The following is a 72,089-nucleotide window of genomic DNA, read 5'->3' on the forward strand; positions in this document are numbered from 1 at the left end:
CATCGTAGATGTCGCATTGCACCGCATCAAGAAAAGTGCCTCGCATCCACGGAGAAGCGTGCCGCCATCGGACCTGCTGTCGTCGCATTGTGTAAAGGGGTGTCGCGCTGCAACATCGCATTGAGCGGAAACGTCTCGCAAACGTCGTAGAAGAGTGCCGCTGCCATGGCCGCTGTCGTCGCATCGTGTAAAGGGTGTTGCCGCTGCAGCGGACGCATAGAGTCGAGTCTTCTCGCAACATCGGAGAAGCGTAACGCATCTGGAAGATCTTCACGTCTTGATTTCTTTGCACCAAAAACTTAATTGCATCAACATCGTTGCAACACTTTCGTTGACCTGCTTGTCGCATCTAAAAGGTACATTGACTTAAAGTGTCGCATCTAAGAACTTAAGAGAACTAAGCAAAATTCTACCATCTAAAGTAACAGTATTGTGTGTTTTTGTCGTTTAATGGTCTTGTGGTAAATCTATATAAAGAATACTTCTTTTTGATATAAAACCTGTGTGGTGTCCATCTGTATTGTGGTCACTTGGTTACTGTATGTGTTCACAAATGCTTTACACACTGCCTCTGAGATAAGCCTGTCTGCTCATGAGAAGCTACCAAGGGGGTGAGCAGGGGTTATTTTAGGAGTGTACCCCCCTACCCTGACTAGAGGTGGAGGTCCCTATTGTCACAAGTGCATACCTGTGCCAACTACAGACCCCCAAGTCTAACACTACCCCTTTCGGGAAAGGGGAACAAAACATTTTAAAATCGTTGATCCAAGTTGTAGAAGTTGCGAATAAGAGAATGTCAAATCCTCTAAAGAAGGAGATACCGGTGAAGATTAGGTCCTTTGAAAACCATCACCAATTTGTGGTGTGTGACTCTAGTCCTATTTGTTTATTGGGCCGTGACTTGTTGTGTAAGCTGAATTGCACTATATATTGTACATAGAAGGGAATAGAACTACAGACCAGTGATGAAGACATTGCTTTCAAATTGGTGAACCAGAATCTGTGTCACCATGTTTCCTCTACTGACGGTAGAAGATATGCCTTTAGTCCTTAGGAATACTGTCTTAATAGTGGTGTGGGATTTCACAGGTGAAGAGATTTGGACTCAAAGGAGTTGAACCAGCCTGCATACAGATTAAGCCAAATGCTGAATTTCCGGGAATCCCACAGTATAACTTAACATTTGAAATTGTGTCCTGCCTCACATCTGTGATTAACTCGATGATTGGGGAGTCCTTGCAATTCCCGTATTATGGGTTTACAGAAACCTAGTGACAAATACTACATTGTCCAGGATCTTCGAAAGTTTAATAACACAGTGGTTCCTTGTTGCCCTGTGGTAATGATTACCTCTGTGATATTGCTTAAAATTCCATGCAAAGCTGAGTGATTCACGGTTATTGATCTCGGACAGGCTTTCTTTTCAATTCCATTACATTAGGAGAGCCCATTTTTATTCGCTTTCCGATTGGGTGAACGTGTCTTAACATGTTGTAGTATCCCACAAGGGTATACCGAAAGCCCATCTATCTTTAACCAGATTTTGAAAAGAAATCTGGAGTCCCTAGTCTTACCTTGCTATTCTGTTCTGGTGCAATACATTGATGATCTTCTGATTGCATTGAATACAAGAGAAGCTTTCAGGTATGATACCATTTCATTGTTAAACGATCTGGCTGAAAATGGACATAAAATGTCCCCAAGCACACTTCAAAACTGTCTGCATGAAGTACAGTATTTGGGCCACGGAAATGAGAAAAGCAAGCGGAAGTGGTCATCGGAGCAAGTGTCGGCAATAATGCAAATGAACCCGCGACCCATTCATGAGGAGGTCAGGATGTTTTGGGGAATGGCAGGCTACTGTCGACAATGGATCCCCAATTTCTCTCTGATGACCAAACCCTTGCAGACATTGACACACAAAGATGTGTTGGACCCAGTACCATGGGATAACTATTGTTTGCTTGCCTTCCTGGAGCTGAGAGAGAGCCTGTGTCATGGTCCAGCTTTTTGAATGTCAGATTACAACAAGGCGTTTTCACCATTCGGTCAGGTTGTTCGCTCTCTGTACTCACTCAGTTCCATGGAAGTGCCCGTACAAGTGGCCTATTTCTCTGCTACATTAGATCCTGGAGCGCCATTGTTGCCCGGATGTCTCAAATCCATTGCTGCAACAGGTGTCAGTATTGAAAGATGTGAGAGCATTATGATGGGTCACCCATTGACAGTGTATTTCCCCCACGGAGTGAAAATTCTGTTGACAAGAATGAAATGCAGCACTTGACAAACAACCGGTAGACAAGATATGAGCAAGTGATCTTGGTTGTCGACAATGTCACTTTGAAGTGTTGATCTATGTTAAACTCTGTGTAGAAAAGCAAGAAACAAAAGTATGTTGAGATGATGTTATATCCAAAAGGGAGATTTATTCTTCAGTTCTATCAGGAGTATATAGTTACAGGAACATTAGATGACAAGATAGTTGTAGCAGTATCAGCCCCACCGGGAGCAGCATCCCAGCTGCTCAGCCCACGTACACCAACTGACATTTCACTCAACCATACACAAAGGAACGCTCCATGACATCACTCACAAACTGGCTGAGCAGCAGGGCACAGAATACAGAGAAAGGACTAAACATAAATGAGAGCAGGATACCACACCCTGATACCTTGTTACCCTTTCCAAATTCAGATGGGGAGGAAAGTGAAGACCATAAATGTCTCGATGTCACTGAACTGTGTACCAAACCACATCCTGACATTGTCAATGAGCCACTGTCCAACCCTGACTATGTTCAATTTGTTGATGGCTCATGCTTAAGGGACAATGATGGAAATCTGAGAGCAGCTTTTGCTGCCTGTACTGTTTATGAAGAAGAGGAAGTCGATTGGTTACAAGGAGTGGCTGAACTCACTGCCCTGACTCGTGCATGTTGGGTTACTGAGAATCTCCGAGTGACGATCTACACTGACAGCCAGTATGGGTTTGGTGTGGCTCATGATTTTGGACAGTTATGGTCTAAACGGGGATTCATGACCTCATCGTAGTACCTAATCGAAAATGGGGAGATTGTGAGACAACTGCTGGAAGCATTACAGTTGCACGGGAAATTTTAGTCATGTAGTGTCCTGCACACTGTAAAGGAACCGATTATGTCACTGTCGGAAAAAATCGATATGCAGACAAAATTGCATGTTACTGTGCTCTGAATGCTTGTACTTTCATTGGATAATACAGAAACGAGGAAACAGAGGTAACCAATCTCAGTGTGATGTTGGCTACTGCTGATACTGGTGATGAAGTGAGGCGTTTGCAGAAGGCAGTTTCTGAAGAGGAACAGTCAGACTGGGTCAGAGCAAGTTGTGTGAAGAGAGAGGATGATATTTGGGTGTCGATTGATGAGAGAGCAGTTCTGCCAGACTGTTTACTGTACCTGATGGTAAGGCAGATTCATGGTGTGGCACATATAGGGAGAGATGCAATGGTGAGGGTGTTTAGACAGACATGGTTCAATTCAAAGTTTTGAGTGGTTGCAGAAGCATTGTGACATCAATGTGTAATGTGTTGGTAAATGAATGCAGGGAAAAGGACTGTTACATTGAGCCACATAGGGAGGTCAGGAGGACCTTTCAATCGGTTGCAGCTGGATTTTGTTGAGATGCCTATGTGCAAAGAATTGGGGTATATTCTGGTTGTGGTGTGCATATTCTCCCATTGGGTCGAGGCCAACTAGGAAGAGGTGTGACAGTCTTACAGTGGCTAAGTTATTGTTGAGGGAGCTCATGCCATGGGTCGTATTTCGTACTACTTTGGAATAAGACTGAGGGGGCTCATTTTAATAATGAGGTCCTGAAATTGCTTTGTGCAGCCTTGTGGGTGGAACACAGACTACATTGCAGTTACAGGCCAGAAGCCTCAGGAACTGTTGAGTAGGTCACCGAACTCTGAAGTCAAGATTGGCAAAGGTGTTTGCTTCAACATCTCTGAAATGGCCCGATTGCCTCTGGTGCTGATGAGTCTACGAAGTATCACTGATAGAATAACTGACTTTTCCTCTCATGAGGTTCTTATGAGGAGAGCAATGAGACTGCCTGCAATGCCTGCCAACATGCTTGTGAATATTTCTGTTGATTTGGTTCTCGACTACTGTTAAGGATTGGCTGATGTGGTTCGTTCTGTGCCTCATCAGGTTAAAGCAGCGACTGCACCAACGACACAAGATCTCTTCCACGATCTGACCCCCGGCGACTGGGTGCTCATGAAAAGGCATGTGAGAAGGAGTTGCATTGAGCCTCACTGGTGTGGACAACGTCAAGTGATACTGGTGATTGCGACTGCTGTGAAGTGTGGTGGAGTGCCGAGCTGGGTTCATGCCTCACACACATTTAGAGTTCCGTGCTCCTCTGAAGAAACAGCTCCTCTCCCAGAAGTAGTTACAGAAGTGGCCAGAGGGTCATCACAGAGGGAAAGCCAAGCTGTAGAGGACCCCGTAGAGGCTGAACAAGGCTTACAGCAATTCAAGGAGGTCCAGTCGCTTCTGAAGGCAAAAGAACAGTAGTGTCTGAACAAGAGTCTGACCCCGACAAATAGTTGGCAAAGTGAGGAGGCAAGTGCAGCCAAGGCAGAGAGCAGACCTGAATGAAGCTTGGCTTGGCAAGGAACGGAGGAGAAACCAAAGACACATCTGAAAGAGAGCTTGCACCAATAGCTGAAATGTCTGAATCTGAGCAAAGTGAAGCTACAGGTGAAAGACGGAGTTCGCGAAAGTCCAAATGGGTTAGGGTGCCGTGTCAGAGATACTTCTCTCCTGCGTGGAATTATCTTGCTGCCAATGCAGACGAGGATGAAACACTGGGACATTGGTGTTGATAATCAAAGTCCTGATGAAGATTCCGTGGACTGATTTGCATGATCTTCTTTCATTGGCAGTTCCCTACCCACCAAAGTTGAGTGTCCTACGATCTCTGATTTTAAACAACATTTTTTTCCCTCCTTTGGGTATAGAACCAGCAACAGAAGAAGAAGCAGAATTGAGATCTGATCTATTACAATTGATTGAAAAGCAATTGGGCTCAGAACTTATTAGTGATGTTGAATGAACTTTACCAAAAGTGTTCAAGAAGAAGATTACCTAGAGCCGAGTGGACGAAGAATAAAATTAGGGTGAACATCTAGAAGAAGGCAGAGAAGTGGTATGGAAGCCTAATGAATTTGTGTACATAAAAAAAATAACAATTGTAACAAAAGGAGAAACATTGCTAAAAGATTTTGTGTTCCATGCTTTGTTCGAGTGGATGGAAATGTATCATAGGCACACTTATAACCGTTGCAGTGATAGTTATAGTAGTATTAACTGTAGAATCAGTTTTGACACCCTTGGAGGAGACATGCAGGGCCGGCATCCCCGAGGTGCTTACACCTACAACAGAGGTTTAAAAAAGAGGTACTCTAATATCAGAGGAGGGTTTAGTTGCTCATGGAGAACAGCATCTCCATGTAGATTTGTCTTAGGAGGATCACAAATTAAACACTTTTGCTAAGCCTTTATATGAATATGTAGACACTATGGAAGCTAGAGATGGTTATGTTTTCAAAAGGGGATCAGCACCCACCATACATTCAATTCATTATATAAACCTTATTATTATGTAAGGCACAAACTCCTTTTCATGTTTTCAACAGAATTTCCTTTATATCTTCTTGCTTTCTTAATAAAATTCCCTGTAGCCAACGTGTTTCATCCCTTAACTGAGACTTCTTCAGGGCTGAGAGTGTGGTTAATGTGCAAATTGTCCAGGATATTGGAAGGTTACAGCAGGGATTTCTTTTTTTGCCTTGTCGAAAAGTCAAATATCTTGTGTATAATCTGTATGTGGCCTCAATGAAGTCATAATGTCTTTTCTTTCTTTGTCAAAGTTTCATCATTTCCTCTTCACAGGTATTATACACACAAAAATGGTTCAAGCCGATGTAAGCATCCAAACCCGGATTATTTACTGTTGCACGACGTGAGTTGTCCAAAAACAGGTTTGGAGGTGAACCTGTTTTTGTACGCATCACACCATGCAACAGTAAATATTTGAGACTACCTAGCAAGTGACATGGTACATGTAACCTAGGTGTAGTGTTTCCCAAGATATACCACGTGGAGGATTTGGGAGACTTATGTGGAGAAGGGAATACTAGACAGAAGCGTTTATTGAGTGCTACCGAAGTTGTGGGAGACATTTTTGGAGCTATGATACCCAGCTTAGAAGTAGTGCTAAATGATATCAAGATTAGAAAATGGTCTACCATAGTTGATAAGCTATCTACTAATGCTGCTAGATCCCTAAGGCAAGATGGATTCGATTAGGGCTATGGTGATGCAGAATCAACTTGCTTTCGATGCTTTACTCGCAAAGCAAGGCCGTATCTGTTGCATGCTGAAGGTCCAACAGTGTTGTACTTATATCCCTGACAAGAGTAAAGATTTACAGAAGTACATTAGCAATATTACCGAGTTTTACCAAGAGTTGAGGGACTTAGCTACTGAGGGCATATGGGTCAAAGTTGGACAAGGGTTTGGCGCAATTGGAAGATGGTGTGCAAATTTAGGAAGTGGATTGATTGGCTATTTTGTGCAACCGATATGGATTATTGTCGTTTGAATCATTGTTTTGATCGGCACGGTGAAAGGATATAAGTGGTACAGAGTGAAGAGCTCATAGGGAAAAAGACAAGAAGATAGGGAAATTGCAAGATAACTATTACAATAACCCGAGTAGTATGGAGAAGTTTAGATGAGGGAGAATGGAGACAACATCTGATTAGACCGGTCCGTCTGATTAAACGTTTTTCATAAATGATCATGTGATAGGTTTATCTAATGGAATAGGATGTTTATTGTGGGAGAGACAGATAGAGCACAAAAATGTGTATCCTACATGGGGTAACTGGTAGGAGTGCAATGTACTTGCTTATAGCACTCACTCACATATTACTCAATATTGTTAGAGAAAATAGATGCTAGAGGAAATGTGAATCAATCAATATGTCCATATAAAATTAATGGATTTCAATGTGAAGCTTAATAAATGACCCATAGAATTTGTGCTGGCACATATAACCAACGTAATCTGATAATGTAGGCCCCATTAGTGATGTGGCATAGTGATATGTTAATTGTGTTTTGAACACTTCTTAGGCCAATGATTTAGTCAAAATCATACTTATTAATGTAGTTAGAGAAATGTTTTTATTGAACGCTAATGATTTATGGAAATACTAATGTATCTAATATGGGCGAATCCATTACTTTAGCCCAAATTGAATCTGTAATATATTTTTGAATATTCTCGTTCTGACTAATGCTTACAATTCTCATTTGAGTTTTACAGAATGTTATTTGTTCCCTTGTTTGCATTTCAGGTGGACGATTGCTAGAGTAGAGTAGGGTATAGTTCTATTAGATAAGTGCTGAATGAAGAAGTTACAGTTAACTTGACCTGGTGAAAAGATACAGTGGAGGGAGGTGTTTTCACATGGGAGGAGGAGAGGGGATCACGGATGAACTGTTACCAAAGGGGCGTACACGGAGAAGGCTGTGAAAAGAATCTACGTCATGAACATTTTCGTGGCCGAGCCTATTGTAGAGTACTTGTGAGAAAGGGATTATGGGACATTTACTAAATACAACTTTGAGAATATGATGTACTGTAGAAAGGTCAGACACCTCATTCCGCCCTCCTTCTTGATGGAGACCACTGGAGTGCAACTTGCTCCTTTTCCTGCTTGTGTCTTCATGCTGCTGACCCATCTTATGGTAGAGTGATTTCTTAGAAAGGTTCTACCCACTGACACCTCTTCTCTTTAAAACCTACTGCCTATATGCTAATTTAGGGATGCCACCTGTAGAGTTAGAGTAGGGATGGATAGTGTGACATGCATTATACTGACAAAGTGCCAATGCAGTGGAATCTGAACTTTTGCTTTCACTTTTTTTGCATAACGGTCATAGAACTGATTGTTCCATTCTTGTGGCATCCAGTTAATATCTTTAAAAGATTTTGATTCCTTTAGTTACCCTTGTAGTTTTATACTCTCATGCTAAGGTTTGTGTATGTCCAACTATATTTTTGTCTGTAATAAATTGACTTGGGCTATTGTGTGGCCATTATTGAGTTACACTGTATTTTAAATTGATTCACAAAATTGTACTCCCCTTTACATTTTCATGCTGCTAAAAAGAACCATCGGAAGACCCACATTGGGACAGAACTGAACAAGTGGGCCAAGGCCCTTTCACCCTCACAGGTGATGAGCCGGCTTTAGGCCTCATGTTTTGAAAGTTCAAGAATTTCCACTCTTTCTGCTTACCGGTTTTTAGGTCTCGCCTACGCAGCGCTCATGCGCTGCCTAGGAGGAGACCTCTTAGAATCGATTCGCTTTTTAGGCCAAAAACGTGCACGCATTGCATTGCTTTCAATGGCAACGCGTGCACGTTTGCCGATTCCCTTGCGGGAGCGAGCTTTGAAACCATCTGTGTGTAATTAACTTTCAAACAGATGGTGCCCTTGCTCGCTCCCGCAAGGGAAACGCTGTGTGTGCTCTCGGCCGCACTCCCCCACCCCTCCCCCTCAGCATCTACAGACGCGCAGGGGCCAAATGTTTCACATGTAAATATCGATATTGTAGTAAGGCGTAACTTTTCATATTACCAAACTGTGTAAACACCATGCCCGTGTTTCATTTTTTCTCTTGAGCATGGACCTTGAGACATAAGCAGGAGTCTAATTTCCTTATGAAAACATTCACCCCTTCATCAGTGGATTTTGACCCTCGACAGGGCTCCCTACAGTGAGACTCATTAGCGGCTTCCCGTTGTGAATAATAGTCGCATTCTCCAGCTAGGAAACTCCCGATAAGCAAGTGGTAGGAGCCGTTTGTATTTATATTTTCCCAGCGAGTGTGCTTGCAAGCGGCAGGAGTTGTTTGCATTTCCTTTTACTGAGTGTGTACGCAGAAGCGGCAGGACCCGTTTTCTCTTTGTTCCTTTTGTGTGTGGTTGTGCTGAAGCGGCAGGAGCTGTGTATAACTCACTCTCACCGCATGTATGCCCCAAAGTGGCAGGAGCCGTTTACATTTACCTTCACCGCGTGTGTACACAGAAAAGGCATGAACCGTTCAGTATATCATTTATTACCGCAAGGGAGAGCCTTTGATGTTGCGTAAAGCATTATGCTTATGGCAGGCCCCTCTGCCAGACAACATTACCTCCAGCTGAGAGGATTTGGGAGGGTTTGCTGAGCATGGGCTTCATTGTTTGAGCTACGAAGGGGGCCACTTCGAGAGCTCTTCTTCCAGTACTTTTCTCCTGGATTATGTGGAGGGTGATTGCTACAAGCTTCCTGTGAAAGGAAGTTTGTTTTCCTTAATTATCAACTGGTCTCTACAGGATGGCGCTGCCAAGGTCATGACGGACTGCAAGTCGTGTGGCATGTATGAGTGACCTTTTTTTTGTTTCCTTCTTCAGCTTATGTGAGTATCGAACTCAGAGATAATATGATATTACAGAGCTATAGGTTTGTCTCTTTAGGAATGTTGTGTCTCTTTTCTATCCTGTTACAGGGTATACACATAGCCCCCTCTCTCTGCACAATTCATTTGCACCCCTGTTGCCTCTGCACACACCACCGAGTGCATCCCTGTATCTTCGCTGTACTTGCCCCCCCCCGTGTTTTCAGTGAAAACCTCTCTGCGCCCGGCCTTTATCTGTCTGTATATCTGTACATGGCCTGCTTCAGTGTGGTGCGTACTTCTCTGTGCACGCGATGGCTTTCTTAGGCATTTGAAGTATGCCTGTGAGTTCATAAAGGTATATCACGCGGGTTACAGTGTGGGGGTGTCTCTGCACCACTAGCTCTTGTGCATGGAGGTGGCAAGGCGTGGGGCTCACATGTGGCTGCGCCATGGATAAGCAGTGCCCAGATGAGGATACATGTCTAGCAAGCAGCTGGTACCTCTGCTGGCACAGTGGCATGTCTATGCCTGTTGAAAGCAACCCTCTGCCCCCTCCCCCGGTCCTTCTGCAGCTGTGTGTTGAATCCCTGTCCTCGGACCATCTTATCTTGGCCTCTTTCGTTTTCAGTGTGTGACGATGGTACGATTTCTTCCTGCCTGAATCTACGTGCTTCACCAAGACACGCTCCAATGTCTGCCCTGCCTCGGTCACTCTACTTCTGTATGTAACTGTCTATCTCTGTCAACGTGCCTGCCTTCATCTGTCTACAAGCACCTCCCGGTTTCCCTGTTTCTGCATATGCACCAATTTATATATCTGTCCGTTAATTCGGGTGTGCGCCTTTCTGTCTCTATTAGATAACATTTTTGTCTGCCTTTCTATATTGTCCATGTCCGTTGGTTGGTCTGTCGTGGCTGCTCTCATCTTGTAAAGGGCTTCTTTTTTGGACATGTCATACTGTCTACCCATCGCCTGCTGGGGGTCTCCTGTCTTGTATGCCTGCCACACCTGCTGTCACCTGGTGGAGTTCTCCTGTCATACAACTTCTATCGCCTGCTGGGGGTTTGCTACCTGGATCTCGATCACATCTGCTGTAACCTGGGGGTGTCCTCTTTCTCCGTGACGGTCACATCCACCGTCACCTGGTAGTTGCCTTCGGTCTACTAAAGTTGGCCTAAATCCTCAGTCTGTCTGTCCCATCTGCTGTCACGTCATGCTAGTGTACCTTTTGTATGTCTATCACATCCCTGTCACCTGCAGAGGGTCGGCTCTCTGTAGGACTTTCATAACTACTGTCTCTTATTGGGAGGCTGCTGTCTGCATATCTGTCACATCTTTTGTCACGCAAACTGGGTCTCCTGTCTGTCAGCTGCTGGTTGTCTCCTGTCCATCACGTGTGCTGTTACTTGATGATCTGGAGACCAGTGCTGAGCGGTCAGGGCATAGTATGTATGGTCTGTTCTTACTGGATGTCACATTGCAGGTTACCGTGGTGAGAGCCCTGCTGTTGCTTTCTGCAGTGCTGGTGAGGTAAAGCTTGATATTTTTGTGTCCTTACCGCTTCATTTTATGTCGCTTCTATATTAGACCTACGGCCTTGCTCACTGCGTTGGCAATGTTAACGCCAAAGAGGCAGCGATGACTCCCATCCCAACGCTGCCCGCTGCAACTGCTGGCCCAGTGGTACTCCAAGCAGTGGATGGACTGTGATATGGTGGGGCTTTTTCAGCTCTAATTCTCCTTGTATAAGGTCAATCGTTAAACAGACTATAATATCCACGAAGTACACCCAGCCGACGGGATTCTCCACCATTGAAAACCTGTGGCTGACCTCATAGTGTCAACATTGCAGGGGCGGAGGGGCACATCCGCTGTGAAGCATTGGCATAGCCAATAGGTTTCGCTTTTGGGACCTTATAAGTGTTTAGTTATGCAGCACAATATCCACTTAAAGGTCCCAAAGGCGAGACGTATTGGCTATGCCAATGCTTGTTGTTGCGGTTTTATATAGCAAGAACTCGGCCGGACGGTATTGGAGCGCTTTACATGACCCCCTCTGTGTGCCCACTAGCCTAGGACCTTCATCCCCTGTAGTCTGTCCAGCACTCTAGGGTTCTGCTCCTCCTGCGCTCGCCCATCAGAAGAGTGAGTAATTTGCTAGGTCCCGCTGCTCATGCGGCAACATTTATTTAGATACTCTTAACCAAACACGCTGTATATAATTACGAAGCAGCTAACATGATTAGTACCACTAGATGGCGCCAGAAGCTAGATCTGCTCTGTTCCCATTCCTTGAAGGACTTTTTTTTTTTTTAAACAAAGAAAAGCAAACCTTTTCTGGGGCCCAAAAAGTTTTCCGACATGCTCCACTGTGCCAAGTATGGGGGACTCCGTGTCCCTGGTGGTCTCTAATCCTACCCACTCTGTTGTTCACTGCTCAGTCCCCGGCTCCCTGCCACCGCTGCTAATTGTTTTCTTCTCTGCGTTTTATAAAACGGCAGGAGTTTTATTGCCCTCCGAGGTGGGCGCGCCCTAGATGGATACCATTAACAGCTGACCAGGGGCGGAGCCTTTCTGAAGTCCACGAGCACTTAAATACACTATTCACGTCCAAGGGGAACAGTTTGTTAAATGCACCGACAAGGTAACTTTGTATTATTCTATCCGTGTGCCAAAAGAGGGCAGTGGAGTGGGGTGGCAGACGCAGAGAAACATTTCCCTGCATCAACACTCACAGCTATTTTCCAAAGAGAGCGGACGTCACTTTTAAAAACCCGATGCGGTGTGTTCTGATCTGCCCAGAGAGTGAAAAGCCCCTTGCAGCACATACAAGGTGCCAGCGCACGGGTGAGATCGGTGCTGCTCACGCCTGCGCCACGAAACTCTCTTGGGTGGAGCCTGCGCTACATGGGGGAACAATAACGGCCGCACTTACCCCCTGTCCTGCTTCTCGAAAGCCTAAACCTGTGGAGTGAGCAGGAGGCCTCTCGGGGGACGGGTGTGCTGGACGGACGAGTGTAGGGCTCGTCACACCATGGAGAACGGGAAACTCTGCAGGCGGGCGTCACATTCCTGCGACAGAAGCATAGAACGTTTAGGTTTAATCAGTATTAATGTTCCTTAGACATATGCCCAAATAAAGTTAATGTAACTTCCCTGTCTGTATTTTCATTATTCTTGCCTGTTAAAAAGCAATGTCTGTGTTACTCCCTCAGTACTTTCGGGTATGATGTACAGTGGTCCCTGCTGGCATGGGTGGGGGGTCGCCTGCAGACACTGTGGGCCCGGTTGAGAGTGCCCCAGGAATTGTGATCCCTTAGAAAATACCTGTTTCTGCAGCCGTCGCAGTTGTAAGTGGTGCAGTGTCCAGTAAACGCCAACATCTGCCTGTTACACATGATCTGAAAGAAAAGAAAAATCGGGATAAGTGATATTCATCGCACGATAAATCCCACGCCCGCGGCGCGATATTTCACCCGGTGAAATGAATGCTGACCCCTCCCCCCTCGGGGGTCTCTCATAGGCCCTTGCTGCCCAGGTGTCGCCTGTTCAGCCCACCCTGCAGCAGTGGGGCCATTATTACAATGAGGGCTGTTCTATGTTAATACCTCCTCCCATACTCCAGTGAGCCCCCCTCCAATCTATCGGATACTTCTACCTGTTTTTCCTCGGTCTGGAAAAACCAAACAAAGATAGAGAATCTGTTGGTATTATTTTTTTAATCCACCAATTTTTTTAATGTGCAAAATGAAGGAGAACTCAGAAATGTGCGATCTCTTCAGAGAGTCACCGTCTCCGTGCCCATGGTTACACTGAACATTGTCCTCTCCACAAAGTCCCAGAATACATGCAGTGCACACGAAAGAGAGGCGGAGTTAGGAGATCAGACCACACCCGCAAAGTGGAATGGCTAAAACAGCCAGAACTTCGGATACTCCATTTGGAGACAGAAGAACAAAGAACAACATAAATGGATTCCATGCCTGCCCTTAGACATTTAGTTCTGTTTTTTTCCAAGCAGAACAAGCACGTTAGACATAGCAGGGTCATACTTAAAAAGGGAATAGTAGGACTACAAGTCCCAGCATGCCTTGAGTCTCCCACATAATGAAACTAGAAGTCTCTGAAGTTTACACAAAGCCATCGTTAAGAAGGGTACTTGTTTAATTGAATTATGAATGTGTAACACTGGCTACATATTCCACCATGTGCTGCGGAATTTACACATTTTAACAAAAAACTTGTGTTTGTAGCTCAAATGGACTAATGCCTGCTAACATGCTGTAACCCCACCCGAGCACTACTCCAAAACTAATAGTAAATGGCACGCATTCTGAGTTTTGTCTCCGTTATGGAGAACAGTGTGCAGATTGTATACGGACTGCCTGACCACCCTGCAGCAATGAACCCCTGCAGCCAGGGCTTAGAAGTGACGTCTTCTCTCTGATAGCGTAAAACATTCTCCTTAATGGACTGCGAGGACGGATTCTGTCTGCAGTACCTAAATGCAATCCCCAAGCAGAGAGAATAGATGCAGTTCCACTGCTCACACGCGCATGCATTTTCACACCACGACCAGTGTTCTCAAACAGCAGCTGTTTCTAAAGGGCCCCGGACTTTACAAGACTCACATACATGGAACGTCTCCGTGTAAGCTACAGTCTCCTAGTTGGACATGTATGTAGTAAACATGACGGGGACTAGAATGTTACGCGGGGCTCCCTGATGAAAGCTGCGTTTCCGGGCGCCTGGTGGTCCGGACACGGGCTGCTCCTGGAGCTGAAGGCAGGTTTTATAACTTAATTGGGATAAGGGGAATAAATGACCCCCCCCCCCCCCTTTTATTACAACAAGCGGGCGCGTGCAAGATTTACTTTTACAACCCTGCACGTTTTACACAATCTATGTCTCTGCGCGGTCGGATGGACGTTAACAAAACGAGTTTCCAGTGTTTGTCTCCGTCCGGCCGGGATAAAATGACTAGTTGTTGGTTAATACAATTAGGAGGAGGGTGTGTTGAATGTGTGCATTTTTTTCCTTCCATAGCACCAGAATCTCTTTGCGTCAGTCTCAAAAGATGTATTCTAGATAATAAGGCTATTTTAAATACTCGCGTAGTCAAATACTCATTATTTTATCAAGGTAGTCAATGCTATTATTCACCTCGATAATCTCCACGGCTGCTCCGTCGTGTCGCGGGTGCACACTTTCCGGCGGGTTACATCTGCATCACAACAATTAGTGAGACCATTTCATATTTCGGGTACGAATTTCAACAAGAACCCGCACAAACTGACCTTTGGCTACCAAGACATTTCAAATGTATTTAAAATATCGAAATAATTACGCGGCATCCGGATTGAGCAGGGTAAAGGTTAATATTTCGTTGTTAAAATAAATATAAATTGCTCTTTGATCCCAGACAGAGCTGTTTTCAAAATAAAGATCACTGCCGGCACATAACACGCCGAAATCCGGCTGCGAAACCTTCAGTATTCGGCTCTCAGAATCAGCGCTCTCCTAAATGGGCGCAGCGTTCATTGGTGCGGCAGGTGCAGCGACACCGGGGCCTCTGCGTTTTATCACTCAGTGGGCGGCGGGACGTTTCCTCGCTTCCTTGAGAGCCCTGCGCGCTCTTGCTACTATTAAATCACAGCTCCTAGCGCTGCCGGACGGGGCAGGAGCGCCTCAGAGGGAGCCCGGCCCGTGGGAGAGGGAGCCCAGCTGCGGCGGGGACACTGGTCAAGCCCGGGCCAAATGCAGACTGTGGATGCTGCTGGGTGAGTGCGCCTGTAGCAAAGAAACCAACTTCACCCGGTCCTGTCCATCTCACGTTCCACCTTAAATTACCATTATTGCTCATCCGGCGGTGCCTCGAGGGAGCCCCTGCTGGAAGCGCTATGTTTCTGTAGCTTGGGGCGCTCCAGACCTTTTTGCGTTATAGTTTGGTGAAATATTGCCAACGAACGAAGTCCCAAAGTCTGCTTTTCATAAATTTACTATTTTAGTCAAGTTGCCAGTTTCCCCTACACCGCGATTCTCCATTCAAACCCGACACGCATTAATTGGCACGGATGAAAGGAGCGGTTAAGATTCGGACCTGCAGAGCACACCCAGCGGTGAGAGGCGGCCTCAGTGCGCTGTAGTTTGTTGCGAGTTCAGCACTGTGTGCCTGCTGGTTGGTAACAAGAGAGCTCGCTGTCTTAGGACCCCTTGAAGTAGAACCCCAGGCCTCAGGCACACAGTGAGGTTCAGCGCCTGTGGGGGTGCACAGCGGCTGTTTTCGTTTCTATTAGTGTGTGCTGCTGTGGGTTTGTGTTTAGTGAAAGTGAGTGTGCAAAGCCCTGCAGGGGGCTGGGCGGGTGCTCGCGTCCAGCTGTGCTGTCTCCAGCAGGTACCGGGGCAGGGAGGTCTGACACGGGCTCCCTGGGGCACAGGGATGAGCTGGTCTCCGGCCAATGGCTGGCCGGGAGGAGGGCGCAGGAGGGGAGAGGGCGAGCCTTGGACTGACTGCCCGTCCCACCTTCCCTCACTCTCAGATGAACCATCTGTCTCTCCGTGTCCTAAGCTCAAGCAGCAGAGGCAGGGTCCCTCTCCGGCTAAGAGACGGGCAGCCCCCCTCTGAGCATCCACGCAGCATCCGGTACCCACCGAGAGGCAGGCAGAGACCCTCACCTGCCGAAAGAGTGCAGCGTCCGGTACCACCACCCACCGAGGGACCCTTGTCCATGAGAGACGGCAGTAGCTATCGCACCCACCGAGAGACAGGCGGGTATCCTCACCTGCCGAGACACGGACAGCCCTCCTCTCAGGGAGACTTGCAGCATACGGTACCCTCACCCACCGAGAGACAGGCGGGACCCTCACTCCTGAGAGACAGGCCTCAGCTGAGGGAGACTGCAGCAGGCATTAACCCCACTGAGAGACGACCAGCTCTCATCTGAGGGAGACCCGCACCCACACACGGAGGCAGATTGGGGGTGACCGTGCACGAAGGATAGCGCCGGCAGAACGGATCCGGAGGCTGCTCGGAGTGAGGGAAGACCAACGCTCCAGGCAGCACGAGCCCACCACACCAAGGCACACTCCACACCGGCGACCACCCAGAGAGCGGAGACCAAGTCACAGGTGTACTGGCGACGGAACACGCAGACATGCAAGTTTCTCTCAACTTCTCCAATGTGCTGAGATAAGCAGGTAAGAAAATCACGATACAAGGAAGAATGCATGCCTATTAATCTGAGCAGTAACCTTGGCCAGCAGCAGGTGCTTTAAGGCGCTAGATCTCACCATTAGCACACGTGTTGAATTAGATGCAGTGGGTCTGGTTTGTTGCACGGGTCGTGTGTTTTCTGGGGGCACCTGTGTTGGGGTTTGTATCTGAATGCCATAAACACTCGCTTGCGCTTCTTCCCCTCTGGAATCCCGGTTCATGGCATGTTTCTCTGTGTGCTCCGAGTGAAAAGGTGTCGCCTCGCACTCAATGTTTCCTGAATCTGTGGAATGATGTGTTCATCAACTCTGACCTCTGCCTTTGACCCCGTGTTCGTGCAGAGAGGTGTCACGACCCCTGCTTTGTCTCGGTTATTGGTCATCATTGATCCTGGACATTGCTGCACAGCTAGGGCCTGTCACTGCCTCCTCCGCTCCCTGGGCTACGGGGGAGACCCGAGTGTGTCTGGCAGGGGCGGACTTGGACAAAAAAATAGGCCCAAGCCCCGAAATTAAAGAGTCCCCCATTAGCAAACCCGATACCTAAAAAAAAAATACCCTACATTTACAGATAAGGGCAGTTTGAATTGGTTTAGAACTCTGTATGGATATTTTGCAAGGTATGGGAGAGTGCCTGCTTTTGTGGTTTGCTTGAGGTAATATCTGGGAAATGTACAGTAAAAACCGCTCCACCGGCCATACAACAGGCCCAAAAAAAAAAAAAGCAGCCCACAGTTGATCTGTCAGCACAGCCCACCTGACACAGCCTGATTTCCCCATAGTAACCAGACATGGGGAAGTAAAGTATGTATATACACGTGTCCGCCTGGGGATCATTCGAAGAGTTTTTAGGACGATGGGTCAACATAAGTGAAACACAAATACCAACATGAATGGGGATTGGAAGTTTGATAAGATAATAAACTGGAATCAAATGCAGGTGCTCCAAGTGACGGCGCCGTGCAAGCGCAGTACAGTGAGCCATAAGAAAGGCAAACATACATTACAATATGTACACTGAGCCCCCGCCCATTGGATACATGAATACATTAGTAACAAACCCCAGATATGTTCATTTGGGTCCCAGGCCCACCCATACCTTTAATTGCTGGACTTTTCAAACTCAAACTTCCTGATCATGGAGTTTGTTATTAATGATGCCCAATAGGCCAGTCCGACCCTGGGCAGGGCACATCCGCATCTCCCCAACCTGCTGCAACGGGTGCCACGCATGAACAGACCCAGAAACATCTGCTGCCCACAGCATCTACCGCATACAAACATGTACACACATATTCCGGCATGCACACGCGCCCTGCGATCTAACACTTCCGGTGTGAGCATTTCACCGAGTTCAGGCTCGCGCTGTGGAGTTTGGTCTACCCGCCGTCATGGGGTTCAGGTGCGAAAGGTGATACGTCACAACGAGACGTGGGTTTGGGTGAGGCGATGGCTCGTGGCCCGGCCCGTGTCTGCGACTGCGCGAGCGCCGTAGGAGCCAGGGCCGGCGCGGGGCTTGTGAGGTGGGCGCTGCCGGCCCGAGCTCGTCCCTGGGCGGCAGCCTCACCCCTCTGCCCGGCGCTTGGCCTTTAGTGCCGTCACACTTAGTGTAGCGAGGATGCCAGTGTTCCAGGTTCAAGTAAACTCCCCCAGTCAATTAAATACAGCATTAGGGGTGGGTGTGTGAGTAGTTAAATGGGTCCCGGTACTGAGCACCGGCCCTTTTTCATTTTGATTGGAGAGTACGGGCACATCTCAGAAACAAGCAGGTACTCTGGTTCAGAGTACCTGTACGTCTATTTTTCCACTTCAAGCATGGGTCCCGGTGCAAAAGCACCATTAATGGCGACGCCCCGTCTCACCTGCGGAACGCACAGAGGTGGGCTTGGAAGGACTCTACTCCCGCTCCGTGCTCTAGGGCGTCACCTACTCTCTCCCGGAGTTTACCCTCCCGCAGGACGCGGTCTGCCCCACTGAAGCCGGGCACGGGTAGTCCGTTGATGGTCACAGGTGGTAGTCACATGGGGGTGACCTGGGGCTGGTTCTGCAACTGTCAACATAACACGACCAGATGCCTGAATCCTTCCCCTTCCTGTCCGTACTCTGTTCTTTACACGCCTCCTTCCTTCAGTACCCGGTCCCTGCAGATATTGTGACGAGCCACCTCATGCAGGCACGAGGAATGATTCAGAGGCAAGTCACCCCAAGTTTACAAGACGCCGACACCATCGCTGTCAAGAATCCACGCCTCGCTAGATAGTCCAGTCCATGCTTTTCCTTAGAATTCTGGGACTTGTAGTGGCGGCTTTATACTGGGCTAACAAAGACTACAATTCTCAGAATTTTAAGATGCAACCCGGGCTGGAGTCACTGTTGACGCATCCCCCTCCACGCTCTGTGAGTTGCATACTCAGGGAATGGAACTGTTATTTTCTGCTTTCTTATGGAGCCATTCACTTAAAATCTTGGCATCCGTATGGACCTGTATTTCCAAATCCTTCCCCGGACGGGGGTACTCGTGCACGGGGTAATAAATACAGTGTGGACTTTTCTTTTAAAATCCGGGTATTGTGTGTGTTGTGTTATTGATGCGCGACAGTTGAACCGACGGGAGTGGCGCACCTAATCGGAACACTTATTGAAATGAAATTGCGCACAAAAAATCCACACTCTTCTCGACATGGAACCCTTGAAGCACAGGCATCTCAGAAGTGTGACTGCCAGACACCTATACTCGCTGCTACCCATACGAGAGCGTGTACAATGTTAGAATTTGTCTCTGTAATATTACATCAGGTATAAATAGATATATGTCCTTTTCCATATTTTAAAGCAGGGTGAGCCAAGTGCAGGAACTCAGTGGTGTTTTTATCTGACCTGCGACTAGGTCATTTTCATGAGAAATTGTGTCTGAAATTCCCTCGCAAACAAGCTCTATCTGAAATAAAGTAGTCACTTGCCCTGAAGCAATTAGTCCCCGGTACCAAAACACCTTCCTGTTTGTGTAAGGTGGCCAATAATGTATAAAAACACAGGGGTTTTAATGCATTTTTGTGGGTCTTTTTTATTTGGGGGAGCTGGTATTTTATAATATTTTCGATGTAGATGCAAACAAAATGCACTACACGCTCCGTCGCCGTCCGGGGAAGTGGGCTCGGGTCACATGGCTCGGTATTTCCACTCAAAGGACAACGAATCTCACGTTTCCGTTCCTCTTAAATTGATCTTCGCTCCTCACCCACCGGTTGGTGTGGTTCCCCTCGCTAGGCATAGCGTACACGGCCGAAGAAAGGTTTGCTGGAGTGTATATATTTATTTGTCTTGTCCAACACGGTTTTCATCGTCTTCATAATAGAGTTCTTGCCATTTTGTCAGTTCTCATCAGTTTGTTTTTTCTACGCTTAGGTGAGCTGCCTTTTGGGGGTAGAGGGGCTAAGTAGAAGTTATCAATCCTTCCGAATAATTTCGAATACGTGCGGCCCCAGAATGTTTGTTGCTTCTCTAACTAAAAGCAGAAAATGCCCCCCTTCCACCCCCGTGGGCACAGCGGGGTCGTTCATTTTATCTCCGATGTGCCTGTAGGTGAAGTCCGAGCGGCTTGGGTCTGCTCCCTTAGATTCTTTTAGTTTTTTTCTAATGAACGACAGGAGTCCGCCCGGTTTTGTCCCACCCTACATTGGCAAGCAGGTTGAGGATATATAACGAGCCGGAGACTACTAACCTCGTTATATGTAAGCTTGATTCGACTCTGGAGATCGGGGGTCCCGAGTTCCGACCGGAACGAAGGGGCGTGTTCAGGGCACGTTCCCGAACGCCCGAACCGGACCTCATGAGTCTCCACCGCTTACACATACCCGTTCTTCACACAGGCCTGCCCCCCCCCCTTTTTTTTTTTGCTAATTGGCCATGCATGAGTGACTTTTAAAAATGTCAGTGGTTTTTTACCCCAAAAAACGCCCGCCGCGCCGTTTTCGCACCTTCGTGAAATAAACTGTTTAACAAACACTAGAAAAAAGGCACCACAGATAAGTCGTAACACATATAAAACCCGCATTGGTGCCGAATATGATGAGCTTTCCAAATATTGGGACGGTGGCGTGCGTAAAGTGAAAGCTTATTCAGGGACGCCCGGACGCCTGTAAAACATTAGAGTTCATAACTGCGGTTTTGTAAATATCAGAAGTTCGTTTTGTAACGTGTTTGCGGCGCGTTGCTTGTAGTATTCATCATTTTTTGAGACGGTCTGTTAATTTGCCTACCCTAAGAACACGCTTTTGTACGTGGGATAAATACAAAAAGACACCTTTTTATTTTCCTTAAGATGCATCGTCTATTCGATAGGAAACATATCGAGTAGGTGGGGGAGGTATCCCTGAGTGCGTGTATGTTTTGGGAACACGTTGGTCAGAGAGCTCCGCCCCCTCGCCAGGGCTTTCCATGCTGCCCGCACCAAGCACTATAACATAAAAAAACACAAGGGTTGGAACGGAGTCAGCCGCACCCAAAGCTTTGAAACAGCCGCTCCAACTTTTAACTGTACCTGCTGCGCAGTTTTGCGGTTTTGTAGTGTTATAAAGAACCTGCTTTCTGGTGCTTAATTTCTGCCGGTGGTTGCAGGTGGTGGGCACCGGGAATGGTTTTTTGGAACCGAGACTTATTTTGCATCGTCAAACTTTGCCTGGAAGCAAGAGAAAGAAACGCAGCAATGGGAGGTGGAAGAGAACCAGGGGAAAGCGAAGACACAGGAAGAGCATTATGATGGAGACAGAGCCCCTCAAAGGATGAGCTAGAGGCCGGAAGTGTAAGGTGCCGGAAGAAAGAGACATGGGGTGGAATCAGGACTATGCACAAGGCACAGTCTTTCAGACACATTTCGTGCAAACCCATCCATGGTGCCAAAGTTAGTAAATCAGACAGATTTTGGACCTATCACTTTAACTCACCTCCATTTGGTTGACGCACATCTGTCCACACATACACCAGGATGTAACTTTCCAAGTGCCTGCCACAGTTAATGCATATTCATGAAATAACACTAAAGTCATAAGCACGGAGACATTTTATGACCCATATAATGTTGCCCCTCCCCCTGATAGATTGGCACAAACCCAGATGCACCAATAGAAAAGCATCCTTTCAGTCTTCTGAACAATATTGTGCAGATTCATCACACAGTGTCAGTGTTATTAATATCCCACCACGATTTAACTAGGCCCCCTCTTGATGTGTCTGTCTGCATTTTAAAATACCCTAAGAATCGGCTAAAAGTGGTATGTCGCTGCCAGATTTTGTGCAGTTCCATCGAAAAGTGCCAGTGATTAGTAAATCAAGTGTTTTGACTCGACTCCACTCCTCCGCTTCCCATATCGGATCTGACCAAAATCTTAAAAGCCAGCCCCAGTTGCAACTTGATAACGGCCTTCTACATTTAATGGAGGTTCAAGAGACCGTGACAAAGGTGTCAGCAAAAGAAGATTTATTTCCGCCCTCCCCGCTCCAGTTTGATGTACTAAATGTTACATTCCAATAGAAAATTAACCCTTTCAAGCCTCTGCCAAATATTGTTTCATCACACAGTGCTGAAGTTATTAGCCAATAGTTTTTCCCCACCCGTCCAAACTGCCCCCTATTAATGGATCTGCAAAAAATTTGAAAATACCAAGAGTGACCTCAACATAAAAAGTTTTCTGCCAAATTTAACGCATATTCATCAAATGTGCAAAAATTCTAAGCAAATCAAAAAATGACTTTTCAAATGAAAAGATATTCAAAAGTGTTAACTCCTTCAAGCCCACCCCTCACCTTTCTTATGTGCTAATATCTCAAAAACTGCTGAACAGTTTTACACCAAACCATGAAGGGAACACTGTGAGTAAAGCTCTACTTACATGGCACGTTTGGTGTGAATATGTTAAGCGTTTTTTGCTGCAGCTGCAAGCAAAATTTTCTTTAGGACTAAAATGGGAATTCACATTTTGTGCCCCCAGTAGATTTCCCTTTTACAGATTTACAAGGCTTTTAGAACGAGTAGTTGTGTTTTATTCCAGACTTACTTCTGATTTTTCTCCTGACTTTCCAAGAGAGAGACACAATTATTCATGGAAAACCATTATGCAAATCTTTCCCTTTATGTTAATTTATCTCAGTTGACTTCGATTCCTTGCATGCTGGATGACACCTGCTACCCAGCATGCAAGAGACTTAATTTTCCAGACTGGGAATGGTTTGTAATGGGTTTGGCAAGAGATTTAAACAGTATACATAACTGACCTGTCTGTTCACTTTGCACATTTTACATGCATTGGCAATGTATTTTCTAACAAAGCTCCTTTGCGTTGCTCTCCCAGGTTCCAGTCTGAAGTGGACATTGCTAGGGGCGAAGCTGCCGGGCCAACTTGTGCTTGAGTTTGCTCTCCTCCAGTCTTCGGTTCCTGGCTGCAGATGGCTGTGTCGGTGGCAGGAGATCCCCTCTCTAAAGACAAGGTCTTCCCTTTGGATTCCTTGACTGCAAGTCCTTCAAGACTCTCTAGCTGCTTTCCACCCCTCTTCACCCATGGACAATACTTGGAGGCCTTTGGGGGCTCCCTGGACATATTTCACCCCTTGAAATCTCTTGGAAGGTTGGTCACCAGGTCTCCACCCATCGGGGCATTTAACCTAAACGCCATCTCCCCCTTCATGAACCAGACCCAGACTGAGCCGCTCTACGGCCTCTTCCCAGGGGGGAACTTCCATCTCTACAGCAAGGCACAGGCTCCTGCCACCTTCTCCAGCCCTGAAGACCAGCATCCCTTCTCTCTGGAGCCCCACTCCAGCAACCCGCCACAGATCAAGCCCTTCAGCTCCCCCAGAAAGTGCAAATCCACCCTGACCCTCCCCGGTCCTGAGGGGCCACCTGCCCGGAGGTACCACTTCACAGAGGAGGACCTGCAGACCGTGCTGTATGGGTACGTGCCCAGCAGCGACAGCAGCCTTTCTGCCAACCATGCCATCTCTGGGCTCCAGGTGCCACCTAGCATGCAAGGTAATGAATAATGACATCCGCTCCCATTTGTAGCCTTCTGTGTCAGAGCAGAAGGGACGAGCACTGACTTATGATTGACCCACACTGGGTAAGAAGAAATGCTAGTGTTTACTACCCTGGTATGTACATAAATGTGTGCCCATGTAACAGGTGCGCCAGCTTTGTCTCCCAGGCTACACACCCTAGAGGGTGTAAAGTAACACTTTCTCTAATCTGTATGTACCTGGGTAAAAGCAAACAGTGTGCAATCTCTCTAGTCAGTACAGACCGGATGCATTCCTCCAAGTATGTTTGATTATTTTTCCCTCCTTGTGAGGGTGCAGGGGAGTTTTCCTTGTGAAGATTATATCTAGGGGGCTCAGCATCTTGCACTCTGACCTCCCAAGTCAATTAGCGGGCGCTCTAAAGGCCAACGGGGTAGCCAAAACAGGACTCCAACAATGTTGGGTATGTGGTTTCAAAGTATAGTTCTCCAACTCTTTCCATCTTAAATGTAAATAATATGTTCAATCTGTTGGGGTAATCAAAACTGTTTTTAATGCATGTCTGATACGTAATAAATACAACCTGATAATGTGTTTTCTCAAACGTAAAATGTGATTGTCTCTGGTCAATTTTTGTTTTGTCTGTTGAGGGGGGTAGGGGCCTGTAGCTTGGGCTTTGGGCTTCCTACAACCACCACCGGCATTGGTGCAGTCCCCTGCCTGTGAATAAGGAGGAGAAGACACCATGCTCAGTTCTTTTGTTGACAAATGAGTGATGGCCGCCATTTTGTCACAGTCAGAAATCTAGCCTGTGCTAAAACTCCTCGGTAGAGACTCTTCTGTAGATGGGTTTGCCTGACGTTACGCACGTGGCACAAGACCGGTTTACTGCTCCGGCACAGATGACCGACCCAGAAAACAGTCCATGCAGGCATAATTTACATCTACCCACTGAGTACTATCAATGCATACCTGCAAATTGTGGAACTCTGCATTACAAGGCTTTGTGTGAATTTAAAAGGTGTACTTAATGTGTATGCTTACGAACTGTTAATCGTGGTAGAGAGCACACACTGAATATATTGCTGTCTTTTACAGTGCCCGATTCTGTCGCTCATTTACTGGACCGGGAGTCCCTGCAGTTACCAGAAGGTATGCATTGTCGCTTCCTCCACCATTAAAGCAGGTTGTACACCTGCCGGTCATATGGTGTATTTGTCAGGTAGTCTAAGGTGCATTTCTTTTTTCATTCTGCAGGGTTGTGCATCCAGCAAACGGTCTATGGTGGTGTTCCACAGACAGGTGTTTTTTCTACCAGTGCCATCCCCAAAGGAGTGAAATTTGGACCATTTCAGGGGAAGGTGGTGAACACCAGTGAGATTAAAACATACGATGACAATTCCTTAATGTGGGAGGTAAGAAAACGAGCATCTCGATGCAGTGGAGCTCTTAACGTAACCACAGGCCATTGAGAATGAACATCTCTTTGAGATATCGCATGTTTGCATAGACCAAGAGTTGCGAAACGCTTGAATTCTGTGGGCCATCATTGATTCACTGCTGAAACTGGGGACCCCTGCCTAAACCACTGCAATGACCCGACCCACAAACAGTACATACACTACAGAAAGAAGCATGCATCAAACCAGCACACACATTCTGAAATCTTTTATTCAGTTCACAAACATAGGCATTGCAACATTTTAATGAAAACAGAGCTTTTCAAAATATATTTTATTTTTAAAAGAAGAAGTGATATGCTAGTCACCAGCAACACATTGTTCCTTTTTGTTTTTATCCAATGCATGCTGTCTTTTCTTCGATGCATACCAGTGCTTCAGTTGAGGCCACCAGTCACCCTTAATATATTCTGCTTGCTGTACTTGCATTGCTCTCACAAATCAAGATATTGCTACCGACTTTTTAACCAACAAAATTGGCAGTCGTGGTCCTGTTTCACCGCACAAGTCCTCAGTCAACCACTTTAGGTGCTTCTCCCCTACATCCAACTGCCAGAGATTCTCCTACACAACACACATTCCAAGATTTAAATGCAGGGGAAGCACCTAAATATGTATAATGTCAACATTCACTGCATGCAAAGTCCTACACTCCAATTTAATTTATTCTTGAGCTGATGTCAACAAAGTGATTCCCATTCAGTACATCCATGAATTCAAGAAGACCAATTTGTTAGGAATATTAAATAATATGTTAATCTTCATTCTTCCATATAACAATAGTACACTAATTGTCAGCCCTGCCACCAGATGTATGACGGAACCACGCAAGCCATTACCATGCATGGCTTTCCAATGTAGTCGTTATAACGACCGCAACACTACCAAGCATGTCTTTAACACACATATGCCTTTACCACGCATGCCTTTACAATGAAACTTGCATTGTTTAAGAATGTATGGTAAAGGCATATGCGTAGTAAAAATGTATCAGGTAAGTATAACCCCAACATATATAATTTATATATATATTTTATAAATATATATTCAACGGCTCGATTTCTCGAATTGAATCTTCTTGCCTCCTCAACCCTTCGATAGGTGGTGCGAAGTGCCATCAAAGCCCACTGGACGATTAATGAAGTTCAATAAATAAAGTAATCGCACTCTCAGGATCGGTACACTACCGGAGGTTTATTCACCAGTAACGCGTTTCATGTAGAGACAGTGTCAGTTTTGAATACACAATCATGAAAACAAACATAGGACATCAAGTGTACAATCTCGAAGTGAAAACAAAAGTCATAATGGCATCCATTTTGGAGTGGTCACAAACGTTGTAACAGTTTAAACATATTAATTGCATATGTATTTAGGCAATGTTTTGCATCAGGCCTCAACCCCTATTGTGTTTCGAATCTAAGGGAGGGAATTAACCTCATTCCTCCCTATTCTTCAATATCATGCATTTGAATTTTAGTATGTATTTCCTGGCCCCGTATAGAATATAATTTCCTGTCTAGGTAGCTTCATAGGTTTTGATCCTATTCGTTGTCTGATTACCCAGTGTCATGGTCCCGATGTTACACGTAAATTAAAGTGACTACATCGGAACGTCTCGCATGTTAATGTGCAAATATACTCTCAATAAAGTTTTACTCTTTGATTGCGCACAGTGGCTTCATCAGAACGTCTCCCATGTTAAAGTGCCGATATACTCTGAAGAAACTTTTACTCTTTGATTGCGCTCTAGTGGCTACTGATGTGCTAGACCAAGTGCCCTATTTGCTCCAACATCTACATTATCCCAATACGGTTGTTCTAGAGTATGGTCAGTTGCTATATCTCCGTGAGAAGCGGGAGATACTGGGCTCAGCCTATGTTATGTAAACAGTTCAAGTGCCAGGATTGAATGGTATTTCACTATTAATGCTCTAGTTGCTACAAAGCAAGGTTATGTAGGGGAAGGGCAGTCTCCCAATTCAAGCGCCAAAGTGGTGATAGTGTTATTATTTTTCAACTTTGTGAGCGATAGTTTCACATCTGCTCCTGTGTATCTAGCTGTGCTGCCTCCTACCGCAATCCCCACTGGTGATTCCCTTGTTTTCGATTGTGGTGCACATGTGTAAATCTACTGATTAAGTGAAAGGACAGAACATGAAAAGTGATCAAATACAATACTAAATAAATACATAGAACAACAGTCTTATTTTATGCTGTGTCTTCCTCTTGAGTGTGATGTGTCACGAAGAAAAGGGTAGGGTACCAAGATCCTCTTACACTCCTGGATAATGCCCTTTCCTTTCCTCCTATACAAAACCAAAGAACAAATCAAATACGGATTAAAATCCAAAATCTTGATACAGGTAGGTTTAAGTACAGTTCTGCACATATATCTAAGTCTAAGATGAGGGTAAAAGTAGAGAGCTAGTCGTAGGGTTCACTATCCTTTTACCTCTAGCAAAACTAAGGACAAATCAGAAACAATCCAGCAGCTAGCATTGGGAACCCCTGTATTGGACTTAGTGTTCATGTAAATGGATCCCCAGTACCTCATCCTGGTTGTGACCCATAGGTGTCTTGGTTTGTAAGTCCAGTATGTACCAGGATTCACGCTGTCTGAGTGTCAATGTTCTATTTCCCCCTCTGTGGTCTGGTTTCACTTGTTCCTGTATGTAATATTTCAGAAGTGAACTATTTGAGAGATGGAATTCCTCAAGATATCTAGCCACAGGGTAATGTTTGTCTTTATTGTTTATAGCTTGAAGATGTTCCAATACTCTTTTCTTGGCTGCGAAGGTAGTGCTGCCTATATATTGCATGTTACACGGGCATTCCAAAGCGTAGATTACATAGTTAGAGCTACAGGTGAGGAATTGTTTAATATTTCTCTCACCATTGGGGTTCAGATATTTCTTTCTCAAGTGACTATTATTACAGGCCTTGCAATGTCCGCACGGGTAGAAACCTTATAAGGTGTGGTGCGGAGTTCCTAGTTTTTTTGGTTATGTCGCCTCTCATCAGTAAGTCTCTTTGATTCCTCCCTCTTTTGTATGTAGTCATTAGGTGTTTTGGAAATTCTCTGCCTATTATAGGGTCGCTTTCTAGGATGTTCCAGTTTTTTGCTAGTATCTTTTGAATAGTAGTGGATTCTGAGTTGTAGGTTAGGATGACCCTTGTGATGTCTTGTTCCTCGCTAGGGGCATTGCTGCTTTCTTTTTCTTTGAGGGTCTCTTCCCTCTGTACATTTCATACTCTCCTGACTGCTCTGTTTAGGACCCACATTGGATATCCCCTCTCTTTAAATCTCGTAATCATACATTTTTGTTCTTCTTCGTACGAGGTGTCTGTACTGCAGTTTCTCCTTGCCCTCAACAGCTCCACGCTGTTGCGTTTTCTGCATAATCATGGATTTGCAGCACTTGCCACATAATCCATCCTCTGCTGCGTAATCTGCAAGCTTCATAAAATAATATTTCTAGCTCAAACTGATCAAATGTTACTAGAAACACAAAAATGTGCGGCTGCACAGTGGAAGGCCCTTCGCAAAGTTTGACTGGTCACCTTTTGGTCGCTTATGTTTCTAAATAGGTGTCAAAAGAGTACTAATTATGTAAAACCTTTGCTCAGAAAGTTTTAATTTGTGTAAAAATCCCAAAATAATAAGGACATAAAATTTGATTATTTATGCTGCGTATTTTGGCTTTTCCTGCTCCATAATTTAGTGCTCCCCTGCCACATAATTCCAGTGACCCAGAGAATGTTTTTTTTTGTCTGTAGGCAATACAAATGCGTTAGGATAAATGGGGAAAAAAGCAAATGGGGTGCAACTGGAGTTTACTTAAGAGCAATTTAGTGGATGTCAAAAAATCCATATTCAGTTCATGGAGCTCGCATAAACCATTATAAATTGGAATTTTCACCAAGCCTAAAATTGACTGGATGCCAAGTTGTTGAATTTAGTTTGATATTTTGTGTACAATCTATCTGTAACCAGACTGCACCCTTATATTCCTTTAAAGGTAGATTATTCTCTGTAGGTCTGTTTTTCACAGTCCTTTCTTGGATGGACCATGGTCTGTTTGTATGTGTGGATGCTACTTGTGAGTAGTTGGTGTCCGAATGATTTTCACAGGGCTTGAACTTATTGAGGCTCCCACTCTATATTTATTTGTTTCGAGAATTCTGTAAGATTTGGAGGTGGGGTTATGTGTTTTTCTTGCTCGTGGTCACGTGATTCTGCATGCTAAATACACTTTCTTTGCCTGCAAAGTGATTTTTCACAGCGCCTGGAATGGATGCATGGATTTTCCAAGTACTTGTGTTTGTGGGAGTTTGCCAGGCCCTTTACCTGCTGCATGTGACATTCGTTTGTTGAACCCGCCGCTGTCTCTGTCCTCTAGAGGTGGCTTTAGGGTGAGTTTACTGCTGGGGTTCTTCCTGCTCGGTGCACCTGCATGTCTGTATACGCGGAGGTGTGCGCTCACTTCCTACCCCTTCCTCCCCTCACAGATCTTCGAGGACGGAGGGCTGCGGCACTTCGTGGACGGCCGGGGGGCGGCGGGGAACTGGATGGCGCTGGTGAAGTGCGCCCGCTTCCCCGAGGAGCAGAACCTGACGGCGGTGCAGAGCGACGGGCGCATCTTCTACGAGAGCTGCAAGGAGGTCCGCGCCCGGCAGGAGCTGCTCGTCTGGTACGGGGACTGCTACCTGCAGTTCATGGGCATCCCCGTCAGCCTGAAGGGCATGGCGGAGGGCCGCGGCCCGCGGGAGCAGGCGGAAGGTGAGGCGCTGCCCGGGGGTGTTGGGGAAGGGGGCGCTGCCCGGGGGGTGTTGGGGAAGGGGGCGCGGCCCGGGGTGTGTTAGGGTCCATGTCCGGTGTGTAAACGACTGAAGGGGCATTGCCCGTGCTGGTGATGATGCGGATAGGGGGTGTCGCCTGATGTGTGTTAAAGATGGGGACGGGACGGGGGGGGGGGGGGGGGGCAATGGAGCCCCACCTGGGCATGTTTGAGTCGCGCAGCATCGTTCGGGTGATTTCACAGGGGGCACGGGGTGGCACCGCAGTGCCTTGTGCAAAGCCGCGGTCATTGGTTGTGAGTTCTACTCGCTGTTCACTTCGTGAGTTAGGCTCGCGCAGTGGGATCCGCCCGTGTGTGAAGTAGGGGCAGAGGTCTCTCTGTATACGCCGTCGCCTCTTGTGTGCTATGGATAGCGGTACGGGTCCTCGCAGGGTCCATGTCAGGAATGGTGGGCGGGGGCACAGCCCTAGCGATATGTTAGGGATACGGGTGGAATGCCAACATTGGGGTGAGGTCTGCCCAGAGGTATGCGGGTGGTAGTGGCCCGGTCGGTGTTGAGGATGCCCACGCGTGTTTATAGCCCCGCCCTTCGCGTGTGTTGTGGATAGCCCAGGATGTCGCCGACCTGCGACTGCGAGAGACACAAGGCGCCAACCCTGATAACCTGCTATTTCTTCTTAATGTCCCTGCAGATGTTTTAGGCCCAAGCCTAAATGATGACGGTGATTGTAATCCTTTGTAGACCTTAAAAGAAGGAACAGTTCTGCACAGCGCTTAACTTAAAAGATACCTGGTGGAAAGTGTAGGAGCAACCCAAAAGCCGGATGCGATCAATAAAAGCTCGCGGCTGAAAAAGCTGCAGCCATTCGATATAAGTGCGAAAGCAAAGACAAGGATTCATAGTCTGAAATAATTGTCTGCTTTTATTTTTTATTCACACGTCTTCTACACTTTAACGGGTTTTAGTTGAATTATCGTCTTTTAGCTACTTAAATGATTAAATGCAATCGCTCGTTGACTGCAGCTATATATCGACGAATTGATATGTAATTTTAACCACAACCAATTTAAAAAAATATATATTTTCATATATTTCGGCCACTAGGGTGGCTTTAGGTAATAATTTATCTTAGTTAGTAGTTCGCTCTTGACTCATCAAACAGTTCTTGATTGTCTGAAATAATACATTTGTTTGTCTCTGCTATATTACTTGACTGCAAACCAAAGGGTACAATAAATCAGCTGTCTTCGAAGGACAGATTTAGAATTATCGAAGGTTTTTGTAGAAAATGTAAATGCTTCAGTATCGATTGTTACATGGCATTAAGCGTCTCTGTTCCCCACGATGTTTTAACTCGAATTAACATTATTTATTTAAGCCTCAAATTGGGCAATAAAAACGTATTGCTGTGCGTCTACCACAAATATGTTTTATACTATACACATCCGTGAGCCAGATGAACTTTTGACAAAAAAAATATCACCCACGCTTGATCGTCAAAATGCCGTTTCCATAATATCCCAGAAAGGCACCGATGAATTAACCACGCATGCGCCTTCAAATTCAATTGCGTCCTACGTCTTTCCTCTGGACGCAGGCCGCTGTTTTAAACAATATACAAAACATAATTTCAAAAACATCGTTCTACAAAATCATCGTTTCAGAGGCACGCGCATGCTTCTTTTTATAATATAGCTGCTTATCAAAATAAACACATTTGACATGCCTAAGTGGGTCTTATCATACATTTGTAATGAATATGAATATATATTTTACTGCTGGTTGAAAATGTCATGCGCGTGATGCACACCTTTAATTTCTATTTCTCTTATAACATATATACTAGGACGGAAAACTAAAAAGAAAAATCTCTCTACTCCAATTATATAAGCTTGTGTTTTTATATAGCCCCCGAATACCGTGCAACTGCCGTATTTAAACGTTGTAATTAACAGGTATTCCTGTTACCTAGTTTATGGTACGTCTATGCTAAAATTCGTTAAGACGAGTTCCAAATGAAATTCATTATTATAAATGTATTTTTCTCAATTTATCAAAAGATGACTTACTAAGGACACACCTTGTATACATAAAGCCTGGCGTGTCCTGTGTTTTTTCTTGTTGTGCTCAGAGTATGGGTGGTTTGACATTTTAGAGGCCGCTTATTAGGTCTGTTCGTCCCATTTGGACGACAGTCCACGTACATTGTTTTGTTTTGCGGTCGTGTATTTATTTTGAAATCTAATTCTTTTCTATGGTGCATATTTCCACAGAATGTGCCCTTTCTTTCGCTCATTTACGGTTTGACCACCATTGAACTATTGGGGCGCATGCTACGTGATTTTTTTCAAAGTATTTTTGCTGTGTGTTGTGCCTAGAATACGTTATTTCTTTGAAACCCATTTTTCGGGGTGTTTTGTGTGTTATCTGACGCCAAAGGCTGTTCACATTCGTCCTCCACGTTGCACTGTCCCCGGGCACGACTGACGGTGTGTTTGTGTTTCTTTAGAGAACGGAGGGGGCTTCACCTGCGAGAGGTGCGGGAAGGTCTTCGCCTACAAGTACTACCGGGACAAGCACCTCAAGTACACCCGCTGCGTCGACCAGGGGGACCGGAAGTTCCCGTGCACCCTCTGCAACAGGTCCTTCGAGAAAAGGGACCGGCTGCGGATCCACATCCTGCACGTGCACGAGAAGCACCGGCCTCACAAGGTGAGCGCTCGTCACCTCCATGAAATATTTCTTTATTTTCAGCTTATGACTGTATTTGGGGAAGCACTGTGAACGAGAATTGCCACACGAGCGCCCCTTCATTCAGTCCTGTATGTTTAGCCACCAGTGCTTTGCATGGTAAATGTTTTGAGTCCAAACATCTTTAATTTCTCAGACTATGCACTAAAGGATGTGTGTGTGTGTATGTATACATATACATATATTCTAGTGATGATGACCGCTAGGTAGTTATTGTTAGGTCTGCTTCTCCAAAGAAAAGCGTTTTTTGGTTTGCTAATAACTTTGGCCCTGTTTGACAAATCTTCTCAACACTTTACTCCCAAAAAATTCATCCATCTGAGCTTCGCAGAAGATTTCGGTTTGATTCGTCAAGCAGGCTCAATGAAAAAAGGGGTCCCCCAAAACTCAAAATCCCCATGCATTTTCCATAGACTTTTTTAGGATGGGCTATACAAAAACTGCTGAACGGAATTACACCAAATTCATCAGGAAGCTAGATCTTGGTCTGCAGAATGTGTTTTTTTGTGATTTGGTGTAAATCTGTTCACTAGTTTTTGAGATATTTAGGGTAATAAATAATTGTATATTTTGGCAGACTCTTGCGGGGTCGCCAATTTAAATGTGTTCTGATTGACTCAGGGAGCTTCATTTCCTTGGGCCATCTCACTCCTACGGGAGTCAAGCTCTTGCAAGAGAAAGCGCTCTAATTGGCTGCCAGCAACATGAGAAAAATGATGCTGGCAGCCATTACAGGACTCAGGGACTTACTCCTCTGTCCTGAATTAAAAATATATATGTATAGTTAAGGGGGCAGGGTAGGCATACTCTGACCCTCTAGGCCCAATGGGGGACCTAGAGGGAGCCCTCAGGGGCCGAAATGAAAAAAACAAACTGACAAAAAAATGCAACAATCCTGTGAAACTCTTGCGGAAACGAAAAATAAAAAACAATAACAAAATTGCAGTCAGCCACATTCTTTGGTTTATGCTCCAGGGGAGCCTACTCCCGGGGATGTTTTATAGAGGGGAGTGGGGTCGCATGGCTCTCTTCCTCGAGCCGCCAGAGGCCCTGGGGAGCCCACCCGTGGGGCCCAACATAGTGTTTATGTGGAGGGGGGACATGTGGCCCCGTCTCTGAGCCTGCACAGGCCCCAGGGAGCCCACTCCTGGGGCTGTAATTAGCTTATTTGATTAGGAGGGTTGCATGGCCCACTCCCAGTGCCTCCAAAGGCCTGGGGGAGCCCATCTTTGGGGCTAAAATGTGAAAAAATGGGGAGAGGGGGTTTTGCAGCCCCGCTCTCCGTGCCTCAAAGGGCCTCGGTGAGCTGAGGGCTGAAATTTCACAAAATAGGGAGGGGGCTGCGCGGCCTCCTCCCCAACCCTCTAAAACCCTGGGGAACCCACTGCTGGGGCTAATTATTTAAGAGGAGGGGGGCGCGTGTCATTTGTCATCCGAGAAGTCATAAATTATATCAGAGAAGTCATAAATTATATCATAGAACATGTCATGAGTGATGTCATATGTGAGGTCATAAGCAGTGCATTGCAGGACGCAAGTTATAGTTAGCGCTGCTAACTATAACTGGTGAATTTCTGTATTATTTTTTTTTAGTTCCAAACATGAATGTTGTCACTGACAAATTCACCTAAGATAGCAGTCAATTTTTTTGTAAGTCTGGTGAACGTTCTACCGTTTTTGTTTCTGAAGAATCTCCTACCAATTAAATGAGTTTAATTCTGCACTGATACAAATGTGTACCATGTTGTCTATTCACAGAAATACCTGCTAGTCAAATAAGCCAATTTTATGTAAAGAAGTAGCATGTATTTGACTCGTATGAATGCAGTATTTGAAGAAATGTCACGTTGTTCTTTGGTGCAGTCTACAAAAATTAGAAATAATCAATGAAAGAAAAAAATAACTGAATTAGTGACCTGGGAGAGACAACGTAATGAACTCCTCAGGCCTTCTATTTGTTTGAACAATATATTCAACAATGTATTCAGCACGTGGCATAGGGCAACTTGGTTGTTCTGTTGACTGCAATCCTCCTGCCGAACCATCTGCAAATGAATCCTTTTTTGTTGTGCAAATGTAGTTGCTTTAAAAACACAAAAAATAACAATTTTACCATGTTTGGGTTAAGATAAAAGAACAATTTCACAACTGTTTTGTTTAAAGTATTTTCAGTTGGGAACTCTTAATATAAATTACAAGGTTTAACTTATTTTGCTTTAAAAGGTGGCATACTTCACAGAACAATCCTCCCAGGTGTACCATTTATTTGTGTTTGGTGTTTAATTATTAGGCACCTCTGTTAGACATAAAATTGAACATGTGATCTGTTTTTTTTGATGTTTTTGCTCATCCAAGCTCAATTTAAGTGTACAACAAACCCAAACATAGGGGCAACATTCAAATCCTGATTCACAGAATAAGGATTTTTGAGTGTTAATCTGTTAATCAAGCAAATGAGATTTACACATTTGAAATATTTTCAGTTTTGTGAAATATCCACATCTAAAAAGCTAGATTTGGCAGCAAGTTTGTCGACATTTCTGGGTAGTCTGACCCACAGTAGTAGCTGAACACCTGTACACTTGTATTTTTAAGGATATTCATGGACTCACCATGTTAGGCAAATTTACTTTGGCCAAAAGCAAGAGTAAGTCCATTTTCAGGGTATGAAGTGGGATGGAGCACATCTTTTATTATTCACTTGGGGGTGTAAAAGAAGGGGTTTCTATTGAGGGAAACTATTTTCCCATTCAAAAGAAAAAAAATATATAATAGCGCATATGCACAATAGTGTCATACTTCAGTGTTCAGTATTTTCCACCTGGTGAAAATTCTGTCTGTGTACATTTTTTGTAATATATGTGAATGCACTCAAAGCTAAAGCAGCTGTTTTGCAAGAGAACTTCATGCATTCCATGTCAATACATGGAATGTCAGAAATATGCTCCAAGATCTTAAAGGGACAATACCTGCTTTAAAAAAAAATACAAATTTCCCATTTGAGGACACATTGGAGAGAGCATGCATGGCTCCCCTGGACCTGCCTGCTCAACCCAAGGCTGCCCAACACTACCCAGAAAGGGAAAGCAGCCTCACCCAACTCTGGTTCTGATATCTGATGAGTGGTTTCTGACTATACTTTTTGTCACAAACCATTGATAAAGGGCTGTATCACTTGCAGTTAGGAAAGGAGCCCCTTTTATGTCCCAGGTAATTGTCATTCAGAATTAATTATGAAAGGGTCTTCATACATCTAATAATTTTGTGGTCGCAAACCCTGCGATTTTGTGAATCACACAATTTGCGACCGCAGATGTTTTGTGTACATCAGACTGTTCAAGAAATGACTATTCGCTTCAAGATAGAACATCTGTGGCAACCACATGCTCTATAAGAACTCTACAACATATGACAACATTCTAGACATTAAGCATTTATCAAGTGGTGCGGGAGGGAGACCGTGTGTGGAACAATCATTTAACCGCAAGAGAAAAAATCCTTACCGGTTCTCCTGATGGACTTGGCTGTGTCTGGTAGGGTCTGGGGGAGTTCCTTTCATCTGTCAAGTTGAAGGATTGAAGAAGTTGTTTCTGGAAATTTTATATGAAGGAGCTGAGGCTGTTGGCAGTGGCATGAAACTGTAGGCAAGGGTGTTCAGTTGTAGGATCTAGATGGACAAATTATCTAAATCTTAAGATGACATAGGGCAGGGGTATTGAGTTAGGAGGAGATCTATTGCTGTGTTACCTAGGTTTCTCTCGTGTTTAGGGAGTATGTTAAGGTTGATTGTAAGCATTTAACTTGTAGAAGAGATTAGATTTAGCAAAATTAATCTAGAAAGCCATATTGGGGTAGCTGTAGAGATACTTTTTGGGGATGTAATGGATCAGTCATTTGAAGATCAGACATTCAGCTGTTCTTGAGATGTAAAGGAAAGAGATTGAGCAGCGTTGGATGGGTGGGTGGATCATTATAGGGTTTTTATGATTATGGGCACGGTCACCGTCATTTTGAAGTTTTGGGGAAAAGAAAATAAAGACCTAGGCTACCTGGGTAAGGACATGTGGCTAGAGAGTTTCCATAATGTATTGGACACATGATTCAGATGGCGAAAAGGAAAAGTTTACTATAGGGGCTACTTCTCGTGATGATTGAGCTTTGGCTGGAGAGTGAGTAAGCATGGCTGTACAGGGCGGAATGAAGTGTGAATAGAACACAGATGGGTGATATGATGGTCTGGATTTTGATAGAAAATAAACTTTATGAAGTCCTCAGCAACATGTCAACTTCAAATGATAGCCCCTGGGTCATGGGTAGGAGCACAGAGAGTGTTTGGGACAGTGGATTTGAAGCCATGAGATGTGTGTTTGGAAGTAGGAAGATTTGGCAGTTCTAACTACAGATGGGTGGTGATGTCGGAAAGTAGATCCATTTCAAGTGTATCCGAGAAACTGGTTCTCCAAAGGTTACAGAGAGTATGAGTCTTGCTGATGTTTACTTTGTAGAAGGCGTGAGTGGTCCATAGCAGACGACGGAGTTTCTCAGTAGTGAAGGTGTGGGGTGGATACAAGGCACTGAAATCAGTTTCGAGGTGAATGACAGTAGCGGCTCCTCGAGGGAGTGCTGCGGGGTGGTGTGGTGTGGTGTGGCGGGGCAGGGAGGGGCAGGGTGGGGAGTAGTAAACTCCAGCATATGGCCGAACGGAGGTAAGTAAAGAAATAAATACATAAAATTAATTACATTGCACGCGCTGCATCGCCATTTGGCGTTGCAGCGTGTGCAATGTAATTAGTTTTATTTATTTCTTTACTTACCTCTGTTCGGCCGTATGCCAGTTTACTACCCTGCCCCGCCCCGCCCCACTGCCCCGCAGCACTCCCTCGAGGAGCCGCTACTGGTGATTGATAAAGAATGGTGCATAATGCGTCAGAGTGGCGTGAGAGTTCTTGGAGGGTATGCACTCCATAACAGGGAGTGATACTGGTCAAGAGTTTATGCTTCAAGCTGGAGGTTGGAGAAGCAATATAGGCAACATCAACGTGATATTCATTTGAAACCGTGAATAACCAAGGTGATCTGAGGGTGAACTGCGAGGGTTGGAGATGAGGCTAATGGGGTCTCCTTTGGCTCGAGTAGGCCATCAATGAATGTTCATGAAGTCTTAGGAAGAGTCCTCGTATGCTCAACCTTGCAGCACCCATTAAGCACAGACGGCATCAGTTCTAACCACAACATACATATAGGCAGTTTCTTCAAGTCTCACATCGGAACACCCATGCACTGTTTCATGCCTAACTAAACTGTAGTAAATTGATTTTTGTTCTGAATATATGTCAATTGTGGGGAGTTTCTTGTTAACTTATAAGTCTGACCTGTATACTTATTTTGCAGTGTTCCGTCTGTGAAAAGAGTTTCTCGCAGTCCTCCAGTCTGAACAAGCACATGAGAGTCCATTCTGGTGAACGGCCTTACAAATGCGTCTACTGCAACAAGGTAATCTTCATGGAAGGCAGTGGGTTAGCGGGTCTCTGGTTTGTGTTTTGCTCTTTACTCGTCACAGCACCAAAAAGGTGCTGTTCTGCATTTTTTAGTTTTAGGTTGACTACTGAGGGAAATATCAGGGTCTCTATGTGTACACAGGGCGAGTGACAGTATTTTAAAACTGTTAATTTACATTTTCAACTAAAAAACAGGAACTTTTTTAGATCGGCGTAGGAAAATCGCACCGATCAATATCCGGTATAATTGTGCACAACATTGAATGTTTTTTGACCACCAAGGTATTTACACCAATGTGAGTGTAGACCACCAAATGAATTTCACAAAGAACCCCAGACCTTGGTTGTATGTGCCGAAAGGCCAGATGTAGCGATATTGGTGAGAAACCATGTTTCCTTATGTTAACCTCATGTCTGCTGGCTTCATGACTACGTCACGAAGACATTCATGGTGTTTTATGTAGGCACATACATCTAGACTGCAGAATAAGATAATGATGTAAGCGTCATTAAAGTGTTAATGGGCGTCTACTGACCATTCATGATAAATTCAGAATATTACACAGCGTGGTATAACATGCAATTACAAACCCATAGCATTATATAATGCGAAAGGCTGCACATGGTGCATCATAGTGCTTTAAAAGCTCAGATGAACCCCGCACTAAAATAAGACTGTTGTGTGGCCTCTGAGCCCTCATAAAGCACAAGATGCACGACTACAGCTCCCACAATGCACCAGAGTCCGGGTCCAGAGAGCTGGAGTCAACCTATTACTCCCTTAATGAATCTTCTTTGAACTAAGAAGAAAGAATTCCATCAAGAAAGGTTGCTGCATAAAGCAATTGAAAAATGGAGTGAACTGCATGCAGCATATTTCGCTACAGGGGGACATGAACAGTATCTGCATCTACCACTGTCAGGGCAGCTTGTCTTTAAAAGGGCGGTGAGTCACTTATCGTGACACCTGCCCGACCATGACACCACCACTCCTGAACCATGCTTCCTACATGCGTACTCCCATGGAGCCAGAAGTGACTCTTATGAGGGATACGATGGAACAACTTCTCTCACCCCTCCCAAAGTCCTGGCCCTGCGGCCAAAGCCATGAGGGTAGAGGAGCGGTACCCATGGCCTGATCTCACTCCCCATGCAGGGGGCGGCTTTCTCAAAATGTCTTCAATTTTCAATTGTTATCATGATCATCATTAAAAGATGACGCAAAGCTGAACTGGTTTTAGTGAGCCCATATGCATCATTGAGGGTACTGCTAGGTTATGCTTCGACACAAGGGTTTCAAAAGGTGTAGACTATAAGAAATATTGCTGCATTGATCAGCTGCCTGATATGATATGTCAGTTTCATCCTGCTTGAGTTACTTTATCTTCTGACCTTGTCAGCCTTTCTCATATTAGAAAGAACCAGGGATTCTGCTTTTTAAGCCATGCTTTCTATAGGGAAAGAAGTGTATACTCCATATTAAATGTTTCTGGGTTTTCTTCTTTTAATGTGTGTAAGAATAGGGGTATACCTGACAACGAGTTCCTAAATCAGGGAAAATAACTGGTGTGTAAGTATCGCATCTTTAGGAACAATGGGAATAATTGTGGACCTAAACAAAATATATCATAAATATGTACATACAAACTCTGTTCAGTGGTATAAAAATATTTTTTATTATAATTATTTTTATAGATAAATTAAATTACACAGAGAATAAAACAAGTCCTCTATTCTTGTGTTCACATCAAGATCAGTGGGCCAAATAACAAAGATACATTTCTTATATTGACAAAATTCCAAGTGCAATATGTGCATTGTCAATCATTGATATATAAAATACTATTTAGCATGATACAGTTGATATCAGAAAACATATGCTCAAAAACATCATATTTAGTGAATTCAGAGGAAAATCATTTCTGGCATGGCTCTCGAAAATCTGTGTCCAACTTTTAATAACTGTCTTAGTTGCAGATATAATGCGTTGTTTACTCTGTCACTTTGAACTGTTGCACTCCGAGAGAGACACATTCTTGCATCCTCAAACACTGGATCATCGAGTTTCTTACAGGCCTTACTAATGCCTGAAAAGGAACGGTTCAGTGCTGTTTAGCTTTTAAAAGCTTTAAATGCCCACAGAGCTCTATACAAAACCTGTTTATTCCTTTGGTGTTAAATCTAATGAACTAGACTAAATGTATCCTTTGTGAAAATTATATTACAGTGAAAATAAGGTTTTGTGTTCCTGCCTTTCAAAGTTGCATTTGTCATCCAACATTTTAAAGCTCTTATTTTTCTAAAAAGATTGTAACGTTTTTGAAATTCATGTCACTTGAGAATGTAAGAATTGTATGGCACGTGGGTAAAATAGGCCTATGTGATACATTTGTCAAAGTCAGAAAGAAATGTTGGTCATTTAGGAAAATAACACTGATGCTAGTGAGGGCACAGGAGAGGTGGAGCTGGTTTTGGGTACCAGTGAGCAGAGGCTTACAGCTGTTGAATCTGAAATACTGTTCAGGGGACCTGCTACATCTCAAGAATGAACCTATCATTCCTGGCCTAATGGCATAGAGGGTGCTACAAACACGATTCATTGTGTACTCAAAGCACTAGCCGTAACATGCAAGTGGTCTTCTGCACCAGTTGACACCATTAATGACTGAATCTACATAACCTGTTTTGGATAGAAGACTGATTGGTCCTTCTTGAGTTGTTGTCCAAACGTATTGCTTACATGGTCACATGTTCTTTACACTGCTTAACCACCTTATTATAATTCATGTTTTTGCTCCAGGCCTTCACCGCGTCAAGCATCCTGCGCACACACATCCGCCAACATTCTGGGGAGAAGCCCTTTAAGTGCAAACACTGCGGCAAAGCCTTTGCCTCCCATGCAGCTCACGACAGCCATGTCAGGCGCACACACAACAAGGACAAAGGGTGCGCTTGCACTGTGTGTGGGAAGCCCTTTCTGGCCCTGGAGGAGCTAAGATATCACATGCAATTCCACGCAGGCCTCTAGCCCGCCGTGAAGAGCTGCCAACACATGGACTTTACAATGCAGCCTTTTCCAATGATCTATTTATCAATCTTGTGCTCACACTTATGTATGTTGTCATAAATATTTAAGTGCTGTTAATAATAAGTACTGTGGATTTTTCAAAACTATGTACTATACCGTTTATACCCTACTAAATCAGTGGAACTGATGTTCTCTGTAGGAAAATATATGTCTGTGTTAACCATGTGTTTTAGTATTTTATAAATGTATACCATGTCAGTGCTTTTCTGTATTAGGCAAGTCAAAGATTTATTTTGATTGCAAATCTCATTGAACAAATATGGTTAGCTTAAAAAGAGCATACTCTTTCGTTGTGGTTCCTGTCTTTGAATTGTGCGCCCACAATGTAGAGGTGGTGTACAAGTCAGAATTCCATTCTATTTATTTATGTTTGCGAGCAAGCATTAGAAAACCTTGCATTTATTTGTGTCAATTTATTCAAACAGAAATATTCAGCATGAGTGCGAGAGGTTTTATCATCCAATCACCAAACGTTGGTGTTACTTTGAGGGGGGATGTCATTGGTACCTCAACCCTATTTGTCGTGGAGTGGAACCAATGGTTGTAGCCCCTGACGAAGTCCCCTCCCGACTCTCATGGGGAGGAGATTATATTTTTGGGATTCTTGAAGCAGCTGCTTTTACAGTTAATGGGGAGTGTGGTTTGCTGGCATTCCAACTCCGAACCGACTAATTTATTTAAACTAATCGATGGATGAAGTGGCTATCTAAGGTAACTGACGCAATGTAGGACACGGATTGACATGCTTACGGTATATTCAGTTGACTTGTACCCTTTGGTGGGATGAGTCGCACGGATCAGTCACAGCTCAGTCATCCTCACAGGAAGCACGTGCACTTTATTATTTTATTTAGAGAGGAGGGACCTGTTAAATGCTGGGCAGCCAGCTTTTATATATTAATTCACCCTATTGACAAGAGACAAAAAAGTCGATTTTTACTTGCCAGATCCCAAAAAGGTTTTCGTTTGAAAATAAAATCACTGAGATCAGCACAAATATGACTTAGGGGCAGCATTTGGGAACATAATTCGTTGACCGAACATTTGCAGATGATGCCAGAATTGTGGGAAATAAGCGCTGTAGTGACTTTTTTGTTTTATTGCATTTTCAATTGCAACATTTTGATGTCAGTACTGTCTGATTTGCACTAATGTTTATATGTATTGTTGCACAAAAGTGATGTTTTCAACAGGTGTTTATTTTCGACAGCAATTCGTTTTTTTATGTCACATGTTGCACCATCAGTAACAAAGGGACATGATTTCAAGCTAGAAATATCGTTTTTGCACCCACGCCTAGCTTGATGGTTGGACATAAACCTAATCTAGCCTTAGATATCTCATGAACATTAAAATTTGACGGATCGTGTCAGTTGCGTCATGGAGGGATCTCAAAAATATACTTGAAAAGTTGAGTTGATTTGGTTGCTGGAGCTACTGCTGGCCATCTAGTTCAAAGACATTGCAACATGGCATATTTTCTCAGCTCAGCAGTTGAGAGGAAGGAGTGACACTGAATAGCCACAAAGAGGAGTACCGTGGGTGATATCGCATTCGGAGTGGAAAATTGAAAGTCCAAGATCTCTGCGGTGGCCTGACAGATGGACGATCATAAACCAGGTTAAGGATTGATCGAAGGGGGGTAGGTTCTTTTTACAGTCTGTTGTGGGATGATGATAGTATTCTAAGCTGACTGACTGGACCTGTTGCTTTTCTGTGGTGGACCAGACTCCAACCACCTGAAATAGATGTGGACGAAAGGACTATCCCATGACGTTCATCCGTGGACACCAGTTTTTGTTTTTAACAATAGTGCTTTTACAGTGCAGATATAACAACTTTTATTGAATATTTAAAGCTCAGCTGAGAGGCATGACTTTTCCAAACTTTGTGAATACTTAGAGGATGTGGTCATGTGTGCCGCACTTTTTGGTGTTTACTAGAATCCATGAGCATGCATCTGTTAATGTGTGCTTTCTGTGAACTCACGTACTGAACTAGAGTGAAATTTCAGCGTGCCTGTAATAAAATCTTATCTTGGTGATAGTGAAGTCTTTTGTCTCTTTATTTTGACATGGGAACATCCTTAGAGGGTTGGCGGGCTAATTTCCCTTTTATTGAGATTCCCCTCTGTGGGCGATAAAGTCCTAGATTGAGTCGCTCAAAAATGGACTTGTTCAGTAATGAACTGGGCATATGGCTGGATTGAATTAGAATGCACTAACCCGACCTGTGGAAGTTCTGTGATCAAATTGCATAATTTTGGGCTGCTCAAGTTTTTTCGATGTTCCCCTGTACTCCCCTAACCTCACTATAGAGCTGGGGAAGGCCACTACTAGTTCAGTCATCTAAGACACGTTGTATGTACTCCAGCCAGGCATGGCAATTGTGAATTGCTGCAACCAAACAGTATTTGCCTGAAGTGGCTCCCACCATGAACTGCTTTAGGAGAAAAATGTCCGCAGTGAGGGTTGGTATGTCTGATTTAGGTGGTAGATGTGAATGGAGATACACAATCCAGGCCACTTTCTTTAAATGGTTCTCTAAGGACCTTATTCACAGAATGGCGGAAGCAAGATGTCTGCAAAAATTGACAACCGTCTTGATTGCCCACCTCGATGTTGATGTGCCTCATTTATAGTGCAGTGGTAGATGGTATTCTAATGGCAGATCCACCACAGTTTCTGCCATCAGAGGCTCTTTCTTTGCATACACTGCTCCAGTGACAATTCCATCCTTTTTGCCCGGGCAGTCTGAGACAGAAAATATTTCACTGTTCTGCATGTGCTGCGAGAAAACTTTCATATCATGAGGAACATTAGTTATGCTATTCCTCGAAATTACCCCCTCCACCAATTTGGGAGTAAAAGGTGACGACAGACCATCAGGTCATCCTGGTGGCTTTGCTGCTTTGGATCATTTTTCCCGTGAAGTGGGACCTGTTGTGTATGTGATCGTTGTTTCAGTGTAAAAATGGCAAAGATGTTTAACTTGGGAGTCCTGGCTAATGTGGTGAAGGTGGTTCTTTGGCCATAAGTTGGCCTCAAGCTGAACATATATTAGTTTTAATTACATATTGAGTGCATATTCTCTCCAGAGAATGGCTTGGTGCTAAAAATTCAAATGCTGTCATCAACACCTAAGCAGAAGTACAGAAAAGTAGTGAGGCTGAAAATCTAGTTAATAAAAAAAAAAAGAAAGGTCTTTAGCGCTTTCTTAAAGGAAAGATAATCCTGCATCCTTCGCAGACAGATGGGCAAGGAATTCCATAATGTAAGGCCTAGGCATCTGAGAGACTGACTAATGACATGCAGCAACAGATTTGAACTTGAAAGATTACCTTACAGGAGTCTACCTTGAGAATTTTCCCTGAGCCCGAAATGATCAGTGCTATGAAATTATCTGTGCATAATGCACAGGGACTTGAAACTTATTCTCTGCTTTGCAGTCAACAAATGGAGATTTTTTCCATAGTTTGAGACATGATCAAACCTCATCAGAGCATCTGCTTTCCTAGCAAAGATTGGAGGTGCGACTTGGGACCTAATGATCGTGGGGCGTCCTGTAATTGTAAGAGACCGAGTTTCTCATGCAGCTGCCATCTGAAGTCCTTAAAAGGCCTTCTGACAACAGGATTTTCCTGGCTGAGGTCCCCGGACTGATCCTTTTTTTGGAGTAGACATTTTTTCCAAAGACCAGTGATCATCAACAGATGAAAACAATTGATGAGATTATTCTGCTGTATTGGAATTCTTTGTGGTATTAGAATTATTTTGTAAAGGTATTTGAATTCTTTTTGGTATTAGAATTCTTTTGTATTGGGATTGTAATTCATTTTGGTATTGTAATTCATTGGTATTGGTCTAGACGTCTTTGGAATTAAAGCCGTTGGTATTTGCAAATAATTGGAATTGGTATTGACTGGTCATATTGGTATTGGTTTGGATTGTGAACAAATATGGGCACTAAGTGTACCAAATTGTAGAAATGCATTTTGAATTGTTGTGTAAATTCAGGGAATAGGTTAGACGAAGAAGTCCCCACTTTATTTGAAGATAGCCCAGGTTGGATTCTAATGGTAAAGAAAGGAATATCCATAAATGTGTACAACAAATTATGGGCCAAGTATTCTAAGGAGAATGAGTAATTACAGTTTCCTTGTAATAGAACTTTTGATCTTGCAAATTGCAGTACTTGCAAGAATGTTTGATGCAAAGAAAAGTACGTCCTGCAATGTTGGAAGTTTTCAAAATATGGGAAAATTTTGCGCGCGCGCTAGCAGTGAAGGAGAAACTAGATAGAGAGAAACAGCAGAATATGTTAGAACAAGCTTAAGTATCCAAATACGATGCTAGGATAATACAGCAGAACTTAGAAAAAAAAGATAGGAAACTTAAAATGAAGACTGAGAAATGTCTTATATTGCAAATGGGGAAAACGGGCCAAAGTGAGGAACAACCCTTCCTAACAGACCTTTTAGATAAACCACCCCTGTATAATATGGCCCCACAACCTGAACCCCCATTGCCCAGGCAACAAATATGGCCTCTGGTGCAGATAGCCCCCAAAGCACTTCTGGCACTTCTTTTACCCTTTGCCATAGTGCTAAATATTGTCCAGAATATGCCCATTTCAGGAGCATCAGTGAGTCTACAGACGGGGTTCAATGTTAATAATACCCCCATACTGCAGGCAGTTGGAGGGTCTGTGCCCTCCCAGTCTAATGATTCTACTGAATGCTCACCACTCATACAGTGGTCATCAAATAAAAATAAAATGCCCATGCAGCGTTCCTCTTTTGATAAAGTCACACCAATGAGCACACAATTAGACGCACATGAAAAGAAAATAATTAGGGTGATGGCTTGTGAATGGATGGCTGGAAAAGGGGGAAGTAACAAAGAAATATGCACTTAATAAGTTTCACTCTATATCCCCAAGGACTAAAAATTATGATCTCAATGTAAGGTACATCGCCTAATCGATTTATTTAGTGAAATAGAAAGAAAAACGGAGAGTAGTGACATGCTCCTACAAGAATTAAGACCGTTATGGAGGAATAGCGATGTTTCCACCTTGTCTCAAAGCAAATGTGAAGATTGGTTTGAGCAGTGTTACGCATGTGCCTCCCATCTACTTTTGGAAATTACAGATTTAGATTATAATAGCGAAGAGAAAAATGCTAGCGCAGTGAAGATACTGCCAAAGAGAGAAATACATACTTTGCCCTGCTCAGGTTGGGAAAGTAAACCCTGTCCCACAGTTTGTTCATGCGGCATGGACAAAGACAACATTAATGGCAATAAAAAAGGATCTCCCTGATCCTAGGAAAGACCCTAAGGGATTCTATGACAATTTAGATCAAGCCACTAATATTGCCCCCATGACTCTAAAAGATATTGATATGCTGATTGGCTATGTTGTGCTTCGTGAGATACAGGAGGAGGTGAGACTAAATGACCAAACTGACCATAGTTTGGGCTAACTTGGAATGAGATGCTAGAAATAGACTCACAGGCGATTTGCCCCCACAAAGTATTTTACGGTTGTCTCAACTATTGATTAGAAGATTACTATTAATTATGCCCAGTGAAAAGGTTAATTGGGATAAATTAATAGCATGTAACAAGAGGGAGAACGAGGAGGTAACTGATTTCTTTAGCAGACTTGAAGAAACGTTCAAGGCTCACAGTGGGCAAGACTTAGCAACAGTGGCAGGGCATTGCATAGTTGCCATCCAGTTTGCCAATAATTTATTTACTTATGTGGGAGACAGCATAAAGACATATGAAAGTATGTGGACAGCAAGAGTCTAGCAGAATTGTTAACAATGGCTTGTCATTATGAGAATAAAAGAAATGCTGAAAAAGGGAAACAGATAAAAAACTGAAAGAGTTAAAAATAAAAACCTTGATGAAACAGGCATATCCAGAAAGAGGCAGAGTCCAGGTATTTGGAAGCAATATGAGGGCAAGAGGGAGTAGTAGGGGGAGGGGCTGAGAGCAGTCCGTTCCACCACCACCGAGAACAGGGATATGCTATAATACTTGTGCCTATTGTTTGCAAGAAGGGCACTAGAAGAATGAATGTCCTTTTCTGCATCGAAGAGGACATGGGCTACAAGCTGAAGAAGTGAGAGGTGGGGGCAGAGGTAGAGGCTGAGGACAAACCAGGAAAGAAAATGCAGAGCACGGTGTAAGTGCAAATTATTTTGATGGATGTAATAATGCTTTTCATGCACAAGATTATTTGGAAAATGAGTATTATGATGAGTGTGCTGAATAGGAAGGCAAGAAAGAGAAAAAAGAGACCCAGTACCACTACCTATAGAGCAGTCTGATCTATATGTAAAAATGATAGTTGCCGGTGAAGAGCAAACATTTCTCATAGATACAGGTAATACTAAGATCTCTATTTACCACTGCTCGCTCCCTCCTGTCACTCTCTAGGGGAAAAGTAGATAAGTCGGTGGGATTTTCTAATATTGTTGTGACAAGCCCCATATCAAAGCCACTTGATTTTACTATTGGTCTTTTGACAGGACAAATGCTATTTTTATTGACTAACAGATGCTCCCTAAATTTGCTAGGCTTGAAAGCATTAAAAATGATGTATGCCACTATGTATTAACCAGATGGCATGTACCTGACATGCAAAAAATGCACTAGCTGAAAACAATATGGTGACAGGAAGAAATGGTTTGCCCCAAGAATTGTCATCCATTGATCCACAATTATTGGCCCAAGGACCAAATGACACTGGTTATATGCAAATAGACCCAGTTCATCTACAAGTAAAAAGTAATGCTATGTTATCATGCATACCTCAGTACAAAATATCAAGGGAAGGTGAACAAGGACTAATAGAGGTTATATTTGATTTATTGGATAAATAAATAATACGAAGTGTATGTGAAAATGTATATAACACCCCTATTTTACCAGTGGTCAAAAGAGATTATGGTACAGGACAAATTAAATATCGTATGGTAGTTGATTTGTGAGCCATTAACAAAATAGTTCAGCCCCAATAGCAATAGACAGTGGTCCCAGATATTACTGCAATGTTTTCTTCTATCCCAGCCAATGCAAAATGGTTTACAGTGGTGGATCTAAAAATGCATTTTTTAGTATTACTATTCATGAAGATAGCCATATTTGTTTGGATTCAGTTTCCAAGGTCAATCCTATGTCTTCTGTCGAGCACCACAAGGGTATACAGGAAGTTCAAGTATTTATAGTCAAGGCCTTTAAAAAACAGTTAGATAATTGTATACTGCCAGCAGGAACAACGTTATTGCAGTATGTCATGTTGTGAGAAGTTGGCCTGGTATATGATGTTCACTAGTTAAAGTGACCACCTTGTACCATGCCAAGCAACCCTTATGGTGTGGTTGTAAGTCAACCTTTTCGGACTAGCTGCCCTAGTGGTAGCGTAGGCTAAGCAGTCTTTGAGGCTAAACTCGTGAAACGTGTTAAGCCAGCTGTTTTACCAAATGCAACCCCCTTTTATACCAATGAAAGGACACCACACAGATATATATTCAAAATATATATGTATTTATTTCTCAAAGTAACCCCTAGTCTCTTTATGAGCACAGGAGCACAAATCGTCAAACAAGATTACAGTAGAATACACAGAAGTTGCACTTTATATGGATAGGCCCTGGTGGCCGCTCAAACCATATACTAAAATAGTGGTATAAGTACCACGAACAGAAAAGGGAAAAGGCCTAGGGCCTCTAGAATCGCTGGGCCTACAAGGAGCTAACTTCAGTTAGTGACCAGGAGGTCCACGGGTTGCGTGTGCAGAGCAAATAGTCACACACGAGCTCCCATAGGTTTTCAATGGGTGCGTAAAAAGTCCAAAGTTACTGCAAAGAGGATCTTCCGGATGGACTAGGAACTCAAAATTTGGAACACAGGCACTAGAGATGTAATACTACACTTGGGCACAGGAGTGCCAGCTTTACCTCACCCACAGGAAGCGGGTGCATAGGCCTCGAAGTGCGTCGGGTTTCTTCTATCTGTTCCGTGGAGCCTGAAGACAAAGATGCTGCAGGCGGTCGGTCCGGGAGAGATACGGTGGATCCAAGGGTGGATCGGAGTTGCAGAACACCTGTAAGCAGAGGGGACAGTGTTCACAGTCACTAGCCAGTGACCAGCGTGGCACCAGGTGGGTACCAGGCGATTTCGGGTGCAAACAGGAAGAAAGGTGCAGCTTGTCTCTGCAGCCACGTGGTCCCTGAAGGTCGACAACGTCCAGGAGTCGGTTCACGAGCTGTCCCACGCAGGCTCTCGCTGTCGGCGGTGTCGGCGACTTGATCGAAGCAAACAAGCCTTGGCAAAAGCAATTGTTGTGGAGAACAAGATAAGCTGATGGTTCTGACCAGCAAGGTTAGAGGGACTGCTCCTTTTGTCGTACTTTAATATTCGGGACCGCGTAGGGGACAGGGCCCTACCCCTGTCTATCTTGGTATTAGCGAACCGCAAATGGTAAATGCGGCATGTACGAGTGCTTTATATATCGTTCTAGCTATGAATGCACTGTGTACATGTTATTCAGCTTCACTACGCGGGTTCCATTTTGGAAGCAGTGGCCATCTTGTCATTGCCCTCACATAGGCTATAATGGAGTGAATACGGGCCTCACAGTACATGGGCTTTCCCTCTGACTTCTCTGTGACCTGGGCAGCTGGCTCTGCTGCCCCGGGTCAAACCGGTTTCACGAGCTCCCCTTCCTCCGTCCACCTGTGATTAGCATCAGGGCTTGACCCATCATAAAACCCTTTCATTCTACACAATCCCCCGGCTAATCTCTTCCACACCTGCTTGTTCCCGCTTTATGACTTGTTTCCCAAAACAGGAGATGCTCATGTTTATTGGGGGGTCTATTGACATACGATGTGGGATCTGAACCTTACTGTGTAAATCATTGTGGGCTGGCCGAACTGGAATGTGGGATGGTTATCATGACTCTGCCTTTTCTTTGTAATGTACACTTGTATATTGCCGTATCATAAAACTTAGGAATGTATGCTTGAGGCAAGGAAAAGCGTATTTAAGATGAAGTCCGTTCCTATGATTTTCAGCAGTCTCCTGAGAACATACACGCTGTTGTACTTCTAGGATACCTGTCATTGGTCTGCAGCCAATAAACAAATCTTTGACTTCACCCAGAAGACTCTGTGTTTCTGTAGGTCCGGAACAGGGTGAACCCAGAAGTCATAGGGTGTGTGCCCCTGCACCGCTGGGTCTAAAATACCCAGTACTTCAGTTTGGCGCCCAACGTGGGGCCGATTTCAGCGGTACCAGTCCAAGCCAGAGGTTCGTGAGGAGCTTCGTGTGGAAATTCCGGAGGAAGGCCGCCACTTCATCGACCCCTGCATGTCGACGTGGTCCGAAAGTCTTTTCTGCGAGGTTCTCCGCGTCCCGACGGCTACGAAGGACTGCTGCCCTGATTAATCGACCTGTTTTGGACCCTTGACGAGTTTTGAGAGAGCGAAACAATCGAGAGAGTCTTCTGGTGACGCCATCGATCAGCAATATTCAGTTAAGTATAAGTGGAGCGTCTCCTATTTGTTTTTGGTATCCTTCGGGATCGTTTGATTTGGTAATTTGGTACTTTGGAGTTTGCAAACGCCAAAACCAGAGGACTCGTGTATTCACGAGAATATCGTATTCGATAATCCTTTGATGTTTGGATCTAGACTAGTGAGCAAAGATGCCTGGTTCTGGAATATTTGGTAGATTATTCTGTTTGGGTTGTGGAAAAGATTTCCAGCTAGAGGAATCATGTCCGGTTCCTCCGGTTGGAACTCCAACTTATGAGCTCTATGTAAAACATGGCGTAGGCCCCATTGCATATAACGAAGTATGGATCCACTACACCAGGAAAGATGGTGTTTTAAAATGGCCCCAAAATGGTAGTTTCGATACCGATATTTTAGATAATTTGGAAATTAAATTGTTTAAGAAGAAAGCCCGGCCGGCGATGTTTGACTCTTTCCGCTTATGGCGAAAGGAAGCCAAACAGAAGGAAATTAAGTTAGCGAAAAAGAATAAGAGGGAGAAAGGTATGACAGTAATGCAAGCAGCTGTACGATTCAAGGACAATGAGGAGGAACAGATGAATGAGCAATTGCACAGGCATCATAAGTTAGGGATTGACAAATGTTACCCAGCTTTGCCACATTCTAAGCAGAATGAGTCTGAAGAAAAGGAGAAAGATCCCCTGATGTCACATTTGTTGAGTTCGCCACCCCCGTATGCTCAAACTGCCACGGCGCCTCCCCAGCTTGTAAATATGCCGCCTCCAGTGCATATATTGCAAGCCTTGCCGCAACCGCCAGTTGCTTTGCAGCCGGTTCCTATCCCTGTAGCGCAGCCCTCTCAAGCGCCGCCAGTTGTGCTTCCAACTGCCCCCGCACTTCCTGCGACTTTGCCTAATACAGCAGCTGCCTCCCCTCACACTCTTCCTTCCACCACTCCAGTACCTGTCTCTACATCCTCTTTTCTTCCCTCTGTTTTTCCCCCTGTTCTCGCCTCAGCTTCTCCTTCAGCGCGACAGCGCTTAGCTAATGTGGTTACTACATTAATGTCTCCTCTCTTTGAGTCATCTGGTGCGACTCCTGGTTTACAGCGTAAGCAGTTGCGCAGCCAATTGCCTAACCCCGATGAGAAAAAGGTAATAGATAACATGGCGCGTAGATGGATCGTTTTTCCTTCACTGTATAATGTGGACTCAGTTGTCAACGTTTTCCATCAATGGGATGCCCCAAAACAGAGATATGTGTTTGAGAAAATGTGCGAAATTCTCTGTGAAGAATTGGAGGATAGTGGTAAAAATCCGAACCCGCAGGAGTTGTGTAGAGTGAGGTTCGATTTTGGAACTGGTATAATTGTGGACCGCGAAGTAGATAAAGCAGTTGCGGTTGTATTGTCCTTCAGGAATGATGATTGCCAACAATCATTGTTTGAACAAGATGTCCTTGTGGGGAAAAAGGCAAAAGCGCGACAATACCCTATGAGAGAAGTTCCCCCGGTATGGAAGGAAGCGGTTGCAGCTGCCGGTGGTAACCCCGCTGTGGCAGCGCATTTCCAGCGTGTTTGGGTGCATGTTCCATGGAAGCGCTCTGAGGTGTTAGCGCTTAAGCAGTCCTTGCCTGATCCCCGTAAAAACCCAGCAGGTTATTATAAAGAGTTGTCACAGACGGCAGGGTCATGCATTATGAATCTGGCCGACATAGACATGTTGTTCGGTAATGTTGTTCCACAGCCTCTATGGGGGTCAATTCGTAATGTAGATCACAATGCAGAACTAGGGGATACATGGGCTAACATTGTTGCTGCTGATGCTAGACAAACGGGTGGTGCGAAACCAGAACCTTTAGTAGCTGAATTGCCTGGTAGAATCATCACGTATATGAAGACAATAATGCCTGCGATGCGCGTAAATTGGGACAAGCTATCTGCATGCAAGCAGAAGAAAGATGAGACAGTGTCAGACTTCTTTACTAGGTTTGAAGAAACGTTTATTGATCACAGTGGGCAAGATATGAGTACTGAGGGTGGCCAACGGTTGTTTGTGGATAAGTTTGTGCAGAATTTACTTCCTGATTTGTGTAAAAAGTTAAAAGATTCAGAAAGTTCTTGGGCTGTTTCTTCTTCAGCGCAAATACTGGCTACTGCACAGTATTATGAAAATAGAGATAAAGACGAGAAAGATAGAACAGAAAAGAAAACGAAGGAACTGAAGACAAAGGTCCTTTTACAGCAGGCCTATCCGCCACGTGGAGGTCAGAATAATTATAGGCAACCCCAAGGTGTCTATCACCAACCCCAACAGTTTCAGAGCAATCAGCAAATGAATGGGTATTACCAACCACGTGTCCCTGTAGGTCCCAACCAATGTTCATACTGCAAAGAGGAAGGTCATTTTAAATATAGTTGCCCTAAATTAATGCAGCGGAACGGTAATATGTATGGCGCAAGAGGTAGGGGTGGTCAGCAAGCTCCTAGAGGCAGAGGGCGTGGAAGTGTTCCCCAGAACGCGCGTCCTCTGCCGCCTCAGAGTACCATCAATAGCTTTGATCAGCAAGCTAACGCGATTAGTAATACGGCCCAGTATTATAATAATGATTATTATGCAAAGGACGGTGATGCAGAAAGTAATGATTACTAGGACAGCCGTAGACAGAGAGAGGGAGTTGTTTCAGTGCCAGTGGATCAGAGTGGACCGTATGTTGAGGTGACTACAGCAAATATAACGGAGCCTTTTCTGCTAGACACTGGTGCTGCAAAGAGTTCAATCATGCATTCAAAACTCCCTGGCGCACCTTTGTCTGGCGATATAAATGTTTCAGTAGGTTTTTCTGGCGCCCCAGTTAGGAACCCGATTTCTAGTCCCATGTCACTTTCTGTTGGACCTTGTGAGCTGAAAGCACCCCTGATTCTGACAACAGGTTGTGGTGAGAATTTGCTGGGATTAGATTTGTTGAAAAGATTGCATGCTACACTGTATTGTTCTCCTTCAGGAGTACAACTTACATTAGGCAAGAAAGTGATTTCCCCAATGTATTTGTCTAAAAATACAATGCCACCTGAATTGTCATCCCTTCCGGATGCCCTTTGGGCTACTGGTCCCAATGATGTGGGCCTCTTGGAGATACCGCCATATGTGGTGACTCTAAAGGCTAATGTCAGACTGCCACGTATTCCCCAGTATAAGATCTCTAATGAAGGGCAGAAAGCATTGTTAGACATTGTCAGCGACTTGATTAATAAGGGTGTGATAGAAGAGACAAGAGGCAACGTTTGCAATAGTCCGATTTTACCTGTCTTAAAACGAACAGATCCTTCACAGCCACCTGTTTACAGATTTGTGATCGATCTTAGAGAGGTTAATAAGATTGTTGTGCCACAGTTTCCGGTTGTCCCCGATATAACGGTCTTGTTAACAATGATTCCAGCCTCTGCGGCATGGTTTTCAGTGATCGATTTAAAGAATGCTTTCTTTAGTATCCCAATTGCAGAAGAGAGCAGAGATATTTTTGGTTTTAGTCTGGGAGGCCGAAGCTTCCGCTTCAAACGCGCTCCCCAGGGCTACTGTGAGAGTCCATCCATATACAGTCAGGCTTTGAAAGCGCAGCTTGATGCACTTGTTTTACCTAGTGGCGCTATCCTGATTCAGTACGTGGACGATTTACTGATCGCCGCGGATACTGAAAAGATCTGTAAAGAAGCCACATTGTCACTGTTGCGTCATTTATCCGCTTTCCATCACAAAGTGTCTCTCTCTAAGCTGCAATATTGTCGACAAGAGGTGACCTACTTAGGTCATCTCTTATCGAAGGAGGGAAGGAAACTGACCCCAGAAAGAATTCAAGCCATTGCACAGTTGAGTGTGCCGAAAACACAGAGAGAAGTACGTGCTTTCTTGGGCATCACTTCATACTGTAGGCATTGGATCCCTAGTTTTTCTTTATTGGCAAAACCTTTGTTAGCCTTAACATGCAAAGACACACCGAATCCTATCCCATGGTCTGAAGAGTGCCAGAAAAGTTTTGTGGAATTGCGTAATGCATTATGTTCAGCTCCTGTGTTGGGTACCCCCGACTACAGCAAGCCTTTTACATTGTATGTTCACGAGAAAGATGGATGTGCGTTATCAGTGTTAACACAGCCTTTTGGCGACAGACCGCGCCCATGCGCATATTTTTCATCAACCTTGGACCCTGTAGCGAGGGCATTGCCAAGCTGTCTGAGAGCGACAGCTGCTGCAGCGATGTCTATCCGACAATCTGCTGGTTTGGTAATGGACAACACATTGATTGTTATGGTTCCACACGCTGTAGACACATTATTAAATAGGACCAAGACACAACACTTGACTAGTGCGCGATTATCAGGTTATGAACTTACACTGTTAGCTAATCACATACACATAAAGAGATGCAATACGCTGAATCCAGCCACATTGTTGCCAATTCCAGCAGACTCAGATGAGATTGAGCAACATGACTGTCTGTTCAGAACAGAAGAAGAGACGAAAGGGAGAGTAGATCTAAAAGATACTCCCCTGACTGAGTGTGATGGCACTTTATGGGTAGATGGGTCATGTTTCAAGCTCCCTAATGGTGACACGACTGCTGCATATGCTATCACGACTTTGCACACGGTCGTGGAAACTGCACGAGTGCCACATAATTCAGCCCAAGCAGCAGAATTAATCGCCCTCACGAGAGCATGTGTGTTGTCCGAAGGAATGAGAGTGAATATATACACAGATAGCCAGTACGCCTTTGGCGTGGCTCATAATTTTGGGCGTTTGTGGAAAGAGCGTGGGTTCCTGACGTCGCATGGAGCTAAAATTCAGAATGGCAAGTTGGTGAATGATCTCCTTGAGTCACTGACCCTACCGTTGCGATCATGAAATGCAGTGCGCACAGGAAAGTCACAGATGATGTTGGACGTGGGAATGCGTTTGCTGATGAGACCGCGAAAGAAACAGCACAGAATGTGAAGACTAGAATGTATGTTGCAGGCCCCGCAAGATGGGTTAATGATGTGGGAATGTGTGAGAACACAATAGAGAGTGTGAAGTCGCTTCAAGCTGAAGCCACAGAGGAAGAGTTAAGCAAGTGGAGAGAAAGTATGGGTAAGTTGGATGAGAATGGTTGTTGGATTGATCTGACAGAACATAGGCGATGGTTGTTGCCTGATGCATATGTGCTTCCAGTGGTTACTATGGCACATGGAATGGCACATATCAGTACGAAAGGTATATGCAAGTTGTTGGCTCCAGTATGGCAGAATGCTGGGATTCCCAAGTGTGCAGAGAACGTGGTCAAGAATTGCATAGTATGCTTGAAGTACAACCCTGGTAGGGGAACCCCAACTCCAGCTGGTCACTTTGCACCCCAATCATGTCCATTTGAAGTTTTGCAGTTGGACTTTATTCACATGGAAAGATGCAACAACCTGAAATATGTACTGGTGGTTGTTTGTGCTTTCTCAAAATGGATAGAGGCTTATCCTCTGAAAGATAACACTGCCCTATCCACAGCCAAAGCCCTTGTGAAGGAGTTTTTCCCTAGGTTTGGGATGCCAAGAATGGTGTGGTGTGATAATGGAAGTGAGTTTGTGGGTAAAGTGATGAAGAATGTATGTGAAGGGCTAGGGATAAAGCAGAAGTTCCATGCTGCAAATCACCCCCAATCAGCTGGATTAGTAGAACGCTACAATGGAGCCTTAAAGCTCAGGCTGGCCAAAATCCAGGCGAGCACCGGTCTTAAATGGCCTGACGCTCTGCCTCTAGCACTCCTGTCCACCAGAATGACCATACACTCACGAGTGGGGCTTAGCCCTTACGAGGTTGTCTTTGGCCGTCCGGCCAATGTATGGGGTGTACCGAGGCCCATGAAGTTCAGTGAGGTAGAACATCCAGTACTGCTCGATTACCTGTATGATTTGACTGTTAAACTGCGTGTTTTGCACCAACAGGTACATGATACTCTTCCCCAAGCCTCTGAACCTCCTGGACACCCTATCAACCCTGGTACGTGGGTGCTAGTCCGAAATTTCCAGCGCAAGAGCAACGACGAGCCTCGCTGGATCGGCCCTCATCTTGTTCTCCTTTCGACAAGATCAGCAGTGCGAGTGAAAGGGAAGAAACACTGGATTCATGGTACCCACTGTAAAGTAGTCCCCTTGCCTCTGCCATATGACCAGTGGGTCAAGGAGGGTATCGCCGACTCAGAGACATACATTGTACCTCGTTTTGTACCATTCAGTGACGCACGCTTAAGAGGCACAGTTTCAGACCAAGAGAGTGACAATATTCTGCAGGAAGCTGTGCCACCATCAAATCGACTGGACACCACTGAGCCTGAACTTTTGTTTCAAGACCAAACAGCACCTGGCCGTCTCCGTTATAATTTGAGACCAAGGCCCATGGACAAATAAAGATTTTCTTACAATTTCCCTTTTGACATTTTTTGCTCTCCCATCTGAAGGACTTTCTTGATTTTTGTTTTTCGAACCACCATCCGGGTTCTGCCGCAGGGTCGCGGTGCCAAGACTTTGGGGTACAGGCCGAAGACGCTAGGTCGACGGTTCTGGTTGGTCTAGGGCGTTTCCCTGGACTGACAGGCGTACTCCTTAGCAGAAGAAACTCATCCACCGCGAGCGGCCCGAGTCGAGGATGGAGTTTTTTAAGATGGAGAGACCGATTGAGGAAATGAACTCTAACGCAAGGATGTGTAGAATTGTAAAAAGTAAATGTTTTGTCTTTTTGTGCCTTTTTACACTGTGTAGTATCATAATGTTTATTGTAGGATTTGTGTTTTTCTCCGCTCAAAAGCCCATTGAACCCACTGAACAGCCTATACCTCTTTCTACTGCCTCCTCTCACTCTTTTCACCCTTTGCCTGAGCACGAACAGACCAGACGATAAGAGTTCGTAAATAACTCGTTTATCCAGCTCTTGCACCAGCACCAACTGGTAATGAATACGACCAATTGCTGGGTGTGTGGGTTAATGCCCCATACCATTAACAAAGGTATTCCCTACCTGGTGCTGCCGTACAGTTACAATGGATCGTCATGGGCATTCCAAACCATGTTTCTCTATGCTCTAGATACATACTCCCCTCGCCAACCGCGTTCCATCAGACCTATCACCAATAATAAGGCTTTGATGAAAGGAGTGGCCGAGTTGCTGCATTTTCATACCAGATAATGCTCCAACAGTGTATCAAGCCATCTCCAAACTCCATAAAATATCTGAATACATACACGTGGATAAGGGAGATTGGTCACTGATGGGGTGGTTCTGGGAACTGATATCTGCCTGGGGTTGGAAAGTTCTGATGGTCATTGGAATGATCTTAGCCATTCTTTTCCTGTTCTGTCTGTGCATACAGTGTGCTCCTGCGATATGTGGCCTCTGTGCTACCTTATGTGTAAGGAAACCTGTATCGAGGGACGAACTAAGTAATAGGATGATGCTACAGCAACATCTCCATGACTTTGCGGACATTGACCTAGACTCGGATTAAGATGAGTATAGTGATTGCCTATGTAAGGGCAAAAGGAGGGTCTGTCGTACTTTAATATTCGGGACCGCGTAGGGGACAGGGCCCTACCCCTGTCTATCTTGGTATTAGCGAACCGCAAATGGTAAATGCGGCATGTACGAGTGCTTTATATATCGTTCTAGCTATGAATGCACTGTGTACACGTTATTCAGCTTCACTACTCGGGTTCCATTTTGGAAGCAGTGGCCATCTTGTCATTGCCCTCACATAGGCTATAATGGAGTGAATACGGGCCTCACAGTACATGGGCTTTCCCTCTGACTTCTCTGTGACCTGGGCAGCTGGCTCTGCTGCCCCGGGTCAAACCGGTCTCACGAGCTCCCCTTCCTCCGTCCACCTGTGATTAGCATCAGGGCTTGACCCATCATAAAACCCTTTCATTCTACACAATACCCCGGCTAATCTCTTCCACACCTGCTTGTTCCCGCTTTATGACTTGTTTCCCAAAACAGGAGATGCTCATGTTTATTGGGGGGTCTATTGACATACGATGTGGGATATGAACCTTACTGTGTAAATCATTGTGGGCTGGCCGAACTGGAATGTGGGATGGTCATCATGACTCTGCCTTTTCTTTGTAATGTACACTTGTATATTGCCGTATCATAAAACTTAGGAATGTATGCTTGAGGCAAGGAAAAGCGTATTTAAGATGAAGTCCGTTCCTATGATTTTCAGCAGTCTCCTGAGAACATACACGCTGTTGTACTTCTAGGATACCTGTCATTGGTCTGCAGCCAATAAACGAATCTTTGACTTCACCCAGAAGACTCTGTGTTTCTGTAGGTCCGGAACAGGGTGAACCCAGAAGTCATAGGGTGTGTGCCCCTGCACCGCTGGGTCTAAAATACCCAGTACTTCACTTTGGAGGGGAGCAAGGGCCAGTCTGGAGCAACCAGACCAGCGGTGTATTTCTTGAAGTCATCGCCAAGATGGCCACTAGCCAGCGGGCCAGCAACCGGTTAGGCGCGTCGAGTGGCAAAATGCAGAAGGGCCCCACGCAGATCGTGGAGATGCTGGAGGGCTCACCTTTGGTGCAGATGCTGCTCGAGGGTTGGGCTTCTCAGATCCCAAAACACAACTTGGAGGGAGCCTCGGTTGTTGCACTTGCAGCTTGTCGTGGTCGTTTCAAGATGGCTGGCTCCACGTGTCTCGTTGCCTCCACGGGTCTCCTCTTTTCAGGGACTGTGGATCGGGTGGTGAGAGGTCTGGAGGTCCAGGTCTTGTCAGTCTCTGGGCTCGGGCTCCGGCGGGAGGCGGCGGCAAAGCAGACGTTGATTCGCTGGATGGTGCTTGCGTTAACAAGGTGGTCACTCCCTGACCACAGGGGAGATTTCCTTCAGTCTTCTGTGCAGCAGAATGTCGAAGTTCCCGTCTTCTTCTTAGTTTCAAGTTGATTCCAGGATGTCTGAAGTCTTAGGACACAGCTCCTACCTTTAAGCGGATTCTAGGGGCCGGACTACCTGCTAGGTCCCTCCCTAAGGGTGGGACCAGGAAGGGGAGTGGTTACACCCCCAATCCTTTGTCCAGCTCGCCCCAGGCCCGGGACTGGTGTGCCCCAGGACCGGATTGAACTGGCATATGCACCGAGGCTCCTTGTGAGCCACAGGCATGTCTGGTTTCTTTCAAGCCCTACCTGACCAATACACAAAATCCTGTCTGGGGTGGTGCATGCACCTCCCCTGGCAGGAAACCCTTTGTCCACACCTCCCAAGCTGGAAGGACTCCCAGCAGCAGGAGGGCAGACTTGTGTCTGTGGTGGCAGCATCCATTTTGTGGAGCTGAGGCTATGTCTGATTTTACCCGGGTTTCAGGTACTGTACATGTCGTGTCCCTCTAGAAGGGTGGAATGCTAACCCCGTCGCCAGAATTGGCGAGGGGTTAGTATTCCAATTCGTATGACACCTTAATCGACATGTTTTGATAAAGCCAAACCAAAGATAGCATTTAACCGCGAGGTTCATAATGCACTTAAGAGTATATGGTATGACGATATCTGGAAACAGTAGAAGGAAGTTGTTCCGACCACTGCAGACAGGCCCAGCTCATGCCAGAGCACCATCTCACATGGAACCAAGCACTCTGCCTTCAGGATTGTTAAGGCCTGCCATAGGAGTGACTTATAGGTTAACATGTGTCCCATTTAAGGTTAGGTATAGGTATACTATACCTAAGTAAGAGGTGGTTACACCAACTTACCCCAGCTGAGTGATCAGCCAGTTGTGTCAAATTTGTTAGGCCAGGCCAGGGGTGGCACAATACATGCTTCAGCCCCTGGTAGGCCTTAGATACACCAATGCCCTGGGTACCTAGTGTACAATGGTACAGGGGCTCACAGGGTGATCCAACCAATTGGGTATGTGCCTAGGGTACATGGAGTCCATTTTACAGAGAGAGCAGATAGCCTGAGAGCCTGAATGACAGGATCTCAGGCCAACTAAGTCAAAAAACCAGCTAGGCACTAGGCAAAAATTTGGGGGTAACCATAGTCAGATATCCACCTTCCTACACAACCCCCCCCAAACGAAGGGAGATAAGGCTGACCTTGACCAGGTAAGCCTATATTTCCCAAGTGGCCATATAAGGAGGAACCAGCGCTGGCATGGTTACCCCCTGTCTCATGGTCCACTAAGCAATCCCTCACCCTAAGGGTATCAGAAGGTCTCCACCATAGGGAATCTCTACCTTTGGTGTGTCTTGGCAAAGTAAAAGGCTGGTGTTGAGATGGAGTACTGAAGTGAGTGTCCTCAAAGTGAGGCCTCAGCTTCCTCCAATCATCCTCCACCATGGATGCCTTTCTTTCCTTAACTGAGTTGCACTGTGCTCTCAGGGTCAGCCTCTGGCTACCTAAAGCTGGAGGCTGGGTCCCTTTTGTGGGCTTACTGGAGGGACAGGTCAGGTTTGGGGCCCTAAGGTCCCATGTTTACCTGTGCCCAACAGAATCCCTCTGGGGGAGGTCCCTAACTACCTGTAAAGGAGATCCCTCAGGAATGTTTTTACCCATCACCTGACTAGGGCTTCTAGCCAGGCAATCCTCATTCTTTTGATGGGGGGTTCTGGTGGACAGGGGCCCTCTGGGGGTCCACTGGCCTCCCTGACCTCTGCAGCCCTAGGCTGACTGAGGCAGGGTAGAGAGTGGCAGGCTACCTGCACCAGACTGGGTCCCACCTTGGAAGGGGCCACTGACATCAGAGGCTCTGCCAGGCCAGGCCTGGCTACCTCTGGGGCAGTTCCTTCACAAGGGGTGAGGTCAGATCCCTGAGGAGGCTGACCTTTTCCTAATGTCTGGGGAGAGGGAGACTTTTCTTCCTCCCCACTACTCTCTGTTTGTGTGGAGTGATCCATAGTTTCAGGCTTCACTACACCTATGTCAGTCTGAGTATAGGCTGAGACCATTACAGCCTTGCCAACCTTTTCAGGGGGGCACTCAGTTTGTGTTTGAGCTGTGACTGTCACAGCTCTGCCAGTCTCTACAGGGAAGTCTGTCTGTGCCTGGGCTGTGGCTACCACTGCCCTTCCAACCTTTCCAGGGAGGAAATCTATTTGGACAGGGGTTGTGAATGGCACAACCCCACTACCCTTTTTTGAAAGGCCTACCATTTTAGAATGGGTGTGTTGTTCAACCCCAGCCCAAGCTGAGAGTTCTAAGTCATTCCCCAGTAAGCAGTCTACAGGCAGGGTTGGGGACACTTCCACCCTTTTAGGGCCAGTGACCCCTCCCCAGCTGAGACACACCTCTGCCATGGGATGACTGTTCTGTTTGCCATCAATGTTAGTTACCTGGTAGGAGCAACCAGGCAAAAGCTGCTCAGAGGGAACTAGCCAATGGGCCACCATAGTGATGCTAGCTCCAGTGTCTCTGTAGGCCTCAGCTTTTGTACCATTGATGTAGGGCTCCTGTCTGTACCTACCCAAAGTGTTGGGACAGGCAGTGAAGTTGGCAAACCCCATGCCACCATCACAGACAAGAGTATCTGCTGTAGGGGAATTGGCTAAGCCAGGGTCCCCTGTGTTCCCCAAGTAAACCCACCCACATTTTTGGGGGCACTCCCACCACCTGGGGGATTACTGCTGACAGTAATAGGTGGTGTGACAGGAGTAATTGGAGGAACAGTTTTGTTTGTAGCCCTTGGGCAACTGCTGTCAGTTTTCCAATGCCCAGGAATTTTACATTCATGCAGTAAGGCTTTTTACCTGTGGTAGAGGAGGGAGCTTGGGACCCACCACCCTGTGAGGAGTTTTGGGGCCCTGAGGAAGATTTCTCTTTTGCTTTATCCCCACCCTTCTCTTGAGGTTTGGTGGTATCCTTCTTTTGGTCACCACCCTGATTCTTAGGCCTGATCCTGGTCCTGACCCATTTATCTGCCCTCTTTCCCAATTCTTGGGGAGAGGTCAAATCTGAGTCTACCAGGTGTTGATGGAGGAGCTGGTTTTGACAGTTACTTAAAATCTGTTCTCTCATCATCAAATTGTACAATCCTGTATAATCAGATACCTTACTTCCCAGCAACCAACCCTCCAAAGCCTTAGTGGCACATTCAACATATTCAGACCAGTCCTGAGTCTGTCTTCTGGGTGTCTCTGAACATTAACCTGTACTGTTCAGTGGTTAAGCCTAACCCATCAACTAGGACACTCTTCAGGACTCTGTAGTTTCTGACATCCTCCTCCCTAACAGTGAGGAGTCTGTCTCTGCCTCTTCCTTCAAAGGAGAGCCAGAGGATTGCTGCCCACTGGTCTTCAGGAACCTGCTGCACTTTGCAGGCTCTCTCAAGAGCAGTTATCCATTTGTGGATGTCATCCCCACTTTTGTAGGGGGGCACAACCTTAGACAGGTTAATATTATCAAAGACCCTATCTTTGTCCCTAGGGACAATGCTGCCACCAGTGGGTATAGACCCACTCTCTCTAGGTTGCCTAGCCTTGTTCAGTTTCTCTTCCATCAGGGCTACTTCTAGCTCCTGCTTCCTGATCCTCAGCTGAGCTTCCTGCATTCTGGCCTCATGTTCCCTCCTCTGAGGGGTGGTCATCCTTCTCCTGGAGTGACCTTGAGAGCCTCTAGAGGCATGAAAAGCATTAGAGTCACCTGAGTGATTCCTTTGCCTCCCAAGCCCCTGGTTAAGTCCACTGGGGAGATCCAATGGGGTGTTCCCATTGTCAGTCCCCAATAGCCTTAGCTTAGCTGTGCCAAGTATAACACTTGGCACTGGGCTAGTTCTCCCTTCATCCTCACTACTTTCTGTATCCTCACCACTTTCCTCCTCTGTAGTATGATTCTCATCTAAGGGATGGCTATTGGAACTGGGTACCTCTGTAGCATCTTCAGAAGGGGGGCCTCCTGTTCCTGTCCCTAAGGGGCCTAACTGGGAAGCTTTCTTGAGCTCTCTTTGATTTTCATTATTTTGCAAGAGTTCTCTGAGCTCAGCAGAGGTAGGGTTCTTGGGCTGTTTAAGGCCTCTAAGAGTTGCCAAATGCCTGAGCTCATTCTGGTTAAGGGTAGCAAAGCTGGATGGTGCCCTCTGGGGGTCACTCTCAACAGAGATGGGTACATTGGACCCCTCTGCCCCAGCCATTGCTCTTAAGTGTGGGTGGATGTGCAATCTACCTACACTTGGGTTTACCTACTAAACCTATCTAGTAGTTGTAGTCAGGGTGTGCTACTTCCTTTGCTCTACAACACTAAGTTCAGTAGAACTTAAGTATATCTAATCTTGTTTTATATGTACCTACAGGTACCTATGTGATCTTTCAATTGGTAACCAAGAGATTACAATGGTAAAACACAGCAAGCTCAAATCCAACCGCTGCTCACCAATGTGAGAAGTTGGCCTGGTATATGATGTTCACTAGTTAAAGTGACCACCTTGTACCATGCCAAGCAACCCTTATGGTGTGGTTGTAAGTCAACCTTTTCGGACTAGCTGCCCTAGTGGTAGCGTAGGCTAAGCAGTCTTTGAGGCTAAACTCGTGAAACGTGTTAAGCCAGCTGTTTTACCAAATGCAACCCCCTTTTATACCAATGAAAGGACACCACACAGATATATATTCAAAATATATATGTATTTATTTCTCAAAGTAACCCCTAGTCTCTTTATGAGCACAGGAGCACAAATCGTCAAACAAGATTACAGTAGAATACACAGAAGTTGCACTTTATATGGATAGGCCCTGGTGGCCGCTCAAACCATATACTAAAATAGTGGTATAAGTACCACGAACAGAAAAGGGAAAAGGCCTAGGGCCTCTAGAATCGCTGGGCCTACAAGGAGCTAACTTCAGTTAGTGACCAGGAGGTCCACGGGTTGCGTGTGCAGAGCAAATAGTCACACGCGAGCTCCCATAGGTTTTCAATGGGTGCGTAAAAAGTACAAAGTTACTGCAAAGAGGATCTTCCGGATGGACTAGGAACTCAAGATTTGGAACACAGGCACTAGAGATGTAATACTACACTTGGGCACAGGAGTGCCAGCTTTACCTCACCCACAGGAAGCGGGTGCATAGGCCTCGAAGTGCGTCGGGTTTCTTCTATCTGTTCCGTGGAGCCTGAAGACAAAGATGCTGCAGGCGGTCGGTCCGGGAGAGATACGGTGGATCCAAGGGTGGATCGGAGTTGCAGAAGACCTGTAAGCAGAGGGGACAGTGTTCACAGTCACTAGCCAGTGACCAGCGTGGCACCAGGTGGGTACCAGGCGATGTCGGGTGCAAACAGGAAGAAAGGTGCAGCTTGTCTCTGCAGCCACGTGGTCCCTGAAGGTCGACAACGCCCAGGAGTCGGTTCACGAGCTGTCCCACGCAGGCTCTCGGTGTCGGCGGTGTCGGCGACTTGATCGAAGCAAACAAGCCTTGGCAAAAGCAATTGTTGTGGAGAACAAGATAAGCTGATGGTTCTGACCAGCAAGGTCAGATGGACTGCTCCTTTGGAGGGAAGCAAGGGCCAGTCTGGAGCAACCAGACCAACGGTGTATTTCTTGAAGTTGTCGCCAAGATGGCCACTAGCCAGCGGGCCAGCAACCGGTTAGGCGCGTCGAGTGGCAAAATGCAGAAGGGCCCCACGCAGATCGTGGAGATGCTGGAGGGCTCACCTTTGGTGCAGATGCTGCTCGAGGGTTGGGCTTCTCAGATCCCAAAGCACAACTTGGAGGGAGCCTCGGTTGTTGCACTTGCAGCTTGCCGTCGGTCGTTTCAAGATGGCTGGCTCCACGTGTCTCGTTGCCTCCACGGGTCTCTTCTTTTCAGGGACTGTGGATCGGGCGGTGAGAGGTCTGGAGGTCCAGGTCTTGTCAGTCTCTGGGCTCGGGCTCCGGCGGGAGGCGGTGGCAAAGCAGACGTTGATTCGCTGGATGGTGCTTGCGTTAGCAAGGTGGTCACTCCCTGACCACAGGGGAGATTTCCTTCAGTCTTCTGTGCAGCAGAATGTCGAAGTTCCCGTCTTCTTCTTAGTTTCAAGTTGATTCCAGGATGTCTGAAGTCTTAGGACACAGCTCCTACCTTTAAGCGGATTCTAGGGGCCGGACTACCTGCTAGGTCCCTCCCTAAGGGTGGGACCAGGAAGAGGGGTGGTTACACCCCCAATCCTTTGTCCAGCTCGCCCCAGGCCCGGGACTGGTGTGCCCCAGGACCGGATTGAACTGGCATATGCACCGAGGCTCCTTGTGAGCCACAGGCATGTCTGGTTTCTTTCAAGCCCTACCTGACCAATACACAAAATCCTGTCTGGGGTGGTGCATGCACCTCCCCTGGCAGGAAACCCTTTGTCCACACCTCCCAAGCTGGAAGGACTCCCAGCAGCAGGAGGGCAGACTTGTGTCTGTGGTGGCAGCATCCATTTTGTGGTGCTGAGGCTATGTCTGATTTTACCCGGGTTTCAGGTACTGTACATGTCGTGTCCCTCTAGAAGGGTGGAATGCTAACCCCGTCGCCAGAATTGGCGAGGGGTTAGTATTCCAATTCGTATGACACCTTACTCGACATGTTTTGATAAAGCCAAACCAAAGATAGCATTTAACCGCGAGGTTCATAATGCACTTAAGAGTATATGGTATGACGATATCTGGAAACAGTAGAAGGAAGTTGTTCCGACCACTGCAGACAGGCCCAGCTCATGCCAGAGCACCATCTCACATGGAACCAAGCACTCTGCCTTCAGGATTGTTAAGGCCTGCCATAGGAGTGACTTATAGGTTAACATGTGTCCCATTTAAGGTTAGGTATAGGTATACTACACCTAAGTAAGAGGTGGTTACACCAACTTACCCCAGCTGAGTGATCAGCCAGTTGTGTCAAATTTGTTAGGCCAGACCAGGGGTGGCACAATACATGCTTCAGCCCCTGGTAGGCCTTAGATACACCAATGCCCTGGGTACCTAGTGTACACTGGTACAGGGGCTCACAGGGTGATCCAACCAATTGGGTATGTACCTAGGGTACATGGAGTCCATTTTACAGAGAGAGCAGATAGCCTGAGAGCCTGAATGGCAGGATCTCAGGCCAACTAAGTCGAAAAACCAGCTAGACACTAGGCAAAAATTTGGGGGTAACCATAGTCAGATATCCACCTTCCTACACATGTACATAGTAATAACAGCAGAATGTGAAGTGGATTGCAAAGAACCTTTACATAATGTACTATCATTCTTAGCCTCACATGGGCATAAGGTGTCATTATCAAAATTGCAATATTGTGAACAGAAGGTCACCTACTGTCGAAAGAGGTAGAAGACTGTCACCTGATCGCATTGAGGTAATTCAAAACCTACCTCAACCTACCACACAAAAGGACGTATGTGCCTTTTTAGGCATGGTCTCATTCTGTAGACAATGGGGCCCAAATGTTTCCTTAATAACAAAACCCTTACAGTCTTTAATGCATAAAGACATATCTGACCCAGTTCCATGGCATGCTGAACATCAACATAGTTTTAACACCTTGAAAGAAGCTCTTTGCACTGCACCTACTTTGAGTACCCCTGTCGATACTAAACACTGCTCCCTGCATGCAAAAAATGGCTGTGCTTTGGCTGAACTAACACAAGGAGAGAAGAATAGACCATGTACCTATTTTTCCTCAACAATGGATCCTGTGGCAAGAGGCCTGCTGAACAACCTCTGAAATATTGCTTCAGCAGCACTAAAACAGGCAGATTCAATCATTTGGGACATGAGGTCACAGTATATGTACCTCATTCCGCTGACATACTATTGAACAAAACAAAAATGCAGCATTTAACTAATGTCAGACTGACACCATATGAATTGACTCTGATGGCCCAAAATGTCACTTTTAGAACGATGTACCACAATAAACCCAAGCACTCTGATGCCTCTTCCTTTGGTACATGAAGAAGTATAACATGACTGTGTGATTGTCACTGAAACTGTGACTGGACTTGGTGGCATTGCAGCACCGGCCCGACAAGGAGCAAGCCCGATAATGAAGCATAACACCTGCATGAGTGTGTGAGGGCCCCATTTCCAAAAAGGAAATACTTCCCTTGTAGTAGTGTCTCTCATATTCATCGTGTCCTCCCACCAAGTGAAGGTATATATTTTAGATGTGGTTCCAAGGGTTGCCCATTGCTGCCACCAGGGTGGGGGGAGCGTCCTACTACTTGGGATTGGCTCTTCCCCGTATTAGAGAAATATCCGCTGACCTTGGGTTCACTAAATTACAGAATTCCTTTGGTCATCTAAACCTCAAATATGTTTTCAATAGATCAGGCAGATACTGCTGGAAAGAAAGCTTATGACTTTGGGTTAAGAACACTACCTCTACTTGGAATAGCTATGAATTCCTGTTGTATTAGAAGTTTTGGACTGTTACTGGAGGCCACCTTAAACAAAACCATGTCAGCATTAGAAAACATAAAAGTATAAATGACCACTATGTATTCCATGGTTCTCCAAAAACGCATGGTTCCTGATATGCTGATTGCAGAATGAAGGAGTATGTAAGGTTCTGCATATCCCAGATAATTCCAAAAACATACAGCAGGCTATTGAGAACATGCATAAAATAGCAACTCAGGCATATGCGTTTGCCAATGAAGATATTTCCTCCCCTTGGGGTTGTATTAATCCATTCTTCACCAGTTGGGGTTGGAAATTACTGATGATAGTGGTTATACTAGGAGTATAGTTTTAGGTTGCTGTTTGTGTGCACAATGCCTGCCAATGTGCTGTGGCCTATCACCCCTCACCAGCACTAAGTCAGGAGACCAATATGGCAATGTTTCAACAGGAGGAAGTATTCATGTTAATGCAAATAGAGAAACACTTATCCTCCCGCGAAGAATAGTAAACGAGGCAACTGATCACACACTGTTTTAGATTAAACTATACTGAAATGTTTAGAACTAATGTTTTAAGGGTAGATTATGAAAAATGTATTTTTAATCATTATTATGAACATAGTTCTTCTATTTTTTAATCCCTGAATGTTTCTGATCACAAACTTTGATACGTTGCTGACCTGTTTTTAAGTCAGCACCAACAGATTTGCTTTGCTTGTGTCCTTACACACCTGGTGTTGACATACCTGCCCTTTGCCCGTCTGAAGCTAATCTAGCAATGTTTATACTTTTCTTTCTTTAATCTTTATTTCGACTTCGTAAAGTCATAAAAGAAATGCAATAAAGGTACAACCAAATTTTCCACAATAAACAAACTTTTAGGGTGAAAAAGGTTACATCATCTGGAGAAATATATATCGAAAATAAGAACCACATATGATACAATTAAGATTTCAAATCATCAAAAAAGTTCTTCTGATATTCCATACGGCAGCTAAATACTTGCTAACAGCAAATACAGTAGGGGGGGATAAGTCAGATTTCAGCAATCGGTAGGGATCCAAGTGGTGCCTAAAACCCCAGTTTCTGCAGATGGGAATAATCCACTTTTTCCTCGATTTCAGATAAGACGGGCAAAAAAACATTAAATGAATATCATTTTCCAGCTCGTTAGTACAAGCTGGACAATTTTTGGAAGTGGGTGGGTGCCAACTACTGGTGAGGGCTCTAATTGGTAATGCATTGTGTCTCCATTGGAGGAATAGTTTCCTAAAACCAATGGGATTAATGTCATCCAAGACTGTCTCCAACTTGTAATAGTCCTTCACTGTTAGAAAGGTAGTAGACATAGGCCCCAGAGTATTAGTTGCTAGAGAAACAGTCAGATTTCGGTCGTAATACAGAGCAACCAAGTCTTTGCGGGATATAGTACTACATGCCTCTTGAGGATTTGCCCACAGGGCCGATAGGCCCAACCCCGATAGTTCATCCTTTATATACTTGAGCCATGGAATTTTACGTTGGGCTGTGTGTTGGTAAAGCTCCATGAATTCACAACGATAACTCAAGAGTTCGGGGGTTGTCCAGAGTCGTCTCCAGAAAGTAAGAGGCTTCACACCTAATTCTTCCTTTATTGGTCTTAGTCCCAGATCAAGCCTAAGGGGAAGAAGTGGTGTACTCGGCGGTAAAGCGGCCAGGTTCCGTAGGAACTTGTATTCCGTTGCAACAATATCATGGGCGCAGTTGTTGCCCCACAATTCACCACCGTATAATACTGCGCCACGCGCCTGCAATTTATAAATTTCGAGTGGCGAGCCAATAGGATGTATCATGGATTTTTTCCATAAATTCAAAATACCCCCGCCTTTTGAGATAGCTTTAAGTTTGATTTTATCTGATGGTGGGTCCATGTCATATTTTCGTTCAGGGTCAGTCCCAGATACTCGAACGTGTGAACTCTCTCGATACTGGTACCATGGATAACAGGATTGGGGCGGGTTGACCTAGGAGGATTAAAGATCATGAATTTTGTTTTAGCCGTGTTGATTTCTAGCCCCCGATCAGCACAAAAGGAGACGAAACCATCCAAGACTCGTTGGGCGCCCATAGGTGTCTTGGCAAGTAACAAGGTATCGTCAGCGAACATAATAGCTGAGATACCGATACCAGCGAGTCGTGGAGCGTCTCGGTTTGGTACTTCATTCAGGTGGGAGATGAGTCCATTTACATAGAGGCAAAACAGGGTCGGTGCCAGGACACAGCCCTGCCGTACCCCCCTTTCAACGGGGAAGCTAGCTGATAGGCCTCCTTCTCTCCCACATCTGACCTTTGCAAAATTATTGGTGTGAAGATGCACTATAATCTGCAAAAGAGGTGCTGGGAGGCCTAGTTCCTGCAACACAGTCCAAAGTTTCGTGCGTGGAACCAGGTCAAAGGCCGCACGTAAGTCAACAAAAATGGTATAGAGTGAGCCCCCCTCCACCCTGACTGTCTTCCAAAAGAGCATGCATAATCTAAAGATCTGATCAGTTGTTGAAACGCTCTTTCTGAATCCAGCCTGGTAGGGGCTCAGGATCTCAAATTCCTCCATCCAGTCCAGGAGATGGTCTAGGATGAGCCTTGAGAAGAGTTTCTGGGCAACATCGATCAGACTGATAGGCCTGTTGTTACCAGGGAGCAAAGGGGACCCCTTTTTGAAAATAGGGACAACTTCTGCACCCAACCATGTAGAGGGAATTGGCATACCCCCGAGAATTGCATTAAATAATGCAGTAAGATATGGTGCCCAGACTCTGGGTTCGTGTTTGTACAGATCACCAGGGACCCCGTCCAGACCGGGAGCTTTGCCCGCAGGAAGCAGGGATATAGCACGTTGGACCTCGCTCAGGGTAAAGTTACCGTGCGCAGCATCACAACGGATAAATTCAAGTGGTGGGGGGTCCCCCCTGTAGAGAGTGCTAAAGTGTTCTTCCCAGATTTCAGGGGCAATATTAGGATTTACTGCTGAGACGGGTTCCGTTGCGCCAGTGGACACAATCAACCAGAATCTCCGTGAGTCTCTGCACTGGAGGGCAGATGTTAACCTGTCCCAATTTTCTGTTGCCCACTCAAGTTTGGCATGGTGTATTAAAATCCTATAATTACGTCTCTTTTGTTGTATATCCTCCCTGTTGGCTTTCTTTTTTATTGCATCCAGCAAATCACTTTTAGCCGATCGACAAGCACTATTATACCATTGGGACCGTCTACAGGTCCTTTTAGTACAAGGAACAGTTGGATTGAGTATATCAGCTTAGGTGGAGAATAGCTCTTTATTAACCTCGGCCAGTTTTGGACAGTAGTCGGGGGAAGAGTGGTGCTCCATAAGATTTAGAACATCGTCCAGTGCACGTCCAGCCCTCAAATAGACTTGGGAGAGTTCTCCTTGATTACCGGCCAATTTAGCCCATTTAACTCTGCGTTTATTGTTAGTCAGAGTAGCTTTGTTCAATGTCGCAGATTTGGGTACTGAGCGTGGGTCACCGGGACACAAACCAGATAGAGATACATCCAGTATCAAGGGATTGTGATCGCTCTCTCCCCTGGAGACCACCTCAAAGTCAAAAACTCTATTCCACTCCTTACATTGGAGAAAAATGTAGTCGAGTCTAGCCTCCCGCCCTGGCTTGTTAAACGTAGGCTTTGAGGGATTGTCCGAAGTTGTTCGGCCATTACAGGCCCTGATTGAATGGGTCATCACCAGGGAGGTGATTTGGACGGCCAAGGGAGCCCAAGACCTAACCATTGGGCCCGCGACCTGTGGGATGTGCCATATTTCATCCTCATCTTGGTTTATTTGGTCCACCAACCCCTGAAGTGGTTCAAAGTGGGAATTAAAA

The 72,089-nt window shown here is 45.3% G+C and overlaps 1 protein-coding gene across 9 annotated transcripts; it reads left to right on the forward strand.

Annotated features, from left to right (window-relative positions):
* Positions 1–15,190: 15,190 nt before the first annotated feature.
* Positions 15,191–43,371, forward strand: PRDM14 (PR/SET domain 14). 9 transcript variants are annotated; one of them, XM_085605476.1, is made up of 8 exons: positions 15,191–15,285; positions 23,065–23,741; positions 24,824–24,877; positions 24,983–25,140; positions 29,698–29,968; positions 32,498–32,700; positions 38,131–38,232; positions 41,038–43,371. In XM_085605476.1, the coding sequence occupies exons 2-8, from the start codon at positions 23,159–23,161 to the stop codon at positions 41,263–41,265; spliced, it is 1,599 nt and encodes a 532-aa protein (XP_085461602.1). In that variant the 5' UTR covers positions 15,191–15,285; positions 23,065–23,158; the 3' UTR covers positions 41,266–43,371. The 9 variants fall into 9 exon arrangements, with proteins under 9 accessions (XP_085461602.1, XP_085461595.1, XP_085461601.1 ...); XM_085605469.1 differs by lacking the exon at positions 15,191–15,285 and adding an exon at positions 16,028–16,702; XM_085605475.1 differs by lacking the exon at positions 15,191–15,285 and adding an exon at positions 18,056–18,119.
* Positions 43,372–72,089: the final 28,718 nt, after the last annotated feature.

Source organism: Triturus cristatus, chromosome 5_1 (genome assembly GCF_964204655.1).
Source record: "Triturus cristatus chromosome 5_1, aTriCri1.1, whole genome shotgun sequence".
Classification (NCBI taxonomy): domain Eukaryota; kingdom Metazoa; phylum Chordata; class Amphibia; order Caudata; family Salamandridae; genus Triturus; species Triturus cristatus.

What these genes read in the sequence shown, in the direction of transcription:
- PRDM14 (XM_085605476.1), top strand. Translation starts at nt 23,159, where the DNA reads ATGGCTGTGTCGGTGGCAGGAGATCCCCTCTCTAAAGACAAGGTCTTC. An exon ending in GGTGCCACCTAGCATGCAAG is followed by an intron (nt 23,742 to 24,823) that starts GTAATGAATAAT and finishes TGTCTTTTACAG; the next exon opens with TGCCCGATTCTGTCGCTCAT. An exon ending in AATGCGTCTACTGCAACAAG is followed by an intron (nt 38,233 to 41,037) that starts GTAATCTTCATG and finishes TTTTTGCTCCAG; the next exon opens with GCCTTCACCGCGTCAAGCAT.